The 71,816-nt window shown below is 44.6% G+C and overlaps 3 protein-coding genes, 1 long non-coding RNA gene and 1 pseudogene across 4 annotated transcripts; 4 read left to right on the plus strand and 1 right to left on the minus strand.

The window, feature by feature from the left end:
- The first annotated feature begins 3,434 nt into the window (after positions 1-3,434).
- Positions 3,435-4,237, plus strand: LOC120666141. The gene is made up of 2 exons (XR_005671585.1): positions 3,435-3,470; positions 3,597-4,237. It is a non-coding gene; the product is annotated as an uncharacterized LOC120666141 (long non-coding RNA).
- A 12,563-nt stretch (positions 4,238-16,800) lies between these two features.
- Positions 16,801-29,834, plus strand: LOC120666142 (11-beta-hydroxysteroid dehydrogenase 1A-like). Its single transcript, XM_039945932.1, has 6 exons — positions 16,801-17,292; positions 28,431-28,623; positions 28,705-28,790; positions 28,890-29,021; positions 29,109-29,273; positions 29,379-29,834. Exons 1-6 carry the CDS (start codon positions 17,110-17,112, stop codon positions 29,664-29,666), a joined length of 1,047 nt encoding a protein of 348 aa, XP_039801866.1. The 5' UTR covers positions 16,801-17,109; the 3' UTR covers positions 29,667-29,834.
- Positions 29,835-39,601: 9,767 nt separating this feature from the next.
- On the plus strand, positions 39,602-41,349 carry LOC120667879 (integumentary mucin C.1-like). Its single transcript, XM_039947869.1, has 3 exons — positions 39,602-39,883; positions 41,021-41,175; positions 41,295-41,349. Exons 1-3 carry the CDS (start codon positions 39,602-39,604, stop codon positions 41,347-41,349), a joined length of 492 nt encoding a protein of 163 aa, XP_039803803.1.
- Positions 41,350-47,263: 5,914 nt separating this feature from the next.
- On the plus strand, positions 47,264-48,000 carry LOC120663340. Its single transcript, XM_039942144.1, has 2 exons — positions 47,264-47,358; positions 47,564-48,000. The coding sequence occupies exons 1-2, from the start codon at positions 47,298-47,300 to the stop codon at positions 47,875-47,877; spliced, it is 375 nt and encodes a 124-aa protein (XP_039798078.1). The 5' UTR covers positions 47,264-47,297; the 3' UTR covers positions 47,878-48,000.
- A 9,727-nt stretch (positions 48,001-57,727) lies between these two features.
- Positions 57,728-59,999, minus strand: LOC120666143 (annotated as a pseudogene).
- Positions 60,000-71,816: the final 11,817 nt, after the last annotated feature.

The raw sequence follows: 71,816 nt of genomic DNA on the forward strand, positions 1-71,816 counted from the left end.
CTTCAGATCTTTCTTTGATTGGATAAATGTAACCATAGCGGGAGTAATCGTCTGTGAATGTTATGAACGAATCATAGCCATCCACACTTTTCACAGGAAACGGTCCACATATATCAGTGTGAATTATTTCTAACGTTCCTGCACTTCGTTTGGCACCCTTTTTAATTTGCTTTACAAATTTTCCTTTAATACATTCAACGCATTGTTCAAAATCAGAGAACTCTAGCTGTGGAAGAATTTCACTTTTCACTAATCTTTCAATTCTCCCCCTCGAAATATGGCCTAAACGACAGTGCCATAATTTCGATGAAGTATCTTGAGTTCTCTTTCTTTTCTTTGTTTCTTTCTCTGACAAGGATTCATTCTCATTCACATTACATATAGAATGCACTTTATCACGCATAGATAATAAATAAAGATCATTGTAAAGGACAGCATCACCAATACAATTATTATCAAACCATAGTTCACATTTGCCATTCGCAAAATGACAACCAAAACCATCTGTGTCTAAGCGTGATACACTGATCAAGTTTCTTTGAAGCGAAGGAACAAATAAAACATCTTTTAATACAAGCATGAAACCATTAACTAGCTCGAGGGAGACATCGCCAACAGCTTCCACATCTGCTTGTACTCCGTTCGCGACTTTAATTTGTCTTTCGCTTCTTAGCGTAGTCCTTGTCGAACGGAATCCCTGTATAGAATTTGCAACATGCACAGTTGCACCAGAATCAATCCACCAAGTAGATTTAGAAAACTTTAAATACAGGGATTCATTAACAAATGAAATTACATTCTCACCATTCTTTGCCATTATCATCTTTAAATAAGCGGGACAATCTGCTTTGCGATGCCCCTTGTCAAAACAGTGGAAGCACTCATCTGGAGCTGGAGTGCGCTGTTGCTGACGCTGTTGCTGATACTTCTGTGGCATAGGGGCTTTGTCTTTAGCTTTAGAGGAAGAAGCAGCTTGGAAAGGCCTTTTCTTGTTATTATGCACAAAATTGACAGACCCACCATTCTGTTTCTTGAGGCTATCTTCCTCTTGTGCACACATTGCAATTGCCTTTTCCATGTTCCACTTCTCTGGCTGTGAGTTATAGTTTACAACGAACGTTGCAAACTCTTTTGGCAGAGAGGCGAACACCAGGTGCACCATAAACTCTTCTTTGAGATCCAAGTCCATTGGTTTGAGCTTGGAGTTCAAAGCACACATCCCCATGATATGATCTCTTATCGTACCGACATTGCCATAGTACCTTTTTGTGACCAACTGCTCTATTATCTGTGTGGCATAAGTCTTTGAAGAACCAGTAAACTAATTCTTTATCTTTGCAAGGTATTCTGCAGCTGAATCACACTCTCCAATTGAACCCAAAATGTTAGGATCAATTGTGTTCTTTATAACTGCCACACATTTCTTGTTGGCGTTATTCCACTTTGTCTTTTCGAGATCATAAGCCATCTTTAAGGGAGCATAGTCCCTTTGCTTTTTCTGCCACTCAGCATCAGTGTCAGAATCTCCTCTCACTGGAGCCGGTGGCTCAGTGGGCTTTGGAGTGGTGATTATCTCATCCACTTCTCCACAGACGAAAGCAAGATCAACCTTCTTGATCCATTCGCCATAGTTGTCTCCTTTTAGAGTCGGGATGTGACTGATGAATCCCATCAAGTTCATCCCCGCTGAAAATTTCAAAATATAGTGAGAACATAATAACAATAATTGCATGTAAAATTCCGACGTTGGTCAAAATAGAACATACAACTGTTTATGCAATTAAATCTATATCACCGTTGGGCAGAAATAGAAATAAATGCACAAGAACTATGAAATTACAGTATTGTAATTAACAACGTTGGTCAGAAAATTAACAATACTATAATCCTCAAAAATAACCTTTTAATCATGCTCTTAAACTTTAATTGTCTCGTTGGTTCGAATTAAAGTAAAGAACAACTGTAATGACTTTTGCAGCGGAAACATGTAGAAAATTTCTATTTTCAGAAGCAATACTGTGAACTTTTAGCTCTAAACAATATACACGTTGGTGCAAAATTGAATAGAGATCAAACTATAAAAAAATTCATTCAAAAGACCATTGAAATTGCTTCTGGAAAAATAGAAAAAACAATAAAACAAAAAACACTGTTCAGCAGCCCAGGAGCAAAACCAGCCCGCGGCCTACTCGGCCACCCTTACTTGGGCCCGAGGCCCGACAGCCAACGGCCAGGCCGCCGAAACGGCCCGCCGCAGCATCCCCTCCCCCGCCCGCCTAGGCCGCTTGCCGGCCCAGAAGGCGAGACGCTCTCGCGGCCGTTGATTTGGATCGGACGGACGTCCGCGGTTTTCGCCTGAACAAAAACGCGTCGCCGTCGCCGCGCCCCAAACCCTAGCGTCATTCTCTCCTCCCCCTTCTCTCTCCACACTACGCAGCGGCAGCCACGGAGCGGAGGCGACGGCCATGGCGGCCGCGGAGGAGAGGGCGAAGCGGCGCCGTCGCGGCTTGCTCGCCGGTGTGCGCGCTCGCCGGTGGGTGAGCGCGCCGCCGTCGAGCTCGCCATGGATGGCGCCTTGCTTTCGACCCCGCGCGCGTGCACCCCGGCGTCCCGGCGGCAAGCCGGCGGCTTCTCTGTGCCGAGATGTCCGGCGAGCGGCGGCGCAAACGCGTCCCGCGCACCAGCGGCGGCTGTGACACGCGGACCAGGTAGGCCCCGCGCCCTTTCACCTCTAGGGTTATGGTTAGGGTTGCATTTTTGAGTTCGATTTGCAATCGATTCTCTTTGTTCTTTTCGATTTGCATCGAGTTCTTTATTTTCCTTCAATTTCTTTCGATTCACAGATGAATCCGTCTTTGCCCCTACTGGATCTATGCACTAGCATGACGTCTGATACCATTGTTATACTAGTTAGTGTTCTAGGATCGACTAGACACGGATCAAGAGGGGTATCTTCCATCTTTCCTTTGCGCAAGTGCAAAAGAGTTCCTAGATCTAGAACACAGAGAGAATATTAGAGTACAGAGAGAGGGAGAGAGAGACCATCACCACCGGAGGAGCTTGAGGCAGCCATTACAGGTTCGCTGATGAAGATCTGCTCTAGGGCAGCGGCGAGCGATGCAGCAGCTGCACGGTCGTGGTGGCGTTGTCGTGGACGGCGTCGACGACGACGAACCAGGGTTGATGGTGGCGGCGGTGAGACTTCCCACTGCTCCAGCGCCTCCCTCTAGATCGGCTAGGGTTAGAGAATGTGAGTGAGGGTGCTGGCGGCGCGACGAACCTCGTGTCGTGTGCCCCGACCCCTCACCCCCTTTTTATTTTGGCGCTGTGCAGCGGGGGCCCACCAACCATTAAGGGTTGGGCGCCCCCAATCAGGGCGCGGATTAAGGCCCTAATAGACCGTTGGGTCTATTAGGAAGGAGATCAATCCAACAAAGGCCACTCTTCTTGCGATAATCATCCTCTCCGTGGTAACTTGGCTATCCCACCTGTACTCTTGCATAAAGAATTTCATGGAGTCTCTCCCTTCTGTTGTCTCGGCTATCATCGCGCCGCCTCTTCATCTTCTCCAACATCATCGTTGTGTATCTTGTAAGTGAGTCGAAGCTCTCACGTCGCAGAAGCAAGCTGATCAAGACTGGCGGTAACACTGCTGCAAAAGACGAGGATATGCTACAAGATAGTCAGAAGCTTGAAGATATCATGCTGACAGAGGTGTGGCTTCCGACGATCAAGGGCAAGCAAGAACAAGAAAACATGATGGCAATGGTAGTAGACCAAGAAAAGGGTGCCTCAGTAAGAAATGAAGGACGGGAAACCTCCGTTGGAAAGGATGGTGTGAGGGTGAATCAGTGCAAGGAGAAAGTTAATCGGTTAGTTCTGCATAACATCGGTGAAGTGCGGGGAGAAGCAGAAGAGGGAGGAGACCTTGAGTTAGAGCTAGGAGAGGAGGTGAGTGGAGATGTGCAACGAGAGCGCGCAATGGAAGAGGAAAGTGAGGAGTGGGACCTGCCCACGGCCGACGAGCTGAACCGTCGTGTGGAGGACTTCGTCGCGAGGTTCAATATGGAGAGGCAGCTTGAGGAGGCAAGGATGCTCGTGTGCTGCTACTGATCATTTTCCGATCAACAGTCTTTGTATTACGGTGATAGTTTTAGAACTGTCTTATGTATCATAGATGTTACATGAATGTAAATAAGTTAATTAAGTATGATGTGGACAATGTTTTTAATGTGTCCTTTTCATATATTTTAGAAGTCAGAATGTAGATTAACCTCGTGCCACACCAAGAAAAACATGGCGTGGAGGATTGGAGTTGGAGCCCTGGCTAGTCCATCCCCCATTCTACCAGGGCACACCTCTCTGTCCTTTTAGAGGGTGTTTTGGAATAGGGACTTAAAAAAAATCCCAGTGACTTTTTAGTATTTAGAAGTATTAAATAAATGTTAATTATAAAACTAACTGCAGAACCTTGGGGCTAAACTGCGAGACGAATCTAATGATGTATCTTAATCTATGATTAGCGAATGGTTATTGTAGCATCACTGTAGCAAATTATGAATTAATTAGACTCATTAGATTCGTCTCGCGAAAAAGCACTCAGCTGTCAAAAAACATTTATAAACAGATTTTATTTAATACTATAAAATAATAAGATTCCTTTTGATGTGATAGGGACTTCTGAAAAAAGTTTGGAACCAAACAGGGCCCTGTATGTTTCATATGCTGAGTTAGTTCTTTGTGAAAGTACAGGACCACTTTCCAGAATTTCCAACAAGTATGTTCAGTTTCATGCTTGAAACTTCAAGGCGAGCATTTGTAATGAATTCCTAGTCAAAAATGATTTGTTCCTGTCAAAAGGCAATTAGGAAGGCTCGCCACCTTTTGAACTCCACTATATATATGTACAAAGGAACGGGTGGTGCCAAACTATCATGCTAGAAAAATTATTGGCTTCATCACAGTAGCTTAGTTGCATTTCTTACTTTTTTTCTCGTTTACAAGAGTTGACATTTCTCGAGCTATTGGCTATTAACGGAGATCCTAAAAACGAGTAGAGAATCTAATGGTTTGTCAATATCCATTTTATTAGTACTTTTTACAGGATCCTGCAATCATAAAACTGGATTAGTTTCGTGTACCAAAGCAGGACCAACAAGAAAAGGACGAAAGCCAATGTTCTACTTTGTCAGCCTCTGTAGTAATGCTGCTTTTTCCTGCAAGAATATGTTCCCGTGAAAAAGGAGATGCGGAAGCTTTGCGACCTGTTGAACACACCGGAGGTTTCTTCATAAGTGAAGCCTCTAAGTGGTTGAAGCGTTACTCCAGGTGTCCTGTTCTTATATTGCATTCTGGGGATAAAAGTTCTGCAACACTCGAGTTATATCAGACATTTGGAACACTCAGGCTACTCGGAGCTCTGAAATCAGGTCGCAAATGCAAGATTCTGCAAGACATCTGGTTTTCTTTGCATGTAAGGAAGGAACTTCTTCATTCAGTGCTACTGCATGTTGCTTGGTTCTTCTTTGTGGTGTGATCGAGGACCCCCATCCTTTATGTTGCTATTGAGAATATTCTCCACGGCTGATAGCAACACGTGTTGTTAAGATGGCTGCTACATTTTTCAAATTTTTTTCCCGTTGTTGTACACGTGATGTGAAGCTAGTTAATTATTAGGTCTACTCGCAAAGAAAAATAAAGAAAGTTAGGTCAAAGAAACATCTGTAAGATATTTTGTTCCTTCACTTGCTTCTGCTTTCACCTATCTCATTGATCTTTCAGACAAGGGCTGGTGACCTAAAGCATGAAGAGCTGAATGGACATTAACAAAATGGAGAGGTTGCGGATTAATGAGATCGATGTATAACTAAATTGGCACATGTAAAATTTACGTAACTTTTTAATGGATTTTATCATATTTTTTAAATATAAATTTTGGAGGCTTTTGCACGTGTGTTAATTATTTTTCTAAATACAGGCACTCATTTCATCATAAGGTTGATATATATTAGAGGAGAAATTTTATAATGATCGGAAAAAATACGAGTTGTCCGTATGATAAAATCCTACGTTGGTGAAGGTAGGAAGTACCTAGAAGTATCTAGGATAAAGTACCTGGTATTTTCAAAATATGGGACCAAGTACCAAAAAGGGAGACCGAATATTAATTTAATTTAATTTTTATAAATAACCTATATAGATCAACGGCTAGAAAAAAGTTCAAGTTAAAATTATCTGAAAGTACCCATTAGTAATTTACAATCATTGTAAAAGAGCTCATATTAGAGTATGACAAAAGTATGACTCCAAAACAATAATATTTAAAAGATGACCTGGAACGACAAATAATACCTTTTAGTTTAGTCATCAATATAAATCTCGACGGCATGATTTATGAAAAGTATTTCTTTTGCTGTGGTACCGCACAAGTATGACATACAACCTAGAATAGTGGCAAGTTTTCAAAATCCTCTACACGAACCATGCATCACTAAGTCAATCTATATTACGAGATGTCCATAGGCCATTTCATTAGAAAAAAACAAATATAGCCTACCTCTGCAAGTGCCAGCGTATTTTCTTTCAGCATACTGCTGATTTCTTTTCCTTTTTTTTTGGGAACAGCATACTTCTGATTTCACAAATAAAGGAAAAGAGCACACAAACAATCAGAAACTATCAAAAACAAAGTCTATTGTTGAGATGTTCATAGACAATAGGCGTTCACCGTAGTGATTCAAAAGAGTTGGCACGGATGTTGCTTATACTAGGTACAGATAATCAGGGAACACTTTAAGATGCCGTTAGGTACCGGGTAGTTTTATATATAGCTCATCAGTGATGATGCTTTATATATATCTACGTCTTCCGTTCTAATTTTTTTTTTGAAAAAAATCTACTTAACCCCCTCAACTATTGATGGTGGACTATTTCACCCCTCAAACTATAAAACCAGATATTTTACCTCCTGAACTTTCCAAAACCGGTCAATAATCCTCTCAAGTGATTTTAGAAGGCGGTTTTGCTCCAGTATCATGATTTTGTATTTTTTTCCTTTTTTATTTATTTTTCATAAATCTTTAAAAGTCATAATAAATCACAAAAAAATTATAAAATAGAAAATCCAATTTTGTTGGACTCCACATGAGTAGATCAACACAGTGAACATATAATATTCAGATCTACCAGGAGTACTTAGAAAACTACTCAAAGTATTCAGATTTACCATTTGAATATTATATATTCACTGTGTAGATCTACTCATGTGGAGTTCAACAAAATTGAATTTTTTATTTTATAATTTTTTTACGATTTACTATGATTTTTTCTAAGATTCAAGGAAAATAAATAAAAAGAAAATATAAAACCGCGCTATTGTAGCAAACCACCGTCCAAAACCACTTGAGGGGGTTATTTGACCGGTTTTGAAAATTTCAGGGGATAGAATATCCGGTTTTATAGTTTGGGGGGTGAAGTAGTCCACCATCAATAGTTGGGGGGATTAAGTAGATTTTTTCTTTTTTTGCATATAATAATGCATGTATTTTTCTTATTGTTAGGCTACTTAATTGTAGATGTAAAAGTATTGTAATTTGTGATAACTTTATTCATGCAGTGTGAATCATATTTATTAGTCTCCGCTACTCAACATTTGTTATACGGACTTTTTTTTGAAATGCAGACACCCATTTTCCTAGGGCCATTTTTTTCTGGGCAATATGGAGTTACAACAGGTGGGCTGTGTAACACCCGAATTTAAATTTATTTGAAATTAAAAAAATAGATTTATTCAAATAAAGTTTGTGTTGAAAAAAAACTTCCTTCTCTCTCTTTCTCCTTCCAGCCCAACCCACCTCTTTCTCCCTCCCTCTTTTCTTTTCCGCGCGGCCCAGGCCCAATTCGCTAAACCGGCCCATCCCACTTCCACCTCTCTCTGTCTCACTTCCAGGTGGGGCCCACCCGTCAGGGTCACCCTCTACCTCCAGCGCCTCACCGCCGAACACCAACGGCCGCTCTACTTGCCGCGGCCGCACGTCTCCCTCCCCTCCCCCTCCACTTCGGCACGCCTTCAATGCGCAGCGAAGTGCCGCTGTAGCCCCCTCGCCTTCCCCCTTCCTCGGCCGGTAACGACAGCCTCCACTGCGCGCCATTAATGCCCGACCGTCGAGCTTCGCTGCGTCTCTTCCCTTGCCGGCCTTTTCCCTCCCCTTCTCGGCCTATATAAGGCTCCCAGAGCCCACCTCGCTCCTTTTCCCCTTCTCACGAGCTTGCACCGCTCTCCCTCGCTCGCGCAGCGCCGCCACCATTGCCGATCAGCTCGATGCTATCGCCGTTGATCTCCTTCGCCGCAGCCTCTTCGTCGCCTCCAACCGCCACCACCGCCGCACCGACCCCACCACCGAGTTCCCCTCCTCGCGTGCTCCATCCTCGGCCAAACCGCAACTAGAACCGAGCCCTGGACTGCCATTCGAGCGAAGTCCGGTTAACACGCTGCCGCGCGCCATAGTTCACCGGCGTTCCAGAGCCACTGATCCGCTCCGCCGCTGAGCCTCTCCGCCCCGAGCCGCATTGCCGCCTGGAGCCGAGCCACCTGCCCAGCCGAGTTGGAGCCGAGCCAGTTGCCCGCCCGAACCGCACCGAGCCGTCCCGCACGCCCTAAGCCATTGGATCGAGATCCAACGATCCAGAATCAATCAAAGCCAAGTCAATACCGGTCAAGCCTGGTCTTTTTGCAAAAGAGTCCCTACACATTTTAGAAATCAACGCGCCATCCTGATCAGTTCAAAAATAATTCCAACAAGGTCCTTTTTCTTCTGTTTTAGCCCCAAAGCTTTTCCAAAATTGAACCCGCCATCCTTCAACCCTCTATTTTTCAATCTAGCCCTCAAATCTAATCTTTAATTGCATTCTAACCCCTGGTTTCTTTCAGTCTAGCCCCTAGAAGTTCTAATCTTTAACAAATAAGCCTTTGGAACTTTGTTTTAGCCATAACTTCCTCGCCTCAACTCCGATTTCAGCGATTCTCGCGCTCACACGATCCTTGCAACGCATACAACATCTTTATCACCATATCTCTCCATGTTTTTACTGTTTTTTGTATTTTTCCTTATTTTGTTTGTTTTGCTTGTGTGATCATGTAGACGACATGCCGTTCGAGGTAAATTAAGAACAAGTATACGAGGAAGGGAATCAACAGTTTGGCAAGGAAGGCAAGTGGACTTCTCCCCCTGCATATTTCGTTTTTTCCCAATAATAGAATGATAATTCACTTTATTTATCATTGAATTGCATAAACTTGATGGGACACCTATTAAGGATTTACCTAGTCTTTAACCCCAAATCCTTGAACACCGGGTTTAATATATCTGTTGGGTAGAAATGCTTAGTTGCTCAATTTTGGGAATGGTGCTTTCTTAATCTTATAAGAAATGTTAATCATGCTTTATTTATATTGTTATGTTGTGGTTAATTACAAGATCATATGACTTTAATTGGAACATAGAGAACCACCCAGGAAAACAGTACAACTAGAAGGACTATATGACTCTGGTCTTGGCTGATTAATTAGAAACTCTAGCTTGTGACAGTCTTACCGAAAGGGCAAGAGGGGAAGCATCGATGGGGTATAGCCTTGTGCTCTTGGTGTAACAGCCTTTGCCAAGGTGCTGACCATTAGGGAGGTTTATGCTCTGCTTTGACTTGAAATCTTACCGAATTGTCACTTATTAGGAAATCTTTGTAAAGGCCTCGTAGCGTCCCTATGCAATCACACCTCGGAAGTGTGGTATTGTGCCTGATCAGCACAGCGTGGTTGGCTCCAAAGTTCTTTTGACAAAGTTCTTTTGAACTTTTACGCAACTTGTGGGTAAAGTGTACAACCTTTACAGAGTGTTTACAACTAATATATCAAACGTGCTCACGGTCTTGAGCGGCCTGGACCCTCACATGATAATTGAACTTGAAGAATGATTTAATATGTGGTGCTTTGGCTTTATATTATTGGATCCTTTATGCTTATATGCTTAAGTGGGTTGGTATAAACTTATACCTAGTAAATAGGTGCTTGCTAATAAAATTTGACCAACTAAAATGTAACTGCTATAAACCTCAGCTTTTCCTTGATAGCCTTGCATTTTCCCCCACTTGCTGAGTACCAACCATAAGTGTACTCACCCTTGCCTAATTGCTGCTCGAAAGAGAACATTGAAGTGGAGAACTACAACAACTTCAAGGAGTTCTAGGCATGCGTTCACTAGTCAATTGCCTGTGGGATTGGATGAAGCTTTGTTGAAGATCTCATTTAGGATATCGGTGGAACGTCTAAAGACCTTCTTGTCTATTTATTGGAGTGTAATAATGTTATGTACTCTCTCTTGCTTACGTTTTGGACATTGTCTTTGATATATTTCACTTATGACGTCTATCATATGTGTGTAAACTTGATCCTGGCGCACATATGATATGCATCTGGTTTCTTTATGAAATCGGGTGTGACAGAAGTGATATCAGAGCTATGTTGACTGTTGGACGCTAGCCTAGATAGAAATGGTCAAATTGAGGACTTAAATTCTTAGCAAGCCCTACTGCTCAAAAATATCTTACTCTACTTCATAAAAATCTAATTTTCTTCTTTGTTCTTTGTCAGTCTCGTTGATTTAAAATGAGTTCTGAGTTTTGGTTCTTGCTCTATCAGTTAACCATGACACCGAAGGTCCCCAGGTTCGTCTGCCCCTGCTCAGCCTGTGGAAGAAGTCTACTTCTCCGTTAAGTTGGAGAACCGTCATATCATGAAACTTGGTAGCAACAACAACAACAACAACAACGACAACGCTGATGAAAGCTAGGATGATGGTCCTCGTGTGATGAATGGAACTTGTGAAATGCATTCCTCGACGGATGAGCCTAGTTACTTTCCCACTCTGCTCCAGAATGTACTATGGGAGTTGGGAAACACAGTGAAGCCCCTCTACGTCACCAGCCCCTACTCCGAGCCTGGCCACGACGACTACTACCGCACTCGGGTCCACATCAGGGAACGCTTGGAGACTTCCAAAGGCATGAAGACCCGCTCGGCACACAACTCCACCATGCCCCATGCTACCTACGCTGCCTCAGTTAGCGACGCCACCAGGAGAGCATTGTGGTCCCTTTGCTACACTCATCGCCAGGAACTGAGCTTCACCGAGTACTGTCACCTTCCTCGTCGTACCAGTGGAACTGAGGACACAGTAGTACCACTAGGAGAAGATGGAGAAGACCATCTCAATGTTCTTGCTCGAGTTAGTGCAGCTCTCAACATGGATCTCGAGGGTGCCACCGCCGAGCTGGACAACACCCACGAGAAGCTACAAGAGGCACAAGCCAAGATCGCACAGCTAGAGGCCCAGCTCGCTGGAGAAGACCCACCTGTGGATGCAGAAGAGCCCCTTTTTATCGTTCCATGTCGCCGCCCCGCAAGAGACTCCACTACGGCACACCACGATCCGTCACCGGTCTGCTAGACTAGGCTTCTAGGCTGGTTACCCCTTTAAGGTTTTGTTTCGCTAGTATCGTTCCTGTGAGGACAACAATGTAATAATGCTTGCTTTGTGAACAAGTGCTTGATTTAGAGTTTTGTTTTGCTCTCTAAAATAAAATGTTTAAAACTTGTTTTGGGTTCATATCTTGACTCTCTTCTACCTCATCCACCTTTATTGGTTCATCGTTCTTATCCAAGACTCATTCCTCTAACAATCAGATGGTAAACACGAGGTCAGGAGAAGATCAAGACATCCCAAGCATGAGACGTGCTCTCATAATTAACAACAGAATCAAGTGCCACCTCCACCACCAAACACGGAAATGGAACAGTTCCTAGCAGCTCAGATGCAACTCTTGCAAAACCTCACAGCTACTGTTCAAAGCATGCAAGCTCAGCAAAACCAGCAACCACAACAGATGCATCAGCAGCCAAGAGATAAACATCGTGAGTTTATGAGTCATCATCCCCCAACATACTCTCACTCAGTGGATCCTTTGGACGTTGATGATTGGTTGAAGATCATTAGTAGGAAGTTAGAGATAACACAGTGCAATGACCGCAAGAAGGTCTTATACACCTCAGGACGTTTAGAAGGATCTGCAGCTGATTGGTGGGATGCTTACACTGCTGCACACGCCAATGCTGATGCCATCACTTGGGAGGAATTCAAGAATAGTTTTCGTGAACACCATATTCCAGCAGGTGTGATTAAACTCAAGCAGAAAGAGTTTTTGGCTTTGAAGCAAGGCAATATGTCAGTTAGCGAGTACCGTGATAAGTTCACTCAATTGTCCCGTTACACGCCCAATGAAGTCGAACAGATGCAAAGAGACAAGATCGTTTTCTGGATGGCTTGATAGGACCACTTAACTATCAACTACAGAGTCACACGTTCCCAAATTTCCAGATGCTACTGGACAAAGCTATAGGCTTGGAAAGCAAACATAATGAGCTTGGTGAACAGAAGCGAAAGTTCCAATCTCAAGGAGAATCCAGCAGCAACACCCGGCCCCGCTACAACTCATCACAGGGAATTCAATCTCACACTGGAGGACAAGGTGATGGTTATCAACAGAACCAGCAGTTTCCACGTACTCCTAAACCGATCCCACACTCCAACCAGCAATTGAAGCACACCCCCAACCAGCAACAGAATCATTCGGGCAATGCAACAGGAGTGTCAGTACGGATTTACAATCTAATCATGCCAATTCACTCCAATGGTTATTTCAGATGTGGTGAATTGGAGCATTATGCCAACATCTGTCCAATGCGCAACATGCAGACTCCTCAGATTCAGAAGAACAATAGTCAGAGGACTGGTCAGCAGTCGACGCAAGTACGCCATGGGAATCTCAATTCTCAAGTCAACAAGGGTCAATAGAACTACATACGTGGTCGACTGAATAATGTGACAACGGAGACAACTCAAGATGCTTCAAATATTGTGTTCGGTACGTTCGACGCCAGCTCTTGTTCCGCAATCAGTTTTATTTGATTTTCGAATTGGAAACTTCACAAAAGAAGTCACTCAGAGAAAAGTAAAAAGCTACTTGTGAAAGAGAAGATGAGCTTATTGCAGAATTCTCTTAGTCGTTCTCTGATCTTTTCGAATCTCGAGGACGAGATTCTCTTTAAAGGGGGTAGAGTTTGTAACACCTGAATTTAAATTTGTTTGAAATTCAAAAAAAATAGATTTATTCAAATAAAGTTTTTGTTAAAAAAACTTCATTCTCCCTCTTTCTCCTTCCAGCCCAACCCACCTCCTTCTCCCTCCCTCTTTTATTTCCTGCGCGGCCCAGTTGGCCCAATTTGCCAAACCGGCCCATCCCACCTCCACCTCTCTGTCTCACTTCCAGGTGGGGCCCACCCGTTAGGGTCACCCCCTACCTCCAGTGCGTCACCTCCTCACTGCCTAACACCGTCGGCTGCTCTGCTTGCCGCGGCCGCACACCTCCCTCCCCTCCTCCTCCACTTCGGCGTTCCTTCAATGCGCAGCGAAGTGCCACCGCAACCCTCTCGCCTTCCCCCTTCCTCGGCTGGTAACGACAGCCACCACTGCGCGCCATTAATGCCCGGCCATCGAGCTTCGCTGCGTCTCTTCCCTTGTCGGCCTTTCCCCCCCTTCTCGTCCTATATAAGGCTCCCTGAGCCTGCCTCGCTCCTTTTCCCCTTCTCCCGAGCTCGCACCGCTCTCCCTCATTCGCGCAGCGCCGCGACCATTGTCGAGCTCGACGCTCTCGCCGTCAATCTCCTTCGCCGCAGCCCCTTTGTCGCCTCCAGCCGCTGCCACCGCCGCACCGATCCCACCACCCACTTCCCCTCCTCGCGTGCTCCATCCTTGGCCAAACCGCAACTGGAACCGAGCCCTGGACCGCCATTCCGGCAAAGTTCGATGAACCCGCCACCGCGGGCCGCCATTCGCCGGCGTTCCAGAGCTGCCGAGCGCTCCGCCGGCGAGCCTCTCCGCCCCGAGCCACGTTGCCACCTGGAGCTGAGCCGCCTGCCCAGCCGAGTCAGAGCTGAGCCATTTGCACGCCCGAGCCGCACCTAGCCGTCCCGCACGCCCGAGCCGCACCTAGCCGTCCCGCACGCCCTGAGCCGTTGGATCCAAAATCAATCAAAGCCAAGTCAATACCGGTCAAGCCTGGCCTTTTTGCAAAAGAGTCCCTGCACTTTTTAGAAAATAACCCGCCATCCTGATCAGTTCAAAAATAATTCCAACAAGGTCCTTTTTCTTCTGTTTTAGCCCCTGAGCTTTTCCAAAATTGAACCCGCCATCCTTTAACCCTCTGTTTTTCAATCTAGCCCTCGAATCAAATGTTTAATTGCATTCTAGCCCCTGTTTTCTTTCAGTCTAGCCCCTGGAAGTTCTAATCTTTCACAAATAAGCCCTTGAAACTTTGTTTTAGCCATAACTTCCACGCTTCAACTCTGATTTCAGCGATTTTCGCGCTCACGCGATCCTTGCAATGCGTTCAACATCTTTATCACCATATCTCTCCCTGTTTTTACTTTTTTGTATTGTTCCATATTTTGTTTGTTTTTCTTAAGTAATCGTGTAGACGACTCGCCGTTCGAGGGAAATCAAGAACAAGTATACGAGAAAGAGAATCAACAGTTTGGCAAGGAAGGCAAGTGGACTTCTCCCCCTGCATATTCCGTTTTGTCCCAATAATAGCATGATAATTCACTTTACTTTATTGTTGAATTGCATAAACTTGATGGGACACCTATTAAGAATTTACCTAGTCTTTAACCCCAAATCCTTGAACACCGGGTTTAATATATCTCTTGGGTAGAAATGTTAGTTGCTCAACTTTGGGAATGGTGTTATCTTAATCTTATAAGAAATGCTAATTATGCTTTATTTATGTTGTTATGTTGTGGTTAATTACAAGATCATATGACTTTAATTGGAACATGGAGAACCACCTAGGAAAACAGTACAACCACAAGGACCATATGGCTTTGGTCTTGGCTGATTAATTAGAAACTCTAGCTTGTGACAGTCTTACCGAAAGAGCAAGAGGGGAAGCATCGATGGGGTATAGCCCGATCCTCTTGGGGTAGCAGCCTTTACTAAGGTGCTGACCATTATGGAGATTTATGCTCTGTTTTGACTTGAAACCTTAGTGGATTGTCACTTATTAGGAAATCTTTGTAAAGGCCTTGTAGCATCCCTATACAATCACACCTCAGAACTGTGGTACTGTGCCTGATCAGCACAGCGTGGTTGGGTCCAAAGTTCTTTTGAACTTTTACGCGACTTGTGGGTAAAGTGTACAACCTCTGTAGAGTGTTTGAAATTGATATATCAGCCGTGCTCACGGTCATGAGCGGCTGGACCCTCACATGATAATTGAACTTGAAGAATGATTTAATATGTGGTGCTTTGGCTTTATATTGTTGGATCCTTTATGCTTATATGCTTAAGTGGGTTGGTATAAACTTATACCTAGTAAATAGGTGCTTGCTAATAAAATTTGACCAGCTAAAATGCTAACTGCTATAAACCTCAGCTTTTCCTTGATAGCCTTGCATTTTCCCCCACTTGCTGAGTACCAACCATAAGTGTACTCACCCTTGCTGCTCAGAAGAGAACATTGAAGTGGAGAACTACAATAACTTCAACGAGTTCTAGGCGTGTGTTCACTAGTCAATTGCCTATGGGATTGGATGAAGCTTTGTTGAAGATCTCATTTAGGATATCGGTGGACCGTCTAAAGACCTTCGTGTCTATTTATCGGAGTGTAATAATATTATGTACTCTCTCTTGCTTACGTTTTGGACATTGTCTTTGATATATTTCACTTATGACGTCTATCATATGTGTGTAAATTTGATCCTGGCGCACATATGAGATGCATATAGTTTCTTTCTGAAATCGGGTGTGACAGGCTGTCTCAGCCCATTTTTCGGGGAAGATATATTTGTTACTAAATTTAGAGCATAAAATTAACCGGGCCGGGCTACAGTTTCCGCTCCCTGTGGCCCGTTTCCAATGTATGGCCCGGGCTTTCAAAGCTTATAAACAACTCACAGGTTAGGCCAATATTCCACCAGCTTTCAAGTGGCTCTGGAAAAACTGTTATCAACACAAGCACAAAGTCTTTTTCTGGTTACTCCTTCCTAAAGGATCGTCTAAGCACTAGAGATCTACTGGGCAGAAAAAGGATGATATTGCAATTTTATGACTGTGTACTCTGTCATCATCATACAAGGGAAACTTTGGAGCACTTATTCTTGACTTGCCCGCTGGCCACTCAATTTTGGTCCTCGCTTGGCCTCACGATTCCTGCTTTTAACACTCACGCAGAGGTGGTTACATCTTTCAGAAGGCAACTAAATGTCCCCTTCTTCATGGAAATCATAATTCTTGGCTGCTGGGGCATTTGGATGACACCAAATGATTTCATCTTCAGGCAGTTAGCTCCCTCTGTTCAGAGCTGCCGGATCTCACTCAAGAAAGAATTAGCCCTGGCTTTGCACAGAGCTAAAAATTTGTTAGTTGATATGATGAAAGAATGGATGGACAACCAGTAATCTCTCTTATTTTCTTTGTCTCCTTTATTGTTTCTTGAGTTCTTCCTGTAATAACTTTTTGCTTATTTATATATATATATATATATATAACACCAGTAGGGGAGACTCTCCCCTCCTGTTTTATAAAAAAAAACGTATGGCCCGGGCAATTTTGGCAAATGATAACACCGTGTGCTGCCTCTGGCCTGGCGTCTGCTGTGCACGCGAGATGCCTGCCTGGTGACGTGTTCCCTTCGCCCGGACAAAGAAATGAAAGAGTTCGCCACGTCCAGCCAGCAACGCTCCACTGCTCTCCCGGGCCTCGCCGCCCTCCGTCGCCACGTCTCCACCACCGCAGCTACGTGTCGCCGAGCAGAGCTTCCTCCAATCCATGCAAACACAGAGCAGCAGGGCTTCTGGGCTCGGAGGATTGCAAGAACAACCTCTCTCCATCCTGCACTCCCAGCTGATACATCCATTCGCAGGCACGGACGACAAGAGTCTCGTCTTCGCCTCGCCGATCTCCCAGACCGACCGACAAATTTGACGAGCTGTGGGACGCCATGGATCTGGTGAACGGGTTGCTCAACTGGGTGGGGACGCCGGCCATGGTGGCCAGCCTGCTGCTCTTCTACCCGCCCTACTACCTCTTCAAGACCTGCTACTCCTTCCTCTCCTGGGTCTTCCCCGAGGACGTCGCCGGCAAGGTCGTCCTCATCACCGGCGCGTCCTCCGGCATCGGCGAGGTGACTCACTGACCGAGACTTAACAGCATGCGAGATTGAGGGACCGAAACTGGCGACCAGAGGGGGTGAATGGGAGCCGATTAAAATTTCTTCCGAAATCTGAAACGACGGCCTATGTCCCAAAATCACCGCAAGCTCTCAAACCTAGGTCAGCGAGAATAGCTATAGACAAGCTATCTCGAAGCAAAAGATCTAGGTCGCAGCGCGGAAGCAAAGGCGAGAGAAACTTCACAAATCGCAGCACAGCACACACAGACCGGTCTGACTATTGTACTGGACCGGTCGGGCTGGGAAATTCAAACTGCAGACCGGTCAGACCGGTTGCACAGACCGGTCAGACCGGTCGCTCCCAGACAGCCCGCCAACAAAACTCCAAATGTCAAATCTCGAGCAAACGAAGTCCAAATCCTACCAAACTTTGTGGAAAGCTTCGTAACTACCCCATGAACATATCCCCAAAAGATCTCACCCAAAAGATTCACGGATCGAGAGAAATCGAGGAAAGATCAAAGAGGATTGGGGTTTTCTCAAGAACACAAAATCGCCAATTCGTGAGAACTCTCGATTCCAGTAGGTTTAGCACTCGGCTAGAAGGATTAGAATCGTCACAAAGAGTCCATCAAACCACGAATTCAAGGGTTGGTCTCCTCCAAACAAGAAACACACCAAAAGAGTAGAATTAAACCCAAAACGCAAAAGAGAAGGGGAGAATGAGATGCTCAGCATACACAAGTGAATCTCAAACAAATTTCATCCATTAAACTCAGAGGAATTCACCTATACAAAGGCTAGAGCCATCCGCCCATCATCCACCCACTAGATTGAAGAGAATAGCTATAATCTAAACTCTCTTTGCGTTGGAGTCCTTGGCCCTAACCTAGTGCAGAGGCTGGGAGAAGAAAAAACCCAGAGAAAACAAAAGACTCAAGAGACTCAACCAGCCACGGGCTGGTGGGGGTATTTATACCCGGCTGCTGCGGCCAGACCGGTCAGACCAGTCTAGGGGACCGGTCAGACCGGTCGGGTCAGCAGCACCCTGCTGTACAGCCTCGATCGACGGCGGAGCTTCTTTCTTCGACTCGAAGTCTTTGCTGCGATGCCGCCACGTCGACGAAGATCCGATCCGCGGTTTTGGAGGGTCCACGAAACCCGGGTAGGTGGCTGGTTTTGAGAAAACCGCCAAAACCTCACGCGCGGGAAGATTTCTGCCTCCACGCCGTGGCCCTAGACGTCGTTCCCGCCTCGGCCTCCTGACGGCCCTAGACGCCGCCCGACGCCCGTCACCTCCTCGCCCGCAGCGAGGCCCTAGACGCCGTCGACGCCCGTCGCCTCCGTCAGTCCCGAGACCGACGCCCGTGCCTCCACGACTTGGCGTCTTCAACCGCCGTCCGCCTCCTTGGTTTTGTGGCGCAAACCAAGAAACCCGCCTTCCGTCGCCGCTTGCGCCCTCGATCCAGGAGTGGATGCCACAGCTGCCGCCCGGTCCGAGCTCCGGTCCCGGCTGCCCTTCACCGCCGACCACCGCACGGTCCATCGGCCACAGCACCTCCACGGCAGCTCCCCGTCGACACTCGATGCCCGTGTACCTGCAATCCAAAGACCAAGCGTACGATCACACCGCACGGTTGACAATTCACTCATCACAGGCAGGATAGAGTACTCACATTCCTCAATCTCCCCCTTGATGAGTGCATTGTCAACACACCACAAACGAACCAAGAGAAGTGAAACCAGAGAAGAACAAAGAAGCACGAAAGAGAAGAACTCAAGCAAGTGACGAAAAGCTCAGAAATGCAAAAACAGTCACTTACTCAAGCAAAGATCGATCCCCTAAGATAAGGGCAAAGGCTCGACGCAATCGATCAAAAGCCAAAGCATGACTCCTCAAAGACAGAGGTAACGCTCGACGCAGTCATGTAAGAAGCAGAGGGAAAACAAGGAAACCAGGAGCCAAAACCAAAATAGAAACTCCCCATGCAAAGTTTTTCCCTCTCACAAGTGCAACTCTCCTAAAATGATGCACTCTCAAAGCCCTATGCACATCAAGTTTTTCAAAAATCAAACAAGTCTCCCTCTTTTTCGATCACTTCTCTCAAAATTCTCCCCCTTGTTGGCACATGCACACATCAAGTCGAAAAAGACCTAAAGCTCCCCCTGAAGCTGAAACTCCCCCTGAACAGATGCTATGCAATGAATGCAATGTAGGAGGTGTAAGTGAAAGCATTCAGGGATACAAGGATATGAGCAACATCTAGTCACAAGCACGTGTGCATCCATAAACAGGACCTGCATCTAGCTCAACAGGATATATCAAATCAGTCTAGAGCTAGACAAGTTCAGTTTAGGAGAAATAAAAGCATCACCCATGATCTAGCACTAACAAGTAGGGAAAAGAAAGCAGTGCTACTCAAACTCATACAGGTGAGCCAAACCAGCCAAAGATGTTGTTAACATTCATTTTTCCATCAAATTTATAGCAATCAATCCTTAATGCCAGGGGTTGAAATCTTGTCATGCTTTACTTAGCAACGAGGCCAATCCTATGTCAAAGGCAATCAGAAGCTTAAAGCACTCATTTCAGTCATGCACAGCCTTGCTCGGGTTCTCACAAGTGCAACGTGAGCCATCCCGAAAGCTCTATCAGTGCGACAAGCAATCCCACCTGGATCTTTTCAAACAATTTCAAGAACAGTTTAAGCAATTTTATCAGATTTAGATCATTTCAAGTATGAATTGCTGAACAAAAGGCTATACTAGAATGAATAAGATAGCAAAGCATATCAACACGCCCTAACATGCTAGTAGCCAAGACAGGGTGATCATGTTTTCAGATTTTCAAATCAAAATAGATTAACTCAGATGATGTCATATACACAGTGGAGCAAGCTATACAAGATCAAGTTTATCAACTCACACTAGCAGGCACTAGAAGATCATAGCAATGTATACAAGAATGTTAGTGCAAGTGAGACAATGCAAAATGCAGACATGTACAATGCATATACATAATGCAACTACCAAACCTAGAAAACAAAGAGAAGCAAATAAAATCTACAAAGCTAACCAAAGAAAAGTCAGCAATCAAAAGGGGTAACAAACCCCAAGCTCCCCTCGCAAGCGAGCAAAGGTGTCTTGCTCAAGCGGTTTGGTGAGAATATCTGCGGTTTGCCTCTCTGAAGGGACATGGATCAGGTCTATGTGTCCTCTCTCATGGTTGTCTCGCAGGAAATGGAATCGGATGTCTATGTGCTTCGTTCTAGAGTGTAGGACAGGGTTCTTTGCAATGCTAATGGCTGACATATTGTCTACAAAGATGGGAACCCTACCGAAACTCAAGCCATAATCCTGCAAGGTTTGTTTCATCCAAAGTATCTGGGAGCAGAAGCTAGCAGCGGCAACATACTCGACTTCTGTGGAAGAAAGCGCTACGCTAGCCTGCTTGCGAGAGGACCAAGACACCAAAGATGTACCGAGAAATTGACAAGTGCCGGATGTCGACTTGCGATCCAACCGACACCCACCGAAATCGGCATCAGAAAAGCCCACCAAAACCAGAGAAGAATCCGCAGAATACCAAAGACCAAATTCAGGGGTGAATTTCAAATACCTGAAGATGCGTTTCACCACCTGCCTGTGGGAGGTGCGTGGCGAAGCCTGATACCGCGCGCAGAGGCAGACGCCGAACTAGATGTCCGGTCGCGTCGCCGTCAGTTACAGGAGAGAGCCGATCATGCTCCTGTACTCCTTCTGGTCCACCGCCTCGCCGTCCAAGTCCTCATCAAGCACTGTAGATGTGCTGATCGGAGTCGGCTGAGGAGACAAGTTACTCATGTCGAACTTCCGCAGCAAGTCTCTAGTGTACTTGGCTTGATGGACAAAAGTGCCCTGAGGAGTTTGCTTGATCTGCAGCCCGAGGAAGAACTGCAACTCACCAATCATGCTCATCTCAAACTCCCTGGACATCTGCTCAGAAAACTTGGAGACAAGAGCGTGAGAAGAGCCACCAAAGATAATATCATCCACGTATATCTGAACTAAAAGAAAATCAGTGCCAGATCGCATGAGGAACAATGTTTTATCAACACATTCCATTTTAAAGCCCTGAGCCAGCAAAAAGGTTTTCAATCTATCATACCAAGCTCTAGGTGTCTGTTTCAAACCATAAAGAGCTTTCTGAAGTTTATAAACACGGTTTGGAAACTTGGGATTTTCGAAACCTGGGGGTTGCTTCACATAAACCTCTTTTTCGATAAAACCATTCAAGAAGGCAGATTTAACATCCATTTGGAAAACCTTAAAACCCTTGGAAGCACAAATGCAAGAAAGATTCGAATAGCTTCCAAACGAGCAACAGGGGCAAAAGTTTTCTCAAAATCAATACCCTCTTTTTGGCAAAACCCCTAGGCAACAAGACGAGCCATGTTTCGAACAACCAAACCATCCTCACCCTGTTTGTTTTTGAAAACCCACTTCGTTCCGATGGGATTACAAGTAGGTGGAGGCTCGACTAACACCCAAACTTGGTTTCTTTCAAAATTTTCAAGTTCCTCATGCATGGCATTGACCAAATTAGAATCGGAAAGAGCGTGTCCAATATCTTTGGGCTCAAACGAAGCAACAAACGCTGAATGAGCAAATCCAGCGATACTTGTTACCTTGGACCTGGTGACTCGCTCGTTGAGATCACCTAGCATCTGTTGAGGTGGATGGCGGCGCTGAATGTGTCGCGGTGCTTCCCATGTCGAAGTCACCTCCTCCTCAACCAAAGCTAGTATCTCCTCAGGTGCAGCTGGTGAAGCCTGAGTCACCTCCTCGAACAGCCCCCGGGAAGTGGACGTAGTCGGGTCGGGGCCGTCGTCATCGTCCGAGCTTGTGGCAGAGATAGTTGGGTACACAGCACGCATGGTAGCCTCAGCGTCGCCATCTGCAGCTTCTTCCTCCTCATCTTCAAAGATGGAGGTGCCGAGCTCATCATCTCCTGCAACTTCAAAGACAGAAGAATTGCACGGTGCAGTCTCGTCGAAAGTGACTTCACAAGTCTCTCTAACGATGTTAGTATCAATAATCAGCACACGGTACGCTCTAGAGTGAGAAGTATAACCGAGAAAAATACCATCAGACGAGCGAGACTCAAACTTATCAAGATTTCCATCTTTCAGCACAAAGCACCGGCAACCGAAAACTCTGAGATGATCAACACGGGGCTGGCATCCAAACCGCAACTTATAAGAAGTCCTGTGCATTAAAGCACGCAAGAAAATGCGGTTGGACACGTAACAAGCGGTGTTAACTGCCTCAGCCCAGTATTTGCGAGGAGTCCTATGCTCATTGAGCATCGTCCTCGCCATCTCAACCAGCGTCCGATTCTTCCGCTCTACAACTCCATTCTGTTGTGGAGTGTAGGGAGAAGAATACTGGTGTTCGAGCCCTTGATCACTGCAAAAGACGTCAAAACGAGTGTTTTTTAATTCTGTGCCATTGTCACTGCGGATCGCTCTCATGGCCTAGGGTAACTCATTTTTCAACCTCAAGATCAAGTCTCAAACAAACTCGAAAGCCTCATCCTTGGTTCTCATGAAAAAGACCCAAGAATAGCGAGAAAAGTCGTCCACAATCACAAGCACGTACCACTTCCCACCAACAGACATCACCCTAGAAAGACCAACTGTATCCATGTGTAGCAACTCTCCAGGGTGAGCGGTCATCACTTGATTAACAGGTGGATGTGAAGTAGCAATCATCTTCCTGTGGCGACACAGATGGCAAACAAGGTCCTTTTCAAACTTCAATTTGGGCAATCCTCGGATCAGGCCAAGTGAGCTCAGTCTCAACAACAAATCGAAGCTCAAATGTCCAAGTCTCCTATGCCACTTCCACAAATCAGAAGAAGGACCAGCCATCAAGCAATGAGAAGGGCCAAAAGGAGTTCCAGAGAAGTCAACCAAGAAAACTCGATCGCGAGGTGTAATCCGGCAAACCAAATCTCCTCTGGAATCAAGAACACGCGAACAGCCCTCCTTAAAGCGAACCTCAAACCCCTCATCAAGAAGTTGCGACATAGAGAGCAAATTAAAGCCAAGATTCGAAACCAAAGCAACTTCTCTCAGGGTAAAGCGATCAGAAACTCAAACAGCGCCAAGTCCACGTACCTTTCCTCTTCCATTATCCCCGAACACAATGTACTCCTTTGAGCGCATCGGGGTGAGGCTGGAGAACCATTTGTCATTTTCGGTCATGTGGCACGAACAACCGGAGTCCATGATCCACCTGTTCTCCAAGCCTCTGACCTGCACATCAGTAGTGAGACAAAGGGTGAGCAAATGTCTCAACACTGGGGTTAGCAAAGTGAGAAGCAAACCAGTGTCGAGCCATTTACTCTACAGAAGGATTAGCAAAACCATACAAAGCGTATCCCCCATCCTGTCTACCGCGTGACTGACGAACACTACCGCGAGGAAAGCGTGGAGCGTCAAAACCTCCTCCAAAGCCTCGGTCCCGTGGTCCATAGCCGTACTGAAAACGACCAGGAGCACGACCGGCAAAGCGACCACCCGCTGGAGCACGGTAACCACCACCGTCTCCCTGACCTCCACCTACACGGCGTGCCCTAGCATCTCGCCTATCACCACGCCAAGAAGGACCATTTACCCGAGCAGAGTACATGTCCGCGTTCTGTCTCTCCTGCTCTCTCCTCACAGCCCGCTTCCTCCTGAAGCAAAACTCCTCCAGGTGACCTTCCCTGTCACAGAACTCGCAGTGGTACCTCACCTCACGCTTGGGAGGTGGAGGCCTAGCCTGCGGACAGGGAGGAGCAGCCCTCTTCTTCTGGGCAACCTGGGCTGTGGCAGCAGGGAGCGTGTCGAGGGGGTTCCTCAGCGCATTGGGCTTTGGAACCCAAACCTGCTTCTGCGGAGGTTCTTTCGGTGGTTCTTTAAGCACACCATCCACGGGGTCAACAAAGCGAAGGCTGTGTGCTCGTGCTAGCAATGTTTCCAGCAGTCTTGCCAATCTTACCATACAACCTGTCAAAGTCTGACTTTGTGTATGTGTAACCGACCCCAAACCCATCACCACGCTTAAACTGCTTAATCATCATGCTCAACTGCGGCTCACTGCTAGAAACCCAACTCAGAATCGCCCTAAGGTATGTGTTCTCATTCTCCAAGTTGGCTTTCTCTACCGCAAGACTATCTAAATCAGCCATCAAACTAGGGCAAACAGAGCAGTCAATAGGTGGGCTAGACTCTACGACCTTAGTCTTTCCAAAAGACTTGATCAAAGCGTTCTTCTCCTCTAGCTCCAACCTAAGCGTGGGACAAAGCTTACAAGCACCAAGCAAAACTGGCCTAGACTTCATTTCCTCTAGCTCGCACACAACAGTAGCAAACTTGGACTGCAACGAAGCTAGATCAGACTTAAAGATAGGACACTCATCGCATTCAAGCACATCACTAACAATGGGAGCGTCCTTGACAAGTTCAAGCTCATGCTTGGCCTTGGCTAGCTCGTGAGACACGTCAGAAAGCGAAGTCTTAGCAACATCTAAATTCGCGACGTTCTCATTATGCTTGGCACGGAGAGCAACAAGATCATTCATGTGAGATATGCAGCCAGCGCACTCATTCTCACTAGATTTCTCCCTAGCACAAGCCAGCTCAGCCCTAAGCTTTCTATGCTCTCTAGCTGCTTCCTTAAGCAGCCTCTTCTGGTTGTCGAGAGCGGCGTACAACTCCCTAACCTCTGTATCAAGCAGGTCAATCGTGGAGTTTACCTCTGAATCGCTCTCGGATCCAGGAGAAGTGCCGGAGTGCGTCAGTGTAGCATGTCCACCCGAAGACGCACGAGCAACATCGGCTTCGCCCGCCATGGTGCAGAAGCTCTTGCGCCGACCGGCCGCCAAGCAAAGGCTGATGAAGCCGGTGGCTTCCTTGTCCCGCTTCTTCTTCTTCTTGTCGTCGTCATCGGAGGTCGGTGAAGAAGAGCGGTCGGTGTCGGAGCTCTTGTCGAGGTCGCTGAGCTGCGCCAGGAAGGCCTTCTCCCGCTTCTTGGCCTTGTACTGGAAGCGCTTCTTGAGCGACTCCTTGTCGAAGCGTCCTCCCCGGTCATGACTGCGGTGCTTGTGGCGCCGACGCTCCTTGTTGGAGCCTCCCTCATCGCGGTCACGGTGGCGGTAGTAGTCGAAGGAGTTGTTCTGGCCACCGCCAGACTTCTTGGGGCAATCGGCGATGAAGTGGTTCAGATCGCCGCAGTTGTAGTACTCGGGGTTCTTCTTCCTCTGCCTGTTGTGGTAGATGCGCTGGAACTTGCTGATCAGGAGGCACAAGTCGTCGTCGCCCAGTGTCTCCAGCTGCTCATCTGAAACAGAAGGCAAAGAGGCAAGAGAAAAGCCAAGAGCAGAGTTAGCGTTAGAGCCCGATCCACCACCTGGGCCAGTCACAAGAGCGACGCTCTTGGAGGGAGGGGCACCATTGAGCTTGGCTCGTGTCTGGTTATCCACCTCCGTGGCCTTGAGCTTGCTGAAAAGCTCATTCACCGTCAGAGTCTCATAGCCAGCAGACTCAATGATCGTGTTCACCTTGAGATCCCACACAGAGCGATCAAGTGCGTAAAGCAACTTAAGGGTCTTCTCATGCTCTGTGTACTCAAGGGCACCAGCAGATCTGTTCGCATTGACCTTGTTCACAATCGACTGAAAATGACTGAACATCAGGTCAATGCTCTCACTCGGCTCCTGTGTGAAGTTCTCATACGCCGGTGAGTCTCGAATAGTCTGGCCTTCACCTGAGGTGTACCCTCGTGGTAGTTCTCAAGACACGTCCAAATTTTGTGGGCTTCCTGAAAACCCAGTACGCGTGAGAACTCCGCACGAGAAACGCCAGCGAACAAGGCATAGACGGCCTTGGCGTTAGCCTCGTGCTGGGTCACCTGAAGAGGCGTGGTCCGAACAGCAAGCACCTCGTAAAGGTGGTTCGTGGTAATCTCCCAGACCTCGGCTCCCATGCTCTGTAGGAAGGTTCTCATGCGAACCTTCCAGTAAGCATAGTCTTCGCCGGAAAACACCGGGATCTTACCAAGACTCGCCATGGTCGCCGAGTGGTTTTCGAACCGGTTAAGGTACTGAAAACCTCAACCCGCTCTGATACCAATTGAGGGACCAAAACTGGCGACCAGAGGGGGGGCTGAATGGGAGCCGATCAAAATTTCTTCCGAAATCTGAAACGTCGGCCTATGTCCCAAAATCATCGCAAGCCATCGAACCTAGGTCAGCGAGAATAGCTATAGACAAGCTATCTCGAAGCAAAAGACCTAGGTCGCAGCGCGGAAGCAAAGGCGAGAGAAACTTCACAAATCGCAGCACAGCACACACAGACCAGTCTGACCGGTGTACTGTACCGGTCTGACCGGTCGGGCTGGGAAATTCAAACTGCAGACCGGTCAGACCGGTTGCACAGACCAGTCAGACCGGTCGCTCCCAGACATCCCGCCAACAAAACTCCAAATGTCAAATCTCGAGCAAACGAAGTCCAAATCCTACCAAACTTTGTGGAAAGCTTCGTAACTACCCCGTGAACATATCCACAAAAGATCTCACCCAAAAAATTCACGGATCGAAAGAAATCGGGGAAACATCAAAGAGGATTGGGGTTTTCTCAAGAACACAAAATCGCCAATTTGTGAGAACTCTCGATTCCAGTAGGTTTAGCACTCGGCTAGAAGGATTAGAATTGTCACAAAGAGTCCATCAAACCACGAATTCAAGGGTTGGTCTCCTCCAAATAAGAAACACACCAAAAGAGGAGAATTAAACCCAAAACACAAAAGAGAAGGGGAGGACGAGATGCTCAGCACACAAGTGAATCTCAAACAAATTTCATCCATTAAACTCAGAGGAATTCACCTATACAAAGGCTAAAGCCATCCGCCCATCATCCACCCACTAGATTGAAGAGAATAGCTATAATCTAAACTCTCTTTGCGTTGGAGTCCTTGGCCCTAACCTAGAGCAGAGGCTGGGAGAAGGAAAAACCCAGAAAAAACAAAAGACTCAAGAGACTCAACCAGCCACGGGCTGGTGGGGGGTATTTATACCCGGCTGCTGCGGCCAGACCGGTCAGACCGGTCTAGGGGACCGGTCAGACCGGTTGGGTCAGCAGCACCCTGCTGTACAGCCTCGATCGACGGCGGAGCTTCTTTCTTCGACTTGAAGTCTTTGCTGTGATGCCGCCACGTCGACGAAGATCCGATCCGCGGTTTTGGAGGGTCCGCGAAACCCGGGTAGGTGGCCGGTTTTGAGAAAACCGCGAAAACCTCACGCACGGGAAGATTCCCGCCTCCACGCTGTGGCCCTAGACGCCGTTCCCACCTCGGCCTCCTGACGGCCCTATACGCCGCCCGACGCCCGTCACCTCCTCGCCCGCAGCGAGGCCCTAGACGCCGTCGACGCCCGTCGCCTCCGTCAGTCCCGAGACCGACACCCGTGCCTACACGACTTGGCGTCTTCAACCGCCGTCTGCCTCCTTGGTTTTGTGGCGCAAACCAAGAAACCCGTCTTCCGTCGCCGCTTGCGCCCTCGATCCAGGTGTGGACGCCACAGCTGCCGCCCGGTCCGAGCTCCGGTCCCGGCTGCCCTTCACCGCCGTCCACCGCACGGTCCATCGGCCACATCACCTCCACGGCAGCTCTCCGTCGACACTCAACGCCCGTGTAGCTGCAATCCAAAGACCAAGCGCACGATCACACCGCACGGTTGACAATTCACTCATCACAGGCAGGATAGAGTACTCACATTACTCAGAGATGATCTGCTTTCCATGTCTAGAGTACTGTACTGTACTCATCATGCTTGCTAGATAGTACTCATTTCTTGCAAGGGTTAAGTTGCTTCGAAATTACTTTTTTTTTTACTATTTGCATCAGCCTTGGTGTAGGAGCTTACAATAACTGAGCTTATTGTCTATCAGTAGACTACTACATAATCTGTTCATCATGAACTACTCTGCTGTTCCTTTACTACTGGCAACTACGTCAGTCTATACAATTGGCGATTTGCTGTAGGTCAATTGACAGAATATTTATGAAACCCATGAGGAAGATGAACTCTGAGCTTGACTTACGCGGTGATGATGTTTTCTCTGCAGCAACTGGCCTACCAGTACGCCATGAAGCGGGCCTTCCTAGTCCTAGTCGCGCGAAGGGAATCGAGCCTCCGTCAGGTTGCCGACAGAGCAATCGAGCTTGGTGCACGCAATGTGATCGTCCTACCAGGCGATGTCGCTAACCCTGATGATTGCAAGAGATTTGTTCAGACCGCGATCAGTCACTACGACCGATGTAAGCACGACTATCAAACAAATTCAGGCGATGTCGCTTCTGAATCCCTGTTGTCTAACATTGCTTGATGCTCATATTCAGTGGACCATCTTGTCTGCAATGCTGGCATCGCGAGCGTGGGGGCGTTTCAGGAGATTCCAGATGTCAAAAATTACAGTTCCCAGCTTGTAATATTCACTGAATTCCAGTTCCTTTGCTTGATTGTTTATCCATGGATGGTATCTATCCATAGATACTGAACTGGTAAGCCTGTAATGCTTTTTCAGGATGTGAACTTCTGGGGTTCAGTTCAGACAACCTTTGCTGCACTCCCGTACCTGAAAAGGAGCGGAGGGAGAATAGTTGTCACTGCTTCTGCAACAGGATGGAATCCTGTTCCGAGAATGAGCTTCTATAATGTAGCAACTTTTACTCATCCGTTCCACTGAATTGCAGTATGTTTGAGACTTGCAACTGATGACAGTTTTGCCTATATTTGTGTCCAGGCTGCCAATGCTGCCCTGATAAACTTCTTCGAGACGCTGCGAACCGAGCTAGGAAGCGAAATTGGGATCACAATAGTAACGCCTGGGTGGATCGAGTCTGAGATGTCCAAAGGGAAATTCCTCAAGGAACATGGAGAAACTGATGTCGATCAAGAAATGCGCGATGTAGGAACACTGCTGCTACTCTCAATTGATCACATCTGCCATTTGGCTGGATGTAGGAACTAACACATTCAAACATGTACTGAACTGAACATGACGATGTTTCAGGCTCAAATTGGTTTGTTCCCGGTGGAGTACGCCAAGAACTGCGCCAGGGCCATGGTGCAGGCGGCTTGCCAGGGTGAGCGCTATCTCACCGTGCCAGCATGGTTCAGGGCAATGTACCTGTGGAGGGTGTTCGCGCCGGAGATCGTCGAGACCTGCTACCGCGTCCTGTACATGCACGGCCATGGCGCGAGGCAAACCGACGCCCTGAGCAAGACGATGGCCGAGGCTGGTGGGAAGCAGCTGCTGTACCCAACTTCGCTGCGCTCTGACGACGTCAAGACCGATTGAGGTCAGGTGCCTGAAGTGCAACTTGCTTGTAGGCTCTTTGAGCATCAACTTTTTACACTTGATCGGCTCCCATGGAATGGGTGAAGTACAGAACTCTGGTCGGAAACTGCTGTTGTCATGTTAATATGCTGTGTACCTGATAATGAATAAGGCATGCTCTGTTGGTTAGTCTGTCCTTTTTTTCTTTTTTTTCTGTGAAGTTGCTTCATATTTTTGGTGTGGTTTGGCATCTTCAGAAGTTCCCTAATAATCCATTACTACTACAGAAATGATTTATGATTTTCAGGGACGCCCCGTTTTTTTTTCTAGAGGTTGGTGCAAATGTACACCGCTCCTACAACAGGAGCTAGGTATTGTAGCTTTTCGCCCGCCCCTGAAAATGTATTTTCAGGGGCGGGTGACGGCACCACCCGCCCTTGAAAACATGGCTCATTTTCAGGGGCGGGTGGTGTCGTCACCCGCCCCTGAAGATCTGATTTCCAGGGGCGGCAGGTGCCATCAGCCGCCCCTGGAAAACATTTCTAGGGGCGGCTAGTAATGTCACCCGCCCCTGAAAAATGCCATAAATATCTGGGCGCCCACCATCTTTCTCCTCCCGACATAACAGTGCTCTCTCGGGAGAGGTGCTGTCCGAATTTTTCATGTATCATAAATAGGGGGGCGGTTTTAAACTCGATTTCCTTGAAGTTGGAGGCTCTAGGAGGTAAGTAGCACCTAATTCTATATTTTTTTAATCTTTTAGGTTAATTTTAATGGTCAAATTGTGCTCCAATTCCTCTATCTAGATGTAGATCTTAATTAGGTGGATTTATCATTTAAGCCACGAATTGCTTTAACTTTTTGGATAAATCTAGGCTATTTTAGTTGGAGCACATGATTAGGTTATTATTTGGGACCAATCTTTAAGTTTTAGCCTCATTTAGATGTGAACATATTTCCAAAAATTATAGAGGAGAGAGAAAATGATATGATTTCCCTCATATATTTATACACATGCAAGATATTTTTTTCCATCCTATGTTTTCAAACGAATTATTATTTCTTTTATTTGAAATTATGTGAAATCCGAAAGTTTAACAAAATAATTTCAGAAAGCGCACTTTGACCCTAGAATTAACCCTTGCTCAAAGATTTATTATTATATCGGATGACATAGTAAATTGACTTTATCCAATATTTACGCTTATGTGTAGATTTACTTGGCATATATTTCACAAATTATTTAAGAGCTTGTTTTAATTTGTTTGAATCATGTATTGTTTTTCTATTGTTGGTGTTTAGAGATGGATGGAACTTGGATGTACAAAGCACGAAGGACGGATACATATTTCCGTGGAGAAGTAGATAAATTCATTCAAGCTACGAAAAACCATGCAAGAATTGAGAAGACACAGATGATACATTGCCCATGCCGAACCTGCAAAAATCTGAGAGTATTCAGCAACACAACTATAATTAGGTCGCATGTGCTAATTAGTGGTTATGTAGATAACTACATGATCTGGAATAAGCATGGTGAAGAAGAACAACCTCAGAGAGAGAATTTAATCGATGAAATAATGCAAGAGCCCGAGTTTAATATATTGTTTGATGCATTTGATGATGCTGGCTGTGAGGATGAAGGTGTTGGTGGTGGTCATTTTGATGGTGTTGATGGGAGTCCAATAGATCTTGGCAGTGACAATGATAGCGATGAACTTGATGATGGTGATTTTCTGAGCCAGTTGTTGTATCATACTAAAGCGGAGCTGTTGGTTGGTAGTGCTAAGGGGTTAGAAAACTTCGAGACGGTGAAGAAATCAGCAGAGAAAAATATATATGAGCGGTCTAAAGGATGTCCGAAACATTGGACCATTCTTCGTTTTGTACTTGAGCTGTTGACCCTAAAGGCTAAGCACAGCTGGTTAGACAGTAGTTTCAATGATCTCCTGGGTATGTTGGCCTGTTTGCTTTCGAAGCCAAATAAAGTGCCTGCGAACACATATCGAGCAAAGAAGCATGTCAGCCCGTTCACAATGGGTGTGGAAAGAATTCATGCATGCGCGAATCATTGTATTTTGTATCATGGGGATGCTTTCAAAGACTTGGACAAATGCCCTGTATGTTCTGCAAATAGGTACAAAAACAATGCTGGTTATTGTGGCGGCGATAATCAAGGTCCAGGAGACAGGAACAAAAGGAAGAGGAATGGTGCAGCGAATAGTGTTGCAGAGGCACCAAATACTACTTTAGGTATCTCTGAGAAGAAGAGGCGAATTCAGGCGATGATTATGTGGTACCTCCCGGTTGCCGACCGCCTAAGACGTTTCTTCTCCAACCCAAAGGATGCTGAGCTGATGCATTGGTGGGATTCAGATAAGCGCAATAAGGGCGACGGAAAGCTTCGACATCCAGCTGATGCTCGGCAGTGGAAGAAATTCGATGAGCAGTATTATCTAGAATTTGGAAAGGACCCAAGGAACGTTAGGTTTGCGTTGAGTACGGACGGAATGAATCTGTTTGGTGACAGGACTAGCACTCACAGCACTTGGCCGGTGATCTTGACGATGTACAACCTTCCTACATGGTTGTGCCAGAAGAGGAAATATCTTCTATTGTCCATCCTTATACAAGGACCCAAGCATCCTGGCATCGATATTGATGTTTTCCTTGAGCCTCTGATGCAAGTGATAGAAACTCTTTGGAAGGAGGGTATCGATATGTTTGACGGCTTCACACGACAGACCTTTAATCTCAGAGCTATTATCTTCACCACCATCCATGATTACCAGGCTCTATTTGTCCTTTCGGGACAGGTCAAAGGTAGGACGGGATGCACAGTCTGCGTGGATGAGACCGTATCATCTTTCCTGAAAGGTTCTAGAAAGTTAGTTTACCTTAGCCATAGATGCTTCTTGGTGGAAGGACATCGATACCGAAGTAAGAAGTTCTACACATTTTTCGAGGGCAATGCTGAATTACATTCTGCTCCAGCAAAAAGAGACGGGCACTATATTTTCAGAATGGTGAGGACCATCCAGGTTAGCTATGGGAAGGTGAGAAAAAAATGGAAAGAATAAAAATAGAGATAAGGCACCAATCGAGGGCGTACCATTCAAGAAACAGTCCATCTTCTACAAGTACTTGCCTTATTGGGGTGATCTTGAAGTCCGCCATGCAATCGATGGTATGCACCTGAAGAAGAATGTGTTTGGTAACACGATTGGGCTCCTTCTGGAGACATCAGCAAAGACAGGATATCTTAAAGTCACGTCAAGACCTAGTAGCCATGAAGATAAGGGAGGATCTTCACCCTATAGATAAAGGAAATGGAAGATATGAACTTCCCCCGGCTTCCTACAACTTGATGCATGATGAGAAGAAGGCAATGTGTGAGAGATTACGGGGGGTCTGAGTCCCAAGTCGTTTTTCATCCAACATAAAGAAACTAGTCTCCATGAAAGATCTATCGCTATGCGGCTATAACTGTCACGATTGTCATGTTTTGCTGATGATGTTCCTCCTTATTGCAATAAGAGCAATCAAGCCAGTATTCGTAAAGATGGTAATCACTCGAATGTGTTATTTCTTCAACAAAATTTCTCAAAAGGTGATCAACGAAGTTGAATTGAATGATCTCCAAGAATTTATTGGGGAGACTATGGCATAACTCGAGATGTGTTTCCCTCCCAAATTTTTTGTTATAACGAAGCACTTAATGATTCACATGGTCGACCAGATACATGCACTTGGCCCACTTTACCTTCACAAAATGTGGACGTATGAGCGTTTCATGTTCATTCTAAATCGGTACGTACTAAATCGTGCTTACCCTGAGTGTTCCATGATCGAGGGATACAATACTGAGGAAGTAATCGAGTATTGCCTTGGTTACCTAAATGATAAAATATCCATTGGCTTGCCCATTCCACGCTTTTTTGGGAGGTTGGAAGGGGTTGGGACAGTTGGGAGAAAAACATTTATTGACAAAAATTTTAAAGGAGTGCAACAAGCACATTATAGCATCTTGCAGCATCTCGCGATAATGACACCTTTACTTAATGAACACTTGAGCATAATTCGTGCCGAATCTAATGGGCGCTCGGATGATTGGATCATGAGAGAGCACAAGCATCGATTGACTGCATGGTTGAAGGACCTGGATCTACCAGATGGGGAGACCGTGGAAGAACAAACGATTAAAAGATTAGCAGCAGGCCCATCAAGCCAGGTCACATCATGGCAATGGTATGATATTAATGGATATTTATTTTATACTACCGCAAAGGACAAGAAGACTGTATCACAAAATAGTGGTGTCCGCATTGAAGCCTTGGACGAGAGAATAGACCAAAGTATAACTTACTATGGCGTCATAGATGATATATGGGAAGTGCACTATGGTTTTAATATACCATGGTTTTAAATAGCGAGCTATAGCCTTGCTATAGCCCCGCTATAGCCTTTTTAGAGGGTTCCCGCTACGCTATTTGTATTTGTGCCGCTATGACAGCTATGGACGCTAAATTAGGCTATAGCTGCGCTAAATAGCATAGCTTTAGCTCTGCTATAGCCTTTATCCTTATCTTAGTGCTACTGTTTTGGTCTTTTGGACAAATAAATATTTGATTGTATGATTTTTATTACATTATCAACTTAAGTAATGTTCTCATGGCTCTAGAAACATATTTATGTTTATGAAATTCACTAATTACTATGTTTTTGTGCATCTATTACTTGTATTTTTCATGGTTTAGTAGTAAACCTCTATTTGTCATAACCCGCTATAGCCTCCGCTATAGTCTCTTAGCCTCGGGAAAAAATACGCTGCTATTTATCATAGCCCGCTTTTTAAAACCATGCAATATACAAATTTTGGTTTTTCGGTGTCGTTGGGTCAAACACCCTAGAGGTTTTGAGGTGGATGGCTATGGACTCACAATTGTTGACCTCAATAATGTTGGTTACAAAGATGACCCATGGGTACTTGCTTCACTGGTCGCATAGGTTTTGTATGTAGCTGACCCCGCAAAGAAAGGAAAGCATGTTATTGTCTCAGGAAAACAAGATATCATCGGGGTTGATGGTATCAACGATGTGGAAGATTATTATCAGTACAATGAAATGAACCTCTTCACAGACCTACCCCAAAAGATGAAGATTATAGAAGCAAGTTTCAGAAAAGATGACAAGCCATGGGCACGCAAGGATGACGAATCGAGAATTGTAACCGGTTAAATCAGTAGTTATTTAAAATCAGATTGCATGTAATCGTAGTTTTCTCTTGTATTCTGAATACCAGACCTGTTAATGAACTATTTGTTGATGTATTTTTCTTCCAGATTTTTGAAAGAGTTTCGTTATTTTTTCAAATTTAATACAACCTAGAACAAGGACAATATCAATCTCAAAAACTCTAATTTATACACTATAAACTATAATATATTGTCAAAACACTGTTCACATATTTTTTTGTTTTATTTGTGTCAATAATGCTAGAGTTAAATTTTCATATTTTTTGGATGAGATTTGCTACTCATTTAGACATAAAACTATTTTCAGAAAATAATTTTTAGAAAAAATTGAAAAAGATTTCCAGGCACGGGTTATAAAGAAACCCGCACTTGCTAATGCGTTTCTAAGGGCGGGTGACACCAGCACCCGACCCTAGTAATAATTCTCAAATTTCTTCAAAAAATTCAATTAGTTCCTTAAAAATAGCAAAACAGATAAAAAAACTTAAAAATTTAACCCTATCAATGTTATGACCAGTAGAACACAAAAAAATATGAAAGTTTTATTACAGTGTATATTTTCCATGAGGATGTGAAAATATCAAAGATTGGCTTGATGTTATAGTAGTGAGAGGCCTACAATGTGATTTATACACTATAAACTATAATATATAGTCAAAAACACTATTCACATTTTTTTTCTTTTGTTTTATTTGTGTCAATAATGCTAGGGTTAAATTTTCATATTTTTTGGATGAGATTTGCTACTCATATGAACATAAAACTATTTTCAAAAAAAATTGAAAAATATTTCCAGGGGCGGGTGACGCCACCACCCGCTCCTGAAAATCCATTTCCAGGGGCGGGTGATGGCGTCACCCGCCCTACAGAGCATTTCCAGGGGCGGGTGGTGGCGTCACCTGACCCTAGAAATCGAAACCCTATATAATACAGTGGTGTCCTAGGACTTAGCCACTTTCGCGGACTGAGCAAGGGGATGCCGCCAGGCTACCAAAATTTGGACCCGAGCCCACGCCGCCGCCCGTTCTCCACGCCGCCACCGCCAGCCTGCACCAACGCTATCTCCGCCGCCGACCCGCACCAGCGCCGCCCTAGATCCCGTCCTCCGCGCCGCCGCCGCCCCAGATCCGGTCGTCCGCGCCGCAACCGCCGTCCCAGAGCCGCTCGTCTGCGCCGCCTTCTCCTCGAGCCGGCCGCGCCGTGGAGCCCCGCCGCCTCCTCCTCGACCCGCGCTGTCGAGCCCTGCCGCCTCCTCGTTGAGCCGCGCCGTGGAGCCCCGCCGCGTCCTCAACCCACGCCTTCCAGTCCGCGCCGCCTCCTTCTCCCGCCTCGCCGCCTCCTCATCCCCCGTCCTCAAGCCCGCGCCGTGGAGCCCCGCGCGCCCCCGTGATAGTTTAGGTTTTTTTTTCAATTTTTTTCTTTTTATTTCTGTATATGCTGATATATATCTCTTAGAATCTCTATAATAATTCCTATAGTTATTTATTAGTCTTATAAATAATTTCTATATATATTGAATCTAGAATTTCTATAAATAATTCTTATAGTTATTTATTAGTGTATGAAATAATTTCTGTATATATTAATCCTAGAATTTCTAGAAATAATTCTTATAGTTATTTATTTGTCTTAGAATTTATTTCTGTATAAATAATTTCTGTATATGTGGATATATATCTCTTACAATTTTTATAAATAATTTCTATAGCTATTTCTTAGTCTAAGAAATAATTTCTGTATATGTTGATATCTATATTTTAGAATTTCTATAAATAATTTCTATAGTTATTTATTAGTCTAAGCAATAATTTTTATATATGTTGATCCTAGAATTTCTATAAATAATTCTTATAGTTATGTATTAGTCTTAGAAATAATTTCTGTTTGTGAAGATATTTGTAGACATGTCAAATGTTTTTATGCCAATGCCTGTGAAGATATCAATTTGTACCCAGTTTTCACGCTGGATAATATATGTTGACCTTGAGCTTATGTCATATAGTTGAACTTGTTATGGTTGCTATCGAACCGTGGGACACATCCATGCCCAAGCAACAACTCAGTTGTGATGATAAGATGATTGGGCTGGTGTGTCTCACGGTTTCATGACTGCCATTAGCACCTTTTTGTCACTATCTGTGTTGTTTCTGTACTTCAAGCTCAAGGTCATATGAAATGCAAAATATCTGAGGCAAAATAAATGTTTGTGATTTTAGTTTTTTGTAGATGTGTTAAATGATTTTATGTCAATGCCTGTGAAGATATCAATTTGTACTCAGTTTTTTTTGCTGGGTAACATATGATGACCTTGAGCTTCTGTTGTATACATAAATTTATTATGGTCGTCATCAAACATTGAGAGACATCCATGCCCAAACAACAACTCAGTTGTGATCATAAAATGATTGGGCTAGGTGTCTCTCATGGTTTCATGACTGCTATAAACCTCTTTTTGCACCTACCTGTGATGTTTCTTTTCCTTCAAGCTCAAGGTCAAATGAAATGCAACATATCTGAGGCAAAATTCAAATTTATTATATTTGTAGTGATTGTTATTAGTCTTAGAAATAATTTCTATATATGTTGATCCTAGAATTTCTATAAATATTTCTTATAGTTATTTATTAGTGTATGAAATAATTTCTATAAATATTTCTTATAGTTATTTATTAGTGTATGAAATAATTTAGGTAAATAATTTCTATAGCTATTTCTTAGTCTAAGAACTAATTTCTGTATGACACGTCTCCATCGTATGAAACGACTAAACTCGTTTGGCCATCCTTGTTTAATGTAGAAGTTGTAAATGTCTGATCTGTCGCCATCTTCCCCGCCATGGGAGGCGCCAATGACACAAGAGGAGGAAATGGAACAACTCGCCTCTCAGATGGACTGGGGCGACGTCGCCGGAGTTCAAAGTGGGGATGTCGAAGTTGACCGGGATGGACAAGGGGCGTTTGTAGCAGGACAGTGGTTGGATCCCATAGATCCACATCCGATCCCTCCAAGAGAAAGGTTTTCGTTGTCGGATTTTGATCCAGATTACGTTCCGAGTCCAACGCGGGTAAGGACTTACAATCGAGCATTTATTGTACACTTTTAAGAAAGACGCATAATAAGTTGATGAATTCGGGTACGTTCCATGTAGGATGCTACGACAGGAAGAAGTAGACGTCGAGGCCAACGTGCAAACGCAACAGAGGAAGAACTTGAAGGCAATTAAAGCTCTGGTCCGGAACCTCAAAGAACTTCCTCTGGAAGACAGAATAAAAGGAAATGGGGTCAGCGTGGAAGAAATAAATACCCCGAAGGCCAATGGGTGGTCAACGTAATTAGTGCTGCAGGTGAGCCCATAGAGCCTCCAGAGGTCTGCGCAAAGTTTAGGAACGCAATCGGTTCGATAATAAGGACAAAGATGGTTTTGGATCCAACGATCCCCGATTGGCCAATAGTTCATGAGGAAAGGAAGGAGGCGATGTGGCAGATGTTGAGGCAAACATTTATTTTGCTAAGAGGAACTCAAGATAGGGTGAGGCATTATGCTAGGAAGATGCTGGGTGAGAGTTTCCGCCGGTGAAAGAGCGAAGTCAACACTAAGTATGTCAAAACTGGCGGAACACAATTTGCGGATTACGGGGAAATCACTCAAGCACAATGGGAAGAGTTTGTTCAGCAAAAGAGAACTGAACAATCTCTAGCGCTAAGCAAGAAAAATACTGAGCAGGCAACGAGCAATGTACATAAAGTCCATCTTGGCCCGGGTGGATACCAAAGGATGGCCGATCAATGGCGCCGTGAAAGAGAGGCTGCAATAGCCGCAGGGCAACCAGACCCTTTCGAAGGCCTTACTGAGCGTGCGGCGTTCTGGCTTCAAGCCAGGAAGCCTAAGATAGTGGAAGGCAAGCCACGTTTTGACAAACCCGAGACTAAAGCCGTTGCACAAAAAATGTACGAACTTACCGAGCTTCAGAAACAAAGAAAATTCAGCGTCAAGAGGGACAAGGACGTGCTTAGTACAGCCATTAGGACCAAAGAGCACGGAGGCCGCATCAGAGACGTGTCCTCAAAGTTGACCTTTAGGGATGCATTCGAGGAGGACCGCTTTACCTACAAGAGGCATGACTGCTACAAGGAACAGATGATACAAGCGGCCGAGAAAGCAGCAAAATCAAAGTTTAAGAAAATTTTTGCACAATTAGCAGAGCAGCAATCAGGGCAAATATGGATGAATCCGTTGCAATTGGGGCAGTAGCAATCCGGCCAGATGGTGATGATACCCCCTTTGGTAGTGGTCCTAGCGAATACGGCCTGTGATCAGAGCAGTGTTGCCTCAACCACAGCACAACCATATCTGGTTGATTGAATCACAAATACTACTCCATGCATGCTACTCTATCCAATAGGCAGAGTTGGAAAGATGAGGGAAGTTGCCAAGGCGCACGTGGATCCTGTGGCGGGTTTATTTGATGGAAAACCAATCCCACCCCTATATGCATGCGTGCGAGTGCAGGAGCTACTGAAAACAAGGTACAAGGACAACGAGATAGACATCCCTATTTCGGATGGGAGGACCACGCTAGGAGAGTGCATTGGCATCACCATTATGTGGCACAAACGTGATATCGTACTGCTTGTTTCAGCAGAAGGGCCGGCACATCAGACTCGACCGGCTCTAGATTATGTAGCGGCTGCCCCGTCACCATGAGCTATAGCATCGCCGCCACCGGCTCGAGCATCCCCGCCACCGGCTGCAGCCTCGCCGCCACCGGCTCCAGCATCCCCGCCACCGGCTCGGACATCGCCGCCACCAACTACAGCTTCACCGCCACTAGCAACTCCACCTTCACCGGCTCCAGCTTCACCGCCCCCAGCAGCTCAAGCTTCACCACCACCAGCAGCTCAATCATCACCACCACGAGCGCATTCGGCACCGGCTCACCAACCACCACAACAACAACAACAACAACAACAACAAATACTTGGGTTCCCTGTCCATCGAGTTATACGTTCATACCAGAAGGAAGACTCAGATATTGTAAATAAATGGCACGCCACAAACACCAAGCAAAAGTTAAAGGAGAGGTCAATGGATAAGGCACGGGAAAAAGTCAAAAAATATTTTAGATTCTAGTGCCACCAGATGATGGGGCGTTTCCAAGCCCCGCACTAACCACGACTTCATTAGAAAAATTGGGGTCGATGACATAGCAGATTTACCGGATTGCCCGATAAAATTCGAGTATGGTAAAGATTTTCAACCCCATTCTTTGTAGCAAGACTGTCCAGCTTTTATGAAAAGGATGCACGCTTGGTATAGAAGGGCATGTAGACTTCACCTCACAAGCCTTTGGGCCAGGTACCCTCTGAAAGTTTTCGGATTACGAACTGCGGGTATCAGTGATATCATGTTTGATTTTGAAGACATCCAAGAAATGTTCCACCTCAAAGAAATTAACATAGAAATAATCAGACTCTGGTGCATGTAAGTGTCGCATCCGAATTCATATCTTATATGCAATGGTCTATACTTATGTATGCATACATATCTAATTAGTTGTGATATTTCGTTCTACAAGATGATGCAACGACAAGCGGATAAGGCAGGTAGGAAAGTCATGTTCCTTGACCCGTTAGCTATTCCTGAGAAGCGCCATAAAGGGCCAATGTTTTGGGACGACGACCACGATGATTTCAAAAACTATAAATCGCGCAAGGAAATTAATGAAGTGCGGAAGCAGGAACATAGAAGAATCATTTCGATAGTTACTACGTACATATCGAATCAGTTTCAAGAGTGGCAAGACAGGGATGTCATATGGGCACCATATAACTCTCGGTAAGTGTAGTCTCAATGATTTTGTATAACATGCACTTCCTTCGAATATCTGACTAAGAAATCATATATGATATTTTCGCATAAATCATTGGATTGTATTTATGATCAAGCCAAAGAAAGGACGTATTCTAGTATCAGACTCCACTGATTTCGATCCGGATACTTATGCGGAATTCGAGGGCATCCTCAACATGTTAGCAAAATCGTTATCCTATACTTCGACTTCTTGCTGAATCTTGCATACATAAATAACTACTTATTTCTTTTCTTTTTCTTAAAAACAGGTCTTACAGGCACTACGTGTCCAAAGGAGGAGAACACCCCCCCCCCCGATATGGAAAAAAATGGCGATGCGCACACACTATCCATGCCACAAGCAACCTGCCGGTTCTGTGTACTGTGGATACTACGTGTGCGAGGTTGTGAGGGAGTTCGGGAGGTACACAACAGATTCCGAACTGGTAAGTATCTACTCTTTGCTAGGATAGATGCATAACTGTATATTGTAAGTGTTTGCATCTAACACTTGGCTTAATTTTGGAATGGATTTCTTTTCAGGATCAACGCCCACTTCACAATGATGCACTCCAGGAGCGACAACTTCTTTGGATAGTTGACATTTATATCGCTTCATTTTGCATGAAGTGGTCCATATAGATGGGGAATTTGTTCACCCTGAGCATGAATTATCAACCGACCAAAAATATGCAAGCCTCCGTCAGTGGGACAATCAGGCACTTCGAGCCAGCAATAGTAGCGTTAGTCAATGTAAATGAAGTCTGTACTCTAATGATGCATTTTCATGATGTTTGTACTCTAATGATATGCACTGTAATGATACTTTTATATGATTTTATGTTGAATTTTAATGATACGCAATGTATATGATTTTATGTTAAAAAAATATATTCATCATCGATCCTTTCAAATAAAGCGGAAATTAGAGGTGAAAATTGGCGGGAGACAAATATTAGAATAATTAAAGACAAGGGGAAATAGATTAGAATAATTTGGCGGGAAACAGAAATGTGAATGGAATTTCAAATTTTGGCTTGGCAGGAATTGAATTTCAGGGGCGGCTCAAAGCTTGAGCCGCCCCTATAAAAGAATTTTCAGGGGCGGGTGATGGCGTCAGCCGCCCCTGGAAAAATCATTTTCAGCGGCGGTTCACGGGGTGGGCCGCCTCTGGAAATGGGCTTCCAGGGGCGGGTGGTGTCATGGCCCGCCCCTGTAAATTGATTTTCAGGGTCGGGCCCTGTACCCGCCCCTGTAAAGCTCGATTTCTAGCTGCGGGAGACAGGGACGGGTGGCGCGCCTGCCCCTGAAGATGCCATTCTACCCGCCCCTATAAACATTTTCTGCAGTAGTGATCATTTCCCAATATCTGCTATGGGGAGTAGTAGCAGATTTAGGATTATTGGGGAAGTTACTTTTGTAGTCTTTCAATACTCTTGTTCTAATACAACAACATATTGGGAGAGCATGAATACTCTATTTGATTGATGGGAAATGGAGTGAAATATTAAGATATTCTAATAGTCATTGGGAAAGGGAGCTGTATTGGAGAACTACTGGAATATATTTTTTTGTCAATAGTAGAAGATTATTGGAAAATAGGGGACTACTGGAGATGTTTTTAGTTCTAATACTTTTGAAAATTTTCATGTTTTTCTAATAGTAAAAGATTATTAGAGAATGGAGGACTGCTGAAGATGCTTTTAGTCCTAATACTTTTGAGGATTTTTATGTTGCGATGAACGACCATTAAGTTCAATGGTGAGCTGTATGGCATGTGTCAACTAAGGAATGAATGTGTATGCTAGCTGCGTGCATGCAATAAAATATAACGTGAGCTATTCTGTGCACTAGCTGCATGTATGCAATAAAATATAACGCGAGCTAGTGTGCACGTGGGGAAATAAAAAGTGGGGAAATGAAAGTGTTTCGGATCGGATCATACGTTTGAGCCTAATTAGAGTTAAGTCATCTTAAATAATTTATTCAGACGATGGATTCTAAATTTGTAGCACTCCAAATTTGTAGCACGGTCCAAATTTGTAGCATGGCGATATGGTCTTATTTGGCATAGTTCCGGTTTTTTCAAAAATAGCTTTAGTTCTAGCTCCTTTGGTGGAACTGCTGTCTGGTGGAGCTAACGCCATTTTGCAAAATGTTTAGCAAAACAGTTTCATGTGACTATTTCAAATGCATAGAAAAGATTAAATATTTATAATACCTGAGCTTTTTCTTTTTTTTCTTTTTCTTTTTTCCTCCCTCCCGACACTCCTCCCTTGCTCCGCTCCGCCGCCTCTCCTCCCGCTTCGCTCGGCCGCCCCTCCCTCTCCACTCAGCTGTCGCCTCCTTCCGCTCCGCCGCGGCCCTGCTGCCACCTCCGCTCTGCTCTCGTTCCCTTGCTCCTGTCGCGGCCGGCCTCCGACCCCACCTCGCTGCGCGGATGCGGAGCAGCAGCCGAACATCACTAAGCAGCAGCAGCTTCCATTCGCGTCAATCTCGGAGGCAAAACTAGCAGGCGACCTGGAGGAGCTTCACGAAGTTCCCCAGTGGAAGCTGGAAGAGGCTCTTAATGCAGTTCCTTGCCTGGAGCTGCTTCAAAATATACCGTTTGGTACAGCTTCAGCCGGAGCTGATTTTGAAGCCCAAGGCCCATAGGCCAAGAGGCGTCCCGATCACGCGGCTCAGGTGGGCGCTGACGAGGCCCAGAAGGGGCTCAGCCCAGGCAGCATCGCAGGAAGCAGGCGCCAGCAGCACATGGGCCAACAGGCCAGCACGCGGCCCAAAGCAAGGGAGCTGGAGCTCACGACCAGCAGTGCAGCACGCAGCACAGGCCAACAGCCGAAGCATGCTGGTGTTGGTGTCGGTTTGCATTTTTCTTCGCGCCTGTTGTTTACCGGCTCATTTGTTTAAACTAATTTATTTGCTTTTGCCTCTGTTAATGTTCTTCAAGTATCTTTGCTTGCTTAGTTGACTTGTGACGATTAGCTCTAATGATTCGTCTTTTGCATGCTTTAGTTCTTTCTTGCTAATCTTTATTAGTTCTTATTGGTAGTATGTGTGTGCTTGTTCATGATGGCTCTTTTATAGTGATTAAATCTAATCCTTTTAGTGAGACTCTTGATCGGCTTTCGGCTTTTTGTTAGGCTTTGCTTCTGCTTTATTTTGAGCTTTGCTAATCACTATTGAATCTTCACATGCCTTGTTACTGCTAGCTAGCTTTGCTCGATTAGATTGGCTTCTCTTTCAGTGCAGGTTTTACGTTGCCGTGCTTTCTGCAGGTTTTACGTTGCCGTGCTTTCCGCGTTGCTTCCGCTATGTGTCAAGACTTCCTAATCATTCTTAGGATGAGTGTGTGATCTTGACGATTAGAAGAGAGGTGGAGTTGACTTTTCTAAGAGAGATTTTTTAAAGGCTTCCATTCACCCCCTCTCCCCTCTGGTCGTCTGTTCCGGTCCCATAATAGGATACCGCATCGATGTCCTTTTGTTCAATGAGATATGTTCGGTTGAGGGAGAATTATAGTGGAACTTTGACCAAAGGGAGATCTCTGTCTCTGTACTGTACTCCTATACTACTAGTCAACTAGTAGGGTGTGTTTGTTAAGATTCCAACTCCTTATAAAATGACTATGATTTTATCAGCTTCAATGGTGAAGCAACTTTTTTTCTTGGTGATGTGGATAATTTTTATGACAATTAATACTTAGGGATGGAGAAGAAGCTGGTGAAGGCAATTTCTTTCCCTTCATCTTATTATAAGTTCTTTTTGGGTTTTACATAGTACTTCTTAGGTGAAGCCATTCTTTTTCACCGGTTTGATAGGACTTCACCTAAAATTGATAAAGCAGCCGGTGAAAAAGCCCCACCAAACATACCCCGATATGGCCAATTGAGAATACATAAATGATCAAATTCAATTTTATAATTTACTGTATAATTTACTTTTATACCACGTCTACTTTTTAAATCTTACTCCCTCCTTCCCTGTTTATAAGGCATACACGTATATCAAGATTCAAACTTTGTCATCTTTGACCAATAATTTGACTATTAAATTTTTATTTTTATAATGCAAATTTCATATGATTGGATTCATAATCAAATATATTTTACAATGATTATAAGTTTATAATCAAAAGTGATATAATATATGATAAATAAATGGTCAAAGTGTTGTTTAGAAGACCGTGTCATGTTCCACCATGCCTTATAAACGGGGAAGGAGGGAGTAGCTGTTGTCCTTCTCTTGTCTTTACTTCCTAAGTGCTCTATGATTATTGGTCTTTTGAGACAGGGCCAAAGTGTTCTCTAGATGTGGGTCGCCTTGGTACTTGGAAATTTCACCACCATTGAGAGGGGTAGCCGGGTACTCGATCAATGCTCTAGGAAGAAGCAGTGTATGAGTTTCTGAAATTTGAATTCGATTTAAATTTGTTGATCCTCCTCAACCCTCGGTATTGGAACTAGCGGTAGCTGTTATTTTAATACGCGTAGGTTTGTTGGTGGATACGGTGGATGGACAACGAAGCTGCTAAAGAATGACCGTACGTTCACATCATTGACTTCAGTCGTGGTTGACTTTATTGTTTATAGACTGGTTTCAACTCACTTTGCAGACCACTACGAGTGTACATAGATCATTTCATAGTGTGTGTGTGTGTACGCGGAAAGGATTTCTTTTCTCTTTCTTAAACGAAAGTATAGTGCCTTTTAGGTTCAGACTGGTTCACGGAAATTACGTTCTGAACTTTAGTTGTTGTGTTGGGAGTTTGTTATGGGAGGAAAGCCATCTCCGGGCTGGACTCCGCTAGCTTTTGGGTCAACGGCTTGGGTCCATGTAGTCAACTTTACCTCTCGGTGCATGATTCCGTGTTGCTGTGTTTATCCCAGTGATCCACCGAGTGATCCACGCGGACGACGAAAATTCCCATGCAATTTAACATTTCCAAATAGAAAATACGATTTTATGGACCATGTTATACTTAGAGCAACTCCAAGAAATTAGGTATAATATTAGCTAAACATAGAGTTCTACATCCTTTATATAATATAGAAAATCTTCAAAAACGCTAGGAAAACCAACGGTGTCTCCAATCGTGATGTCCATAATTCAAATGACATCCACATCAGCCGCCAAAACGGGCATGCAGGAGGGCGACTGGGACCAGGTTTCCCCCGCTCCACAGCCACCGACAAGGGGACCCCATGGACAGAGACATGGCCAGGTCAAAATCGGTCGGCTACCAGTTTGACCACCCGATTCCTCGCCGACAGTAAGGCTCCGATGAGTGAGAAGAGGCCGGCGAGCATCCTCGTGGTGAGGGGAACCCATTCCTCACCTAGGCTTGGCGGATGTGTGACCAGGGCGGCTGGTGGCGTGCGGCAGCAGTGGACAGCGAGGTCAGGCGGCAACGGTGCTGCGACTGGAAGCGACACTGGGTGGCAACTGGGCAGCTAGGGAGGTAGGGTGAGTGGAGGAGGTGGTGGAGGCGGCGGCGAATCGGGCCGAGGCGAGCTCCAGGCACTATCGGTTGTGAGCTCGGCTCGAGCAAAATGGTGGCGGCACACACGAGGAAGTGAGGGCGGGAGGGCAGGGGCGCACGAGGGAGGGAGATGGCGAGACAGAATGGCTCGGCAAAGATGCCGAGCGAAGGTGACACGATACTGAGCGAGATAGTGACGTGAGGAAGATGGCGAGGCTGTTGGATAGGGTATAGGGTATTGACCGGCGTTTTTTTTACCAATACAAATCATTTTAGCCAGCCCCTTGGAGTTGCTCTCATCAGAGCATTTTCTTCCCATATACAACAAAGTTATTCAACACGATTAGTTTGCTTCATGCTTTAGCAACTACTAATTTGTTATAAAATTGAAAGGACTGTTAATTACCTGGCCCGCGTCCACGATGAGCAACTGAGAGGTGGTCTGTGATTCGCCTCATAACAAACTTGGAGAATGATTTGTTTCTTATTTCTCAGTTTAGATTCCATACCTCATCCTTTGCATATCTATCCTAGCTCGATTAAGTGGTGGAACTGACGGGGCTGACAGGGGCCATGACCACCCTCAACAAAAAAAGGTCATAGGATATGATTTGTTGATGAAATTAGGTCAAATTTCTGTACGAAATCAATGCAAAATCTAAAATAATTTTCTTTCTTGTACAGGAAGGTATATGTTTGTCTAGCCCTCCTTTGATTTTCTCTCAGGTCCGCCACTGGCTCGGTTAGAAGAGTTAATCCGGAGGCGCTAGGTTTGAATTGCAAAATACTTATAAGACAACTCCAGCCTATCTAAATTACTATAGTGAGACTTGTCACAATCATTACTGTAATTGATCAGGATGTTACATGAGGAATGACGAGAAATTTCCTTTGTCCAAAAGAACACCTGATACAGTTGCTCTGCTATTACGCAGTGCCTAACATCGATTCCGTACTTGTATTGGAGACTCCCATCTTTCACAAGCGCCCTCCTATAAATACCTAAGCTTGCTCACACCATTCCATCCCATGCAAGAAAAGGAGCTCTGCTGCAAGCCCACGACATGTCGCGGTCCATCAAGCTGATCACCGCTGCAATCTTTCTGCTGCTCCTGGTTGCTCAAGGTAATAACAAACATTCAGTGTGTCGATCAATCACCAAAAATAAAGAAATTGTCCCCTGAATTTTTGTGCCGAGCAAGTTCAAATTTTGTACTCGGTCGCAAGCTGGAACTTTTGGTAAAGAGCCGCGATGTTTCATTTTGTTTGTTCTGTCAGACTATTTCATTTTCTGAAACTTTTCACACTTTTCTACTCTGGATATCGACAGTGGAATGCCGGGGGTGTACGCCGTCGAGCATCAGCGTCGAGCAGACCAACACCGGGAAAATGGCCGGCGGGATCGACACGGTGTTTCAGGTGACGGTGACCAACCGGTGCCGGTGCGCCGTGAACAACGTCTACCTCCGGTCCAACGGCTTCTCGAGCTCAAACCCTGTCGACCCGAAGCTCTTCCGGCGGGCCGGGTCCGGTTACCTCCTCGGTGACGGCCGGCGGATCCCCAGCTCCAAGTCCATCACCTTCCAGTATGCTTGGGACCATTACTTCAAGATGGCGCCAGCGAGTGTGCAGGCCCAGTGCTAGGCTTTTTGTGGCTCCTAAAATATAAGGGCCTTTTTGGGTCGTGTCTTTAGAGTTTGCAGGTTGGAATAAAGTGGTTTAAACCTATAATTTTAATCAAAATTAAGAACAGACAGCTCGATTAAATACTCGCAATCTTTCTCTAGCTCCGGCTCCAAAAGTTTCTGAAGTTGTAGAGGTGACTTTGGAGTGGAGCTCCATCTATGCTTTATGATTGTTTGCATGTACAAGCTACCTACAGTAGCCAACTAAAGAGTAAGTGTCACGTTGCATAATTTTGAGTCATTTGTTTTCTTTTTCTCAAGAGCAGTGTGCGTGTGTCCAGTGTAATTCACCTCTATCATTGTGTTTGCACTTCTGTTCGCCAGCAGCCAGCCAGCCAGGTATTATGTTAATGCGTTTGAACAACAATGTTTCTCACCTGTGCTAGCTAGTCTGCTACACTCAAGGAAGAGTTCGACAAGAATTTTTCTCGACAGATGGAATGTTTCCTCACCTTTCCTGCATGACTTTATTTGTTGACACCAATCCAATGTGTGGCTCTCCAAGTCATAAAATAAAATATGACGCAGTCTAGGCTTTAGATTAGTAGTGCTGCAGCTAATAGAATAATAGTGCCTTTCAAGCTTTAGTTAAGTTATCTCTGTCGGATTCGAACTTTTGTTTTGGCATGAATATTTTTGGATTGGTTCTTGGAAACTCTTGGCCTGGAGTCACTTGAGATATGGATTAGCTTATGTTCTCAAATTTTCTTAAAAGTTAGTTTAGCATTTTGGGGCCCACAAAGTTTTCATCATTTTTCTCATCCCAACACTTCAGTACAAAGAACTATAGTTATCCTTTCACTTCGAGGATGAAAAACATTTGCGATCCAAACAGGGGCAAGAAAAATTGAGGGCAAAATCACCCTCAACGTTATCTATCTATTATCTTATTATTTGGCCAATAAAAAAAGCATACACGTTCGCTCTCAAGGCCTAGAAATTTCCACGTTAATCAGAAAAAAAAAGAAAAAATAAAAATTACCCACCACTGCCATTATAATAAAAATTGGTCTAAAATACCCATATATCTAATTAAAAAATATCCACCATTACCATTATTGAATAATTAAAATAAAAATACCCACGTAGCTAGGAGATTCTGTATTGATTGCGTGAGTCAACTCGCGAGGAGACCACATTGTATCATCACGTGTCCATATATAGGAGATATATTTATTTATTTTAAATATATAGGTGCCATCAGCGGCCGCATCTTGCCGGTGCAGTTCTGTCCCCAATCACACAGAACCAAGCAGGACATCGACGACCGTCGCGGCAACCGCCGTCCGAACCACCGTTGTTTGATCGGCCGTGATTCCTCGAAGTTGTTTCAACCATGTAGCCTCTCAGGTGCTTGATTCTAGCATCTTGAAGTCATAGATTGATTTCTCGTCGGCGCCAGCGTCTTGCAATCGTCGGTTCATTAATCTCCGTAGTGTCTTCCAGTTTTCACGACGATTCATCGGCTTCTTGATATTACAGATTAATTAATCTGGAGACATGTATCTAGACAAGGAGGTGCTGGCGCAGTCCCTAGACGAGCAGCAAGACAAGACACGTACCTGTATGGCACCATCGGCAACGACATCAAGCCCCCCGAGGGCAACTCCGCCGGCGTCGCCACCATATACGTAAGCTAGCTTCTCTCACCTAACCTTGATTTCTAGATTTCCAGCCATAGCATGCTACATCTTTGCACGTCGAACTCCCTGCATGATGGTCTTCTCTAAAATACCCCTATATCTAATTAAAAAATATCCACCATTACCACTATTGAATAATTAAAATAAAAAAACCCACCGGTGCTAGGAGATTCTGTATTGATTGCATGAGTCAACTCGCGAGGAGACTGACGCGGCGGCCGCTGCCCGAACCACCGTTGTTTGATCGGCCGTGATTCCTCAAAGCTGTTTCAACCACACAGCCTCTCGGGTGCTTAATTTTGGCGTCTTGAAGTCATAGATTGATTTCTCTTAGGCGCCGGCGTCTTGCAATCATCGGTTGATTAATCTCCGCAGCATCTTCCTGTCTTCACAACGATTCATCGATCTTCTTGATATTACAAAGTGGCCACGGGCCGAGTTTTGTCTAAGCACATTGATACTTTTTCAAGTCTTTTCAATTTTAGAAGCTGTTAATACCTTTTTAGTTCATTTTTATCTCTAATTATTTTGCACTAACATGTATAATATTTAGAGAGTAATGAGAACCTTGAGATGCTTCTGAAAAGTCCTCATTATATTTTCATTTTTCCGCTGCTTAGTTAAGTTCTATCCTCTAATTTATTTAAAACCAACGGGACATTTTAATTGAGGAGCAAGTTATGCTTTAGTCAGTTTTAATATTATTATTTTCTGATCAACGTTGATAATATCAATATTATATTTTTATTCAGTAAGTTTTCATGCATTTATTATATTTCTGCCCAACAGTGATTTAGAATTGATGTAGCAAGTTAATTGTATGTCTTAATTTGGACCAACGTTAAATTGAGATATGCAATAATTATTATGTTGAGTCTCACTTTCCTTTGTTTATACTTCAGACTCTAATGCTATGACCTTCATCAATAGCATTCCAAAGCTTACTGGGCAGAATTATGGCATATGGCATAAGGAGCTGGAGGTGAACCTTGCACTTGCTGAGATAGATCTGGCAGTAACAGAGAAGGCTCCCACTGAGCCGCCAGCACCCGTAAGGGGAGAGAGTGAGACCGATGCGGCTTGGACCACTTGGGAAAGAGATCATGCTCCAGTGCGAGCTAAGTATGATTTAGACAAAGCCAAGTGGAACAATTCCAGCTGAAGTGCTTGATGGTCATCAATAATTCCATCTTAGAGGGCACAAGAGGAGCTATTCCAGATTGTGCTACCGCCACAGAGTACCTTGAGAAAGTGAAGAATCAGTTTACTGGTTCTACAAAGGCTTATGCATCTACTCTCATAGAGAGGCTAAGTACCATGAAATACACTAGTGGTGGTGTCAGAGATCACATTTTGAGCATGAGCACCATGTCAGCCAAGCTTAAGACAATGAATATGGGACTTCTAGATCCCTACATAGTACATCTGGCTCTCAATTCATTATCTCGTGAGTTTTTTACTTCTATAGTCAACTACAACTCTCAGCCTAATGAGTGGGACATAGAGAAGGCCATTGCCATGTGTGTGCAAGAGGAAGAAAGACTGAAGAATGCACATGGTGGTTCTCTTAACTTTGTGCAGCACAAGTAAAGAACTTCCATGATAAGAATGCTAGACCACAAGGGAAACCTCACTGGGGAAGAGGCTCCTCCTCTAACCCATCTGGCAAGTTTCAAAAGAAAGACCCACAGCAAGTAGACCAGGATGAATGCCTGTGGTGCCACTCTAAGACACATAGGAAGAAAGACTACCCAGATTTCCTGAAGCATCTACTAAAGAAAGGTGAGGACACTATTACATTCATAGATGAAACCCTGTATTTAAGTTATGATAAATCTACTTGGTGGATTGACTCAGGTGCAACTATTTATGTTGCCAATTCTTTATAGGGTTTAAGTACGAGGAGGGCCCTTCAAAGAGGAGAAAGATGGCTTAAGGTGGCCAATGGAGTTACAGCCACGTTGAAGCGACAGGAGAACTCACATTAGAGTTAGATGGTGGCTACAAACTCCATTTACATGATGTTCTTTATGTACTCTTTTTGTCTAAAAACTTGATCTCAGTCTCATGTTTAGCAGACTATGGTTTTGATTGTCATTTTGGCATAGAATAGTGTGAGATTCAGATTAATAATAAGTGTGTTGGTCTCACCTTCCGATGAGACAAACTTTATATGTTGTCTATGCATGGGAATGTGAATGTTGTATGCAATGAAAGAAATATTGTGTGCAATAGTGAGTCTTCCTCGTCTATGAATGGAAAGAGTAAGCACAAACGATGCGATAGTGAGACTTCAACAAAATTATGGCACTGCCGTTTAGGCCATATTTTGAGGGGGAGAATTGAGAGATTGATCAAAGAAAATATTCTCCATCTGTTAGACTTTTCAGACGTAGAATATTGCATCAATTGCATTGAGGGAAAGAATATCAAGCAAATAAAGAAGGGAGCCAAACGTAGTGCCGGGGTTTTGGAGATAGTACACACAGATATTTGTGGACCATTCCCCGTAAGGTCTGTGGACGGATATGATTCATTGACAACGTTTATAGATGACTATTCATGTTATGGCTACATTTATCTAATTAAAGAAAGATCAGAAGCATTGGATAAATTTAAGATATTTAAGGCTGAATTAGAAAATCAGCACAATCTAAAGATTAAAATAGTAAGATCCGACCGAGGTGGTGAGTACTACGGTCGGCACACCCCCTATGGTCAAGTTCATGGACCTTTTGCGAGGTTCCTACAGGAAAATGGAATAGTAGCCCAGTATTCTACACCATTCGAGCCTCAACAGAATGGAGTAGCGGAAAGGCGTAATCGTACCTTAATGGATATGGTGAGAAGTATGATGAGCTTCTCCACGTTGCCGATTAGTTTGTGGATGGAGGCATTAAAAACCGCCATCCATATTCCTAATTGTGTACCAAGCAAGTCGGTGCCTAAAACACCATATGAGTTGTGGACAGGGAGAAAGCCCACATTAAATTATTTACATGTGTGGGGCTGTTCAGCTGAAGCAAAAGTCTTTAACCCAAATATTGGGAAGCTAGATCCTAAGACAATAAGTTGCCATTTTATTGCCTATCCAGAAAAGTCAAAAGGTTATCGTTTCTACAGTCCCAATAGATACACAAAGTTTGTAGAGACGAGACACGCTGTCTTTCTGGAAGATCAGATGGTCAGGGGGAGCATGGTTGCGAGGAAAATTGATCTTGAGGAGAAGCGGGTCTTTGTTCCCTCCGATTATTCAGGAGCTGTTTTTCGCGTTGCCTGTAGCTGCGGCACCAACAGTGCAAGACACCATAGTGCCAACACCTGTTGTTAGTTCTCTAGTTGTGGGAACAAATCAGAATGAGGAACCTGTCCTTTAGGATCTGATAGAACAAATTGCCATAGATGAGGGGGAGCAATAGCAGCCCCAAGTAGAAGAAGTGCCGAGAGTTGTGGCGCCCAGAAGATCTCAAAGAGTAAGAAAGGCCGCTATTTCTGACGACTATCAAGTCTATAATAGCGAGGAAGTTCAAATGGAGGGTGATTCCACCTCATTTGAAGAAGCCATGAGAAATAGTCACTCATCTGAATGGTTAGATGCCATGAAAGATGAGATGAAATCGATGAGTACCAACGATGTTTGGGATTTAGAAGAAATTACCAACGGAACCAAAACAGTAGGCTGCAAATGGGTCTACAAGACGAAATGTGACTCCAAAGAGAATGTAGAAAGATACAAAGCGCGACTTGTGGTGAAAGGTTTCATACAGAGTGAAGGAATAGATTACAATGAGACATTTTCTCCTGTCTCATGCAAGGATTCTTTCAGAATCATAATGGCGTTAGTTGCTCATTTTGATTTAGAGTTACATCAAATGGATGTAAAGACGGCATTCCTTAACGGGGATTTATATGAAAGTGTTTACATGGCTCCACCTAAAGGTTTTGTCATGGAAGGAAAAGAACATATGGGATGCCGCCTGAAGAAATCCAATTTATGGACTAAAATAGGCATCAAGACAGTGGTATTTAAAGTTCGACGAGACAGTAAGAAAGTTTGGATTTAAAGAAAATGAGGAGGACAATTGCATTTATGCAAAGTTCAAGAATGGAAAATTTGTTTTCCTTATCCTGTATGTGGATGATATTCTGCTTGCCAGCAGTGATATCAATCTGCTACTGGAGACAAAGAAATTCTTGTCCTCAGAATTCAATATGAAAGATCTTGGTGAACCATCATTCGTTTTAGGAATTGAGATTCACCGAGATAGAAGAAAGGGGGTTTTAGGATTATCACAGAAAGCATACCTAGAAAAGGTACTGAAGAAGTACGGTATGCATGCGAGTAAGCCAACACCTGCTCCAATTGCCAAGGGCGACAGTTTTGGGAAATTTCAGTGTCCAAAAAACTAGTATTAGGTAGACCAAATGAAAGCGGTACCATATGCTTCTACTGTTGGAAGCTTACAGATGCCCAAGTATGTACTCGTCCTGACTTAGCATTTGTTACCGGGACACATGGTAGATTTCAGAGTAATCCAGGGATAGAACACTGGAAATGGTTAAGAAAGCCTTGCATTATGTGCAGGGTACGAAAGGCCTCATGTTAACATACAAGAGATCTGATTCCCTAGAGATAGAGGGTTATTAAGACTCGGACTTTGCGGGAGATATAGACGATAGAAAATCCACATCAGGTTATGTATTCACTCTCACATGTGGAGCTATATCGTGGAATAGCTCCAAATAGACAGTCACTGCATCACCCATGATGTATGCAGAATTTGTGGCGTGTTATGAGGCCTCCGGGTAGGTTAGATGGCTAAAGAAATTTATACCCGGGTTCAGAGTAGTCGACAACATAGAAAAACCACTAATGATGTACTGCGACAATGAGACTGCAATATTTTATATTCACAACAAGTCAAGTGGTGCTGCCAACACATTGACATTAAGTTTTATGTTATTAAAGAGCATATCCAGGATCATACCATAAGTCTCGAGTATATGAGCACGAAGAAAATGTTAGCGGATCTGCTTACAAAAGGATTACCACCCAGTGTATTCAGAGAACACTTAGCCGGCATGGGTTTACGAGAAAGCCTATGAATCTTGGATAGTAAGGGCCCAAAAGTCAAGCTTCTGTTTCGAATCAAAAAGGTGCATTGTGGCTGTTAATCCAATGGTATTAACTGTTGTGACGATGCATGCTCTATGCGCTAATCTGTGATGGAATGGAGTATAAGAAGTAAGTATGTAAGAAGACATAAAGGGGAAGAATGTTAGAGTTGATCTCGCCCAGCCCAACGGCTAGAGCAACCCTTGATTTGTGCCTTGATAGGGGGCAGTCAACCAATCAATGGTTGTGGCCCCCCATCGTGCAGCGCCACCATAAAAGAGAGGGTGGGGGCAAGGGCACGGTAACCAAAGTTCACCGCTGCCCCCTAAATCCACCTACAGTCCTAGCCCGATCCGATCTGGGAGGCGCTGCTAGCGATGGGAAGCACCATGCCGCCTTCACTGCCGTCCACGACCACGCCACGCCGTCCACGACTCTGGCGCGTCCACGACTTTGGCATGGCGCACAACCAAGGGGCCGGCTCTTCCAAGTCCTCTGTGGATGGTTTGCACCTCTACCTCACTCTCTCTGTCTATTTCTAGTTTTTGTACTCAAGATCTCTCTGTTATACTCAAGTTAGTCGAGTTTTACCCACTGGATCTCATCCTAGTCGATCTGTTAGTTACAACAGTAGGCAGGCCAGGAAGCTCCACTCGGATCCGTAATACCCACCTCCGCAGCATCGACAATGGCACCGGACTCTGCTGTGTCGGCGGGCGGCGGTCGAGCGCCCAAATTCCTCATACGCCGGCCCTCGCGCTCCTCCTCGCCTCGGACTGCACCAGTCACCGCACCCCACCTCGCCCCACGCCAATATCAGTGGCGGTGCCGAGGCCGAGCTCCGCCTGCCTACCCGTGGAAAGCATCACGTGGAGCTCAGCCAAGCCGGCCATGCCGCCCATCGGCCCCTGCCGGAGGCTGCCCATGCCGAATCTCGCTCATGAGGCCGAGCTCCTTCGGCGGGCAGCGAGTGATGAGGTGGTGGCATCCGCGCGGGTGGCAAGACAGGAGGCAGTGGCGTGCGCGCGGCAAGCGGGAGGAGGGGAGGAGGCGGTGGTGCGCGGCGAGCCGGAGGAGGTGAGAAGGACCATGGCAAGGAACTGAGAGAAAGGAGAAGGTCACGAACCAGTATGCGGAGGTGTGGTTGATGGGTACGCGGGCGGGTAGGATCGCCGTGAGTGAAAAAAGAATCAACTTTTGGCAGAAACATCCCTAACATCCAATTTCTATGGGTCTGCACCCGCTCCCACCTATCTGAACCCTGACATACGGGTCCAACGTGAGGGGTAAGGTGGGTCCGATTTGAGTAAGAAACGTTTTCAATTGTTTTCAATCTTTATAGTATTGATGATTGATATAGATAAGGCGGTTACCACTGTGCTCACAATGGATTCTTGGGAAGTTCCTTACGGTATGGAATCTCCAATAAGAACAAATTATGTGAAAACTAGTATCCACGTTGCACGTGAGCTTTAGTTACCATCAATTTGCTGTGCGTTTTTATTTACCAATATATTTTTTCATTAATATAAATTGGAATAATTCTGTGATTGTTACATTTATTACATCATGGAACAACGTCTAGTAGAATGTGTACGAATAATTGGATTAGATTAGACGTATTTAAGCCCAAAACTGTGAAGCAGCCCATATCCCACCGAATCCGCCCTACCTCTGGCCCTATCTTGTGTACATGTTCTCAGGTGGCCCGGAAGCCGCTGGAGCAAGCCAATGCCAAGCTGGCCCGGCCTACTAATCATCTCCCTGTTGCTCTAACCGCCCACCTCCCGTCGGGCTGTGGACTTGCAGTTTTCGCGCGGTGGCTGCGTCGAGATCGCCGGCTGGAGAGCCGAAGGCGGCGGCTAGGATCATCGCCGGCGGACATATTGCGTCACCGTGAAACATACGAAGGGATCCTTATCACTGAAGGTTCGTTACTCGTGGCCGTTCTACAAATGCTTAGCATTAGTTTGCTCTGTTGACATGGCCAAAGAATTTCTTCAACAAAGGGAATTAATGGAAGAAGCTGACATAGTTTTCTCTTTGGCACGAGGATGCAAGAGAGAGAGGGTATGTGAAGTGAGTTGTTTGTATGTATGGTTGAGGATTAGTGTGTGAAATAAAGAAGGCAATGGGGAAAAGGAGAGTTGGGGTCATCGGCACGTCATTTCAGATTATGTATGGATAGTTGTTATTGGACAATTAGAGTCCGATTGATTGGATGTCAATTTTTGCCAAGCAAAATCATGACACGCTAAAGTGTTGGCAAAAAATTTAGATCTTCATTTGGTTTAGTGCCAAACATGACAACCAATATGTTTTGTTTTATAAGGTTTAAGAAGTTTCTAAACTTGCTATTGTATTGATCACGAATATTGAAGTACCAACTTTTAGTTTTTTTTATGGCAAGTGCCAACTTTTAGATATGAAACAATTGGTAGCCAAATTTTATTGGCATGCACCGACTCGGGTTTGGCAAAATTGGCATCCAACCAACTAGGCTCTTAGCAAGGCAGGTTAGGTCGTCAGGACGCGAAGGAGATGAGCTGTGAGGTGAATTGCAACTGTATGAGGTTTCCCTTGCTTCGGAAGCAGCATTGTACATTGATGTGCAACTGCATTTAGCTTCCAGATGGAAACATGTTAGAACTTGAAAAGTTTGTCTTGCACGTCATACCACTGGCTTGTGTTTTGTGCAAAGACAGCAAAGCTATGTGACACGTTATGTTTCTTGTTTCCATTCGAATAGAAGTTACAGGCTAGCTACCAAAACGAAATAGTGGGTGAAATCAGCATGGAACTGAACGGTCAAAAGTCCACAAAGTCAGGTCAGAGACTTCCAAGACTCCAACGTGCATACGTCCTCCCTCTTAAATTCACTGTTTAAAGCAGTAGAGGCCGGTTGGCCAGTTAAAGATGTGCGGTTATAAGTTTACTTGTTTCCATATAGACATCTAAGTTTAGATAATTATTTTTATTGAGTGTGCTGTTATAAGCATGATAATGTTGTATGTGACTGAAGACATAGTATTTAGGAATAGAACATTTCAGGATAGACTAAATTATTTATTAAATAAGTAGAGGACTTCTATGAAGTCCTATCTTGATGATCTTACATTAGAAAATTACAATGGGGCTCCTAACAACATGCTTGCTAGAAACCCACTTGAAGCTTCCCTCAGCATTCTTCGTTTTGCTAGCATCCCAGCTTAAGCTGACAGTAAATGTTTTACTCTCCTTCTCCTTGGTGAAATCTAGCTTTGTTGGGGACACAGTCGCCTTAACTTCCTTGGGCATGTCAATCTCAACGGTATAAGATGACACTGCATCACCAACGTTTGTGACAGTTCGATTCACAACAAGTTTCCCTGAACTTGCCCTTGTTGCAATCGAAGGGTAGTTCAGCTCAGCTTCAGCTAATTTTGTTCCTTTGCTGCAGGCACCCTTCTGATGTGTAATTATTTCAACTTCAGAATCTGTGTAACCAAGGCCACAGAGATACAGAATGTACTGCTCCACATCAGTGTCATAGACCAAGCCTGGATTGACAACTTCTGAGGGGTTAACATGTCCGGCTCCAATTGTGAAATGACCAGCCGGATTGAGTGTTTCATCTAGTATAGGCTTCTTGCTATCATAGACAACATAAGCTGTGGTCATGATGGCTGACTTGATCGCTGCAGGTGACCAATCATTATGTGCACTCTTGATAATAGCTGCAATGCCACTAAGGTGAGGTGTAGACATTGATGTTCCAGATATGGAGTTGAAGACCATATCATGTTCATCAATTCTGTTCGGTCCTACTTTGAATGGCCATGCTGCAATGATATTTACTCCGGGACCGATGATATCAGGCTTCAGAATACCAGGGCTTGTTGTACTAGGCCCACGAGATGAGAAGTAAGCAGCTACAGGAGCTGGAGTGGTTCCCAGAGACGTGCCATTGAAAATGATCGAGGCTGTCGGCTTGTTGGATGTCTGAATGTACTGCCTGACCGCAGCAGCATCTGGGGAGTTCAGATATGATGCTGGAAGGACATGCGCTGCAGCAAAAGTTGTGTAGCCACTATCCTCAGCTCCCAGTACTATCATCCCAGAACCACCACTATCCTTGACAGATTGACCACTTTCAACTTGAGATCCTTCAAACTCGCAAGCAATAACTTTTCCAGTGATGTTATCAGAACCATCAAGTTCAAACATCAGTGGTAAAGAAGCAAGGTTGGGTGGTTGGTAGGCTGACTCACCAACAAATGAGCGGCCATCGCCTAGCTTCACAATGGCTTTCATTTGCCGGTCCATTGTGCTTGCACCCACCGTCAGGACCCATGGTTCTTCATTGCTTAGTGTGCTGGGAAAGAGGGCCAGAATTTCCTGCAGAACAGCTCACAAATATCCCCTTCTTCATGGCAGAAAAGGTTCCAATGGCAACAATATCTTCATGGAAGGCTTGTGGACGACCGCCGAGTGATATAGACAAGATATCAACACCGTCAGCAATAGCAGCTTCCATTCCTGCAAGTATATCGGAGCCATAGCAACCCTGCTCAGTGCACACCTTATACATCGCTAGGTGTGCACGTGGAGCCATGCCAGCCGCCGTGCCATTGCCACTACCAAGCACACTTGCGCGTTGTACAAACCTGCCGGCAGCTGTGCTAGCAGTGTGTGTTCCATGGCCAACATCATCCGTTGGTGCCTCAGGATTCTCACCACCAACCAGTGACTTTCCACCAATAAGTTTCTTGTTGCAGCGAGCACTTTCAAACTTGCAGGATCCACGCCATTTAGCAGGTGGCGTGGCCATGCCGGCATCATCAAAGGATGTGTGTGCAAAGTCTATGCCAGTGTCGAGGAGCCCAATGATGATTCCCTCACCCATGCCTAAGGTATTCCAAGCCCCTCCATTTGGCCGTAGGCTAAGGAAATCTGGTGTGTGGGTTGTCAAGAGCGGAATGAGGTTGTCTTGGTACACCATAAGGACCCCATCATTGGTCTTGATGTATTCAGCCTCATCTTTTGTGAGATTCACGGCGAACCCAAGAATGGCTTGTCTATAGGTGTGTATGAATGGTGATTGAGGCTTGGATCTAGCCATTCTTGGTGGGAGGAATGACCTATACCAGTCCTCAAGGTTCATGGGGCTCATGTCCATGGAAAAGTTGGATGGAGGGCGCACACGTACAACATATGTGCACTGGCTAGATCCTTCACAGTTTCCATGGGAGATGGTTTGAGTGATGTGAGATAGGAGGCCTATGAGAACAAGGGAGGTCAATAGGAGACTAGAATGCACCTCCATGGCAGGAAGTTAGAGGATGGAGAAGCTAGGATTGTGCATACAGAACTTGGGTGCTGTCCTATTTATAGTAGGCTACTAGATGAATAAGTAGGTGGGGACCCAATTAATGGCTCACCATATATATTTAAGGAGAATAATGGTACTCAATGAAGAGTTTCTAATATACTCCATCCGTGGCAAGTCTAGATACATAGTTTTTACTATGTATTATTATATATCTAGGCTCATAGCAAATATTTTGTATCTAGATTTTCTAAAACGATCTAAAATTTGGAATGGAGCGATTAATTTGTATCTTTAGTGTTATAGGTATGGATGAATTGTTTGTGATATAAAGCATTGAATGTAGCTAGCATATTTATTGTTAGAGACAAATACAGTTGGGTAGTTCGAAATTACTATGAGAAACAATTTTTGTAGGTAAATTTTTTCTTGGTATTTGAAAAGTTTTAAAGGTCTCGAACCAATTTATTAAATAAGACGAATATAGTTGAGTGTTGCTCAGTGAATGCAATAGAACCTTATGTGAATATTTATGGTAGTAAGAGAGTCTAGTTGTATTTTATTCTATAGTGAAGTTTTAGTAGAATTCAATTATAATATAGGTATATATGTGTTGACCAAGTTCTATAAAGTGTAGTTCAGATGAGGCCCTAAAAATTATGCGAATAGTTATCAACAAGGCAAATGGGTTTGGATCTATCGTTAAAACTACTTGTGTATTTGTGACTATGAGTAGCAATTTTTATTATTTCATAAATGACTTCGTAACAGACATGGGAATTTATGATTACCGCTGCAGTTGAGTAGTTCTTTGAAATGCTAAAAAAATTATTTGAGCATTTATTATAGCGTAGGGATATAAGTGGGTGTTGTTAATTGAATATTTTAGACCTTGACATGACTACTTATGTGCCCATGAAAGATTTGGATATGCATATCATGGTTGATGCAACAAATGTAAAATGTACAAAACAATTTGATATCAGGCAACAACTACATATAGCTGAGAAGAAAATATAGTTTAGTGTAGTTCATATAAGTCCCTAAATGTGATGGGAACAGTTATCACCTAGACATTACATAGAGTTGGGTTTGGATCTATTGTTAAAACAAGTATGCATATCTGAGTAGGGGTGGCAATTTTTTATTCTTTAATAAATGATTTTGAAGCTGGTGTCAGAATTTACGGTCAGGGTTGCAGTTCACTAGCTATCTGAAATACACAGAAATGCATGGGATAATCTGGTACAACAAATAGATACAATTGAGTGTTGCTAAATATTTTAGAACTCGATGTAAGCAGACACACACGCTACACAAAAAGTTTAGACTTCTATACTTATCTCAAATCAAACTTTATGCTTGATTTGTTTTTGCATGACAAGCTTTCTGTTTGTTTTCTAAACTTAGCCCTTTAATAGATACCTTACAATCATTTAGGCATAGTTGTACAACAAAACTATTGTGAGGATTATTACTTGTCAAGGGTTGATTGTGATCTTCTTTAAATAACTAGAAATTACGGTGATATTTTTTAGTGAATTTAGAAGCAATTGGGTTCTATCTATTTAATTGTTAGAAATTATTGTGGAGTCCGATGTGGATGGAAGCGACATTAGATGAGATATAGTTTGATTTTGTTACGAAGGTAAAATTAATGTGAATATTGATGATTTTAGTTGGGAGTTGTCCCTCTTCTATTGATGCCTTTGAAATTACTACAAGAAGTTTTGGTTGGAGGTACAACAACGGTGGACTCTTTCACAAGATCCACGATAATTTATTATATGCGATAAATATGGTTGAGTCTTCCTTAAGGAGTTGAATAAAAGCTTCCATAAATATCTTTGATGGTAGAAAAGTTTAGTAGAATGTTGTTTATTGAATCTTTGAAAACATGACGTAAGATATTACATCCTGCAAATGATTTAGAAGCTAGGAATTGTGTCCACAGAAAATGGGTGCTGCCCTATTTGTAGCCAACTAGATGAATAAGTAGTTGGAGACCCAACAATTAATGGCTCATGATATAAATTTTTTTATATCAGTACAAATTCCAAGAAAAATATAGGGATTTGACTCATTGAATAGTCTCCAATATAATTTGTATATGTCTTTAGTTTTAGAGATATAGATGGAATTTTTGTGATATATTACATTGAAAGTAGCTAGCATATTTATTGTTATACACAGATACAGTTGGGTAGTTCAAAATTACTATGAGAAATTATGGTTGTAGGTAAAGTTTTGTCTTGGTCTTTGAAAAGTTTTGAAAGTGTTGAACTTATTTATTAAATAAGACAAATATAGTTGAGTGTTTGCTCAGGGAATGCAATAGAACCTTATGTGAATATTTATGTTAGTGAGAAAGTTTAGTTGGCGTTTGATTCTAATGTGAGTAGAGTTAAATAATAATATTTATAGGTATGTCTTGACCAGGTTCTATAAAGTGTAGTTCATATGAGTCCCTCAAATAATATGCGAATAGTATACCTAGGTAATGGGGTTGGATCTACCGTTAAAACTAGTTGTGTTTTTGTGACTATGGGTAGTAATTCTTATCATTCCCCAAATAACTTCGTAACAAACATGCAGATTTATTGCTACGGTTCCGGTTGAGTAGTGTTTTGAAATGTCAAAAGTTTATTGGATCATTTATTATAGCACGCAGATACAAGTGAGTGTTGCTAATTGAATATTTTAGTGCTTGACATGAATAATTATATGCCCTCGAAATATTTGTATGTGCATATCATGTTGATGAAACAAATGTTAAATTTTTTGATATCACACAACTATATAGAGCAGAGGAGAAAATATAGTTTAGTGTAGTTCATATAGTGTGCATATCTATTGCTAAATGATATTGAAGCTGGCATGGGAAATATTTATGGTTAGCATTGTAGCTCACTAGCTACTTTTGAAACACACAAAAATGCATGGGATAGTTACACGTAGGTACAATTGAGTGTTGTTCGCTAAATATTAAAGAACTCGATGTGAGCAGATACGCCACACAAAAAAGAAATTAGAGTTCAACACTTATCTCAAATTTTTAAACTATATATGCTTAATATGTTTATGTACAATGGACTTTCAATTTGAGAAAAATAAACTTAGCCCTTCAATCATTTTGTCTTAGTTGTACAACAAAACCATTGTGAGCATTATTACTTGTCAAGGGTTGATTGTGATGAGTGAATATAGAAGCAAGTGGGTTCTATCTATTTAATTATGTGGAATCAGATGTGGATAGAAGAGACATTAAAAGAGATTTAGATTTACTTCATTGTGAAGAAAAAATTAGTGTGAATATTGATGATTTTAGTTGGGAGTTGACCCTCTTCTATAAATGCCTTTGAAATTACTAGGAGAAGTTATGGTTGGAGGTACAACAACGGTTGATGAACAATTTTGTTATATGCGACAAATATGGTTGAGTCTTCCTCAATAAATTCATGGTACAATTTTGTGGACCAAGTACTATTGGATTTTGATTCTAGAAAGAAAGACTTGCACATTTGATGAACACGTTATACTCTTTTGGGTTTAGTTGTACAACAAAAACCATTGTGAGCATTAATTAATAGGGGTCATCATAAAAAAATAACCATGATATTTATTAGTGAAGACAAATAAGTTAGTTCATTCTAATTGATTACATGGAACCATATATAGATAGATGCCATATTTGTTGATGCGAAAGGATCACACACCAAGCCCGAGAGCCCCGTATGACAAGCTCAGACTGCACTTGAATCAAACCAAGGTGTGCCAGTTAATTTGACCTGTAAATTAACAAGGAAACAGCAATCCGTCAGATACGAGAGCGTATCGGCTGAATTTCCGAATAACTCTCACGCAGTGTATCGGCAAGGCTCTGCCGATACAGAAAATGACAACAGATCGGGTAAGAAATGCGTGTATTAAAAGCGATCAAAAGGGAATCGGCAAAAAGCTGCAGATACCGGTATGCAATAGACGGCTAGATCTAAAGCCGACATGTGACAGAAAACAATGTGCAAACCCACGAATGTATGGATCTGAACAAAGCTAAGCTTACAACCAATCTAATCATTTCAAGATCTAACGTTACAGCAAGGGACTGATAGCCAATTAAATAGATTGCTAAGCTGGGTAAATTGTGAAAAATCTAAACGAGAAAACAGTGATGCGCCCGAGATCAAAGCTTAGATAAATTCAATAACTTTTGAATAGATCTGAACGAAGCCACAGCGATACACCCGGAAGCTAAAACTCAGATTGACTCCATAAACGAAAACTTATTAGCAAACCAAGTCGCTTGAATATGAGGCATCCTTGATCAGCTTGAAAGATCTCGCGAAAAAGAAAAAGGCCGAAGCCGCCAACGAAAAAGTAAATTGTAAGAGAAATAAAGTTTTGTTGTATGGATGTGTATCAATCTTATACAATGACCGGGGGCTCATATTTATACCCCACACTAACAAGCTCCTAGCTGATCACGGCAAACATGATTCTAACTTAAAAACAAAATCTACTTCTAAACAAAAATATTCCCTGCCAAACCAAACCCAAAATATCCGGTCAAATCTGTCTTCCTTCGGTCAACAGGATTTCCATCGGTGATGTACGATCACCCTGCCAAATCCACCGTTCCTGCCCAAACAGAACATTTTCTCCTTTGTAACACTCAACCTTGACACGTGTTAAAATTTGGTGTCAACAATATTAGAAGATATTTAGCTTTATTTTTTATGTAGATAAAAGTAGTGTGAATATTGATGATTTTAGTTGGGAGTTGGCCCTCTTGTTTTATTGTGTTTTAAATGACTATGAGCAGTTATGGTTGGAGGTTAAATAGTATCCAGCTCTTGGAAATGGTTAAAATAATTTATTACAACAGACAAATATAGTTGAGTATTGCTCAATGACTACAACAGAAGCTTACACAATATTTACACTACAAGAAATCCTTTTATACATGACGGGACAAAAACGTCATAGATCATCGAAAAAATGTCACAAACCATCATGGATGATGGTTTATTTTAACGTCGTTGTTGTCGGTCAAAACCCACCGGCGAGTAGTGACAGGCAACACGAGGAGCCGGGAGGCTGGCTGGCACCGGTCCCTCAGTCAACGGCCCAAATCCTGGCACACGCCGTCGCTTCCGGAGATGCAGGGCGTGCCACCTGATCTATACCCGATCAGGAGGGTGCGAACATGCTTTGACGATTTGCCTACAAGCACAGACACGTGTAAACATTAGTCCGAGCCATGGTCGGCTCCCCGGGACGACTCTTGCATCGGCTTTAAAGAGCCGATCGAGTCCCGGTGTCAGATTGGATCTGCATATCCAGATGGTAATGGATAAAGCAAATAACTGCAAAAACTGCTTCAATTAAATCTAGCTAATCTAATCCACGACGGTAAAAGCTTCACTGCTAGATCGGAACATCCTACACGTAGTTAGGCCTAACGAGCATAAAAGATAACCGAGCCTTGACCAGAAAAGAGGCCTAAGAACAAGCGAAAGCCGATTCCCGGATCAATCCCTATTAAGATCAAGGCAAAGCATCTAATACGTCGCCGGATCATCCAACCCGTTTGCAAGGCCTAAACTAGCAGATATTACGCTAATTCTTAAGAATAAGAACTAACCATAATAGATTAGATCTACTAGATAAAAAAAGGAGCAGAGTGTCATCTCTACGCGACTAATTCCATGCAACGAGAATTAGTATAAGATTAAAACATGATCGCGCAGAGATGACATGATGTTCGTAGATGATAAGCAACAAAAGCACGATGAATCTACTAAAAATCATGCTACAAAAATCAGGATAACTAGTACTACTCGCCATCAAAAATGCTTCAATATGAGTAATACCAAGGTAAAAGCAACAACAACGATGCCCGGATCGCAAGAAGCGATCAGGGCAGCATGGCGCTTACTTGGACGAAACCCTAGAATTAGGGGTGGCGGTGCACCGAGAGTTGTTGTTTGCAAAACGTGATGACGTTCTTCCTTGACAAATGTCATAGAGTACATATTTATAGTCCGGAGACTTGGACAACAATCTAAACTAACGTGTCCATATCGGACTCTATCTCTAACTCAAACTGAACTAAATCTAAAGATACATGGCCCACATGGCCCAAACGCTCACGCAGGAGCCGATTCGTAAGCCTCCTTTAATTTCTTCATTAAGCCCAACTCACTCGCGGCCCATTAATTAACCTGTTAATTTATGGCGATAACAGTCATCTATTACGCGTAACCTATTAACCCTAGTGACGATTCAATGAAAACATCACAGACGACCATCATATCCTTAACTTTCATAGATTAGTGTTGAACCCATGGACTCTATCCCAAAGCCCGCCCAGGCCCAATGTTTCTGATGAAAATAAACATCACATAAACCGTCATAGATTGTATATCCAAGTGACATAGATGCTTACATGGTGGCTGACGTGGCTATTGACATGGCAGCTGACATGGCTTTTGTTTTTTGTTTTTAATTTTTTATCGGATGATGTGGCTTTTGTTGATGACATGGCGGTGGTTGACATCAACATCAAGTGCTGGGCTAATTTCATAAACAGGCCACTAATTTGGGCCGTTTTTTGGGCTTAGTGAAACATTTCGGTCCAGCCCATGATGCAAAGCATCATTTCTGCCTAGCCATTTTGGGCCGGCCCATTTCAGCCACCATTGCATTTCGAATTTAAGCCTTACCCAATATCCAACCAGGCCACATCATTTCAGCCCAACCCAACATATAGACCATGATACATCATTTCAGCCCAACACCCAACAGCAGCCATTGCACACACAAAACAGTATATTCATGTGTTTTCTTTATTAAATATTGAAGATTTCATCACAAAGCAGCAATAACATCACATAACAGCAGTATAACATCAGTTTAACAAAAAGAGCTCTGATTGACTAAAAAGTTCTATGCTATGGTTTTTATCACAAGAGTTAACAAAAAGAGATGACCAAAAAGTTCTCTGCTATGGTTTGCATGGCAAGAGTGACCAAAACTTCCTCTGTTGCAGTGATTGACCAAAACATCTTCCAAAGCCTATATCCTCTATTTGCATTTCTCTCAACCTGAAAACAAAATAATCACCAAAGAAGTAAGAATTTCAGAGACATGACCCATGCTCAGGTTTGTATCACAATTTGTTAAAATGGAACTCATGCTTAGCTTTGTATCACAATGTGTGTGGTCACTAGTACATGTGTGTAGTAAAAAAAAGAAACAAGCAGGCAACCATTCTCACTGGTAGATGTGCATTAAAAAAATTAACACTGAGCAAGAAGAAACATCTTGACAAAGAAGCAATAATTGGTAGATGATTACACATGCAGTAAACAGAAGATATAGGAGTAAACTAGTGAGATGCAGTACCTATTGAAATGTCATGAAACATCCACAAATGCTCCATCTCTGAAAATCACATAACCAACATGTGAGAAGTTGGAAAATTAACATTTTGACAAAGAAGAAGACAGGTTACAGTTCAATCTATAGAAGTTGACAGCAAACATGTTATTTCATTTCAGAGGTGACACTATATCCATGAAGAAAACAAACATTGCCCAGATGCTAACTGACAAAGAAAAAGGGACAGCACTAGAAACATTACCCAGATGCTAAACTGGTAAAAGAATGGAATAACAGAACGCATGAAGTTGCAGCAGCAACAATAACATATAGGTCCAAGCAAAAGGTTAGGTTCAACATACCATGTAGCGCTTATCCTGGTTGACTCTCGCTTAGCAAACGCTCAAGCTTAGCATTCATCTCAGTTTGCTTCATGTTCATCTCCTTATGATCCTTGATCCTTGCCTCCTCTGACTCATTGATCTTCCTTGATAGTTCATAATTTTGTCCACATTGGGTCTGGACAACGGATCGAAGCTCAAAAGTTGTCCTCCTCTCTGCTTCCAGTTCTGTTCGAAGACTTGATCTTGTCTGTGCATCCTGCATCCCCACATTCTTAAGGAACAGGTTTTTCTTGGTTTTCTTAGCAAGCACATCAGCTACCACCTGAGTCGCGGACTTGGGCTGTTCATCTCCTGCTACAGGTGTCGACAGGCTGTTCTCCATTTGATTCTACCAAACAAGCAGCAAACAAGGTTTGCAATCATGAGACAACTTAAAATAAGCATTTGAAATAGCATCATTTGAGAGGAGGCTTACAGTTGCCATCTGCACATTAGGAGTGTACCCATTCTTTTTCTTGTTGTAGTGGCACACCTTGAACAAATCAAATGCATTAGGTTCTTCCTTATCTTGAAACTAGTCACCCTGAAAATTACATTTGTATTCATCAAGCTTCATTATTTGGTCACAAGACTTCATAGTAGCTTTAATTTGACAAAACAGCTCATGAACAATTGACCATGGTTTACTTACAAGATTATCAATGACGACCATGTAGCTACGAGAGCCGGTTGTTTGAGGGAACTTCACCAATTCTCTTTTCTTCTTGTTCTTTTCACATGTCTCCTGCATCATAGACAATTTACATATAATTAAGGTGTTTTGAGAGAAAAATCACACAGGATTTTCTCTACTTGGGAAATAAAGAAGATGCGGGCCTGCCAGTGTATATAGAAAATACACAAAAGAAACAAAAGAGACGGGAACACAAGTTTTATTCATATTTTTGTAAAATACAAATACAGGTTCCCATACATGAGTGTGCGCTCCATAGCCTGCCGCCGTTGGGCAGATCTAACTTGGGCGAAAGTGATCTACTGGTTCCCGGGGCCTCGGAAAGCTCCCGGTTAATTACCTCAGCAAGTCTAGCTTGCCGGAGGACCTCCGATTAAGCTGCTGTGGTCGTCATCATCAGTCTTCGCTCGCGTTCTCCATGCATGTGTGGTGGTGGTGGTGTAGATGGTGTCAGCGTCATCCATGGCCTCGTCGGTCCATAAGCTGGTGTAGCGCTGTTGGGACATCAGCAGCGCCCGCCTTAGTCGTTCGGCCTCGTCGGTCCGGAACGGCGTCGTAGTCGTTGTAGGGGTAGGTAGTCGATGCAGAGTCGGTGAGCTGGACGGAGTCGACGAATATCGTGATAGCAGATCATAGGCGTAGTAGACGATCCGTGGAGACGAGGCATCAACACTTTGGTGCAACTTGGTCTTCTTGTGGCGCACGTCGTGCATGGCACTGTAACTCTTGTTTTCTCATCAACACACCTAGGTGCACTTGCTAGCTTGTGGCAAGGCACGTATGAATTTGCATGTGTGCAAATGCTCGTCAGGCGTCTGGCCGGCGAACAAGCCTCCGGCTCGGTGTGGCTCCTCCACGTCGGCGTAGACGTGCAGCTATCCATTCCTGCAGCGAGGTGGGCGGAGTTGATGAAGTGTCGCGGCAGCAGATCGGAGGCGAAGTGATTCTGCGGGAAAATTCTCGTCCGCAGAACACTTGGATCTTGTAGTTGTAGGGCATCTGTAGTTGTAGGGCATCTGTATGTGGATGCACCTTGTTCCTTTGGTGGCGCACGTACTCGTGCATGCGACTGTGACTAGCTAGCTTGCTAGTCGTGCAAAGCGTGTGCACTTGCATCTATCTGGCAATGCATGCACGGACATGCGTGCGAGCGCGTGCTCGGGTGCCGAGTTGTAGGTCAGCTCTCCGGCTCCACGCAGCTCTTCGGGGTGGTCGGCCCGACGGCGTCCTGCGACGGCGGCGGGTCGGTGCCGGACTTGAACGTGAAGCGCCGGCCTCGTCGTCGGGTTGCACTTCGGTGTCTTCGCAGTGATGGCGGCGTCGGGTCGGTGCCGGGCTTGAATGTGAAGCGCCGGCCTTGTCGCCGAGCTGCACTTTGGCATCTCCACAGCGGTGTGGTCGTCGTCGGTCGATACTGGGCTTGAAGCGCTGGGCTTGGATGTGCAGTGCCAGCCACGATGGTGCCGTCGCCCTGCCGGTGGCCGAGCTGAAAGGGTCGTCGACGGTGAGGGGGTGCCGCCGCTCTGCTGGTGGCCGAGGCGAGGTGGTCGTCGACGATGAGGGGTGCCGCCGCTCTGCTGGCGGCCGAGCCGAGGTGGTCGTCGACAACGAGGGGTGCCGCCGCTCTGCTGGTGGCCGAGCAAAAGTAGTAGTCGACGAGGAGGGGTGCCGTTACTCCGCCGGGGATTCCTCGACTCCAGTGTAGTCGCCGTCTTCTAGCTTCAGTGGCTCGAGCGACAATGGCCGAGTGCACCTCCCTGCTTCTCCGCGTGTGAGTCTGGCCGTGGTGGTAGTTGGAGGCGCCATCAGCTTGGGCATGGCTCCTTGATAGACGTGGCTCTGACAGTGGCGTCGTGGCAGCCGATCGTCGAGACACGAAGTAACTCCGCAGCAAAAGTCCTGTTTGCAGAGACATCAATTAGTTGCAAAGACACCTGCACGTCCATGCACTTGCTCTCTGTTTGCTCTTCATTGTGGCGCACGTGCTCCCCGTGCATGCCCCTATAGTTTATTGGCTTCTCATCAACAGCACACGCACACCTATTGCAATGCACGCGTGGGCTCGCATGTGTGCAGATCGGCTCTTCGGCTCCCCGGAGCTCGGCATCTAGTGGCCGCCCGCCGCTAGCATCGCTTGCCGCCCTGACGTCCCTTCTTGCCCCGGCATCTTTGCAGTGTCGCCGTCGTTGTCGGCTTGGTGCCGGACTTGAACGTGCAGCCCCAGCCTCGCCGCCGGCCGCACCTTAGCTGGCGCGCCTCTGAAGACGGACGGAGGCGCCATGGCCTAGCCTTCTCCTCGTCACTCGACTTCTTCCTCGGCCTCTCCTCGGCGTTGGCGCAGTTGTCGACACCGGCTCCTTGTCGACGGTGGACGGTGGGCCTGAAGATGACGGGAGGACGAGTTTTGCCGCCGGCTTGGCGCAGACGACGAAGAAGACGAAGACGATGGCGAGGTCGTCGCCATCGTGGTACAGGCCTGCAGGCTTGACGAGGAAGACGAAGGCGCAAGCGAGGTCGTTGTCGGCTCCTCTGGCGTCTACCCTCTTGACTCTCGGCTCGTCAGCCCGGTGGCGATCGACAGCATGTCGTGGACAGCAGCCTCGTAGTCCATCTACTACCTCTCTCTCTACGTGCATGCAATCTGTGAAAAAAAAGAGAGAGAGAAATAGAGGATCAACCTGCACCAATCTTTAGATCAAGAGAGAGGCGGCCATGGCTGCCTTCTTGCTTCCTTGGCGTATTCCTCGGTGTCGACACGGTGGCCGGCTCTGCTTCAAGATCGATCTTCCTTTACTCTGCGGCGCCCTGCCCGACGGCCGAGCCGTCGACGGCATCCTGGTGGTGACGGTGGATGGGGGCTTGATGGCGGCCGGCGATCCCTCGACTCCAGCGCGTGGCTTGGATGATGATGGACGAGCGCAGCTGCCTCCCTGGCTTCTCCGCTCGTCAAGGCGAGCAGGAGGTGCACGGCGTCGTCTGCATCTCCGATGGAGATGGGTTGGGGCGCGCCTCGCCCCTGGCTCCTCAGCCGCCCGCTGCTCCCTCTGCCCCCCCGGAGAAAAGCCCTTGGCGTGGAGATGTGTTGGCTTTTTATAGGCACAGATAGGGCAGGCGTCGAGGACTTGCCATGCACCCAGAGCCGCCGATTCGATCTGTTAGTTTACACGCGAGCCGCGCGGAAGTTGTTGGAGCTTAGAGGGATATCCGCGAGGAGTAGATAAGCACACACGTGGTCACATCCCTGGATGCACGTTGAACAGCCGGCAGCGCGTATACGTGGGGCTCGTACCCTCTTGTATATACGGCAACTGGCCGCTGACCGGTGGGCCAAGACTACAAGCCACGAGCGAGTACGAGAACATGCATGCACA

The sequence above is a fragment of the Panicum virgatum genome, chromosome 3N, assembly GCF_016808335.1.
Source record: "Panicum virgatum strain AP13 chromosome 3N, P.virgatum_v5, whole genome shotgun sequence".
NCBI lineage: Eukaryota > Viridiplantae > Streptophyta > Magnoliopsida > Poales > Poaceae > Panicum > Panicum virgatum.

Excerpts from the sequence above, each read along its gene's own strand:
- LOC120666142 (XM_039945932.1), top strand. The coding sequence starts at position 17,110 with ATGGATCTGGTGAACGGGTTGCTCAACTGGGTGGGGACGCCGGCCATG. Across the intron at positions 28,624-28,704 it reads GATCAGTCACTACGACCGAT|TGGACCATCTTGTCTGCAAT; the intron begins GTAAGCACGACT and ends GCTCATATTCAG. Across the intron at positions 28,791-28,889 it reads AAAATTACAGTTCCCAGCTT|GATGTGAACTTCTGGGGTTC; the intron begins GTAATATTCACT and ends ATGCTTTTTCAG.
- LOC120667879 (XM_039947869.1), top strand. The coding sequence starts at position 39,602 with ATGAGCTATAGCATCGCCGCCACCGGCTCGAGCATCCCCGCCACCGGC. Across the intron at positions 39,884-41,020 it reads CAACAACAACAAATACTTGG|GTCTTACAGGCACTACGTGT; the intron begins GTTCCCTGTCCA and ends TCTTAAAAACAG. Across the intron at positions 41,176-41,294 it reads GTTGTGAGGGAGTTCGGGAG|GATCAACGCCCACTTCACAA; the intron begins GTACACAACAGA and ends ATTTCTTTTCAG.
- LOC120663340 (XM_039942144.1), top strand. The coding sequence starts at position 47,298 with ATGTCGCGGTCCATCAAGCTGATCACCGCTGCAATCTTTCTGCTGCTC. Across the intron at positions 47,359-47,563 it reads GCTGCTCCTGGTTGCTCAAG|TGGAATGCCGGGGGTGTACG; the intron begins GTAATAACAAAC and ends GGATATCGACAG.